The sequence below is a fragment of the Lactuca sativa genome, chromosome 1 (genome assembly GCF_002870075.4).
Source record: "Lactuca sativa cultivar Salinas chromosome 1, Lsat_Salinas_v11, whole genome shotgun sequence".
Taxonomy (NCBI): Eukaryota; Viridiplantae; Streptophyta; class Magnoliopsida; order Asterales; family Asteraceae; genus Lactuca; species Lactuca sativa.
Window position 1 is genome coordinate 39,454,752 of NC_056623.2, and position 72,089 is coordinate 39,526,840.

Below are 72,089 nucleotides of genomic sequence, written 5' to 3' on the forward strand. Positions count from 1 at the left end.
CGTTTGCACATATCAAGCTTTGGGGCTGTGAGGTTTTTGTAAGACGAGAGACTCACGACAAGCTCGAACCTCGTAGTGAGCGATGTATTTTCATCGGCTACCCGCAGAGATCCTTTGGATATCTCTTCTATAGACCGAGTGAAAATGTTGTCTTCATTGCGAGGAGAGGGGTTTTCTGAGAGCGAGAAATCATAAACCAAGGAGACAGTGGGAGCCAGATCGATCTTGAAGAGATTTAAGAGTCGAGTGATGAAGGGACCTCTACCTTTGGCGCTCAACCCGAGGAGGAAACTCCGGTTGAACCAATTAACGAGTCCTTACCTCTTAGACGTTCCGAAAGAGTTAGAGTTCAACCCCAGTTTTATGGTTTTCATATTACTACCGAAGGGGACACATATATTAGTGATGGTACACTAATAAATATAGATGAACCTAATAGCTATAAGGAAGCCATGGCAGGCGCAGAGTCTGCAAAATGGAAAGAGGCAATCGACAGCGAGATTCAGTCCATGTATGACAACCAAGTTTAGAATTTGGTTGACAATGTGCCCGGACGTAAGACGGTTGGGTGCAAATGGATATTCAAGAAGAAGACCAACGTAGATGGGAATGTACACACGTATAAGGCATGATTGGTGGCAAAGGGCTTTACTCAAACTCCCGGAGTTAACTATGATGAGACCTTCTCACAAGTTGCGAAAATAAAGTCTATTAGGGTGATGCTAGCCATTGCTGCATTTCATGATTATGAGATATGGCACATGGATGTCAAGACCGCTTTCCTTAATGGGAAGTTGGCTGAGGATGTTTACACAGCTCAGCCAGAGGGTTTTGTCAATGCCAGGCATCCCAATAGAGTGTGTAAGCTTGAGAAGTCCATTTACGGACTTAAGCAAGCATCTCGCAGATGGAATCTTTGCTTTGATGAGAAAGTCAAAGAGTTTGGATTTGTATGAAGCGAAGATGAATCATGTGTATATGTCAAAGCCAGTGGGAGTATAGTTAGCTTCCTCATTTTGTATGTCGATGACATACTACTCATAGGAAACGACATCCTGACTCTGCATGAGGTTAAGTCCTGGCTCGGGAAGTGCTTCACTATGAAGGAACTCGGAGAGGCTTCCTATATTTTGGGAATAAGGATAGTGAGAGAATGAAGTAAGAGACTAATAGGACTTAGTCAAAATACTTACTTGGATAAGGTACTAAAATGTTTTAGTATGGAAAACTCGAAGAAGGGAGAACTATCGATACAAAGTAATGCCAAGTTGAGTAAGACTCAAAGTCCGAGTACCGAAGCCGAGATAGCAGAGATGAGTCGAGTACCTTACGCTTCCGCAGTTGGCTCGATCATGTATGCTATGACTTGTACTCGCCCTGATGTGGCCTTTGCTTTGAGCATGGTCAGTAGATATCAAGGGAACCCTGGCAGAGCTCATTGGATTGCAGTCAAGAATATCCTTAAGTACCTTCGGAGGACCAAGGAATGGTTTTTAGTCCTCGGAGGGAGTGATGACTTAAAGGCACAAGGGTATAGTGACGCCATCTTCTAGACCGACAGGGACAACTACCGTTCGTAGTCAGGCTGGGTCTTTACCCTAAATGGAGGAGCAGTGACTTGGAAAAGTTCCAAACAGGAAACTGTAGTTGATTCAACATGTGAATCAGAGTACATTGCAGCGAGCGAAGCATCAAAGGAGGAAATATGGTTGAAGAACTTCATTGGTGACCTTGGAGTTGTACCTGCCATAAAGGAGCCTATGGAAATTTTCTGTGATAATGAAGGAGCGGTTGCCTTGACCAAGGAACCGAGGGATCATGGTAGATCTCGGCATATCAACAGAAAGTATCATTTTATTAGACATGGAGTAGAAGAAGGACACCTCGTAGTAAAGAGGATATCATCAGAAGATAACCTAGCAGATCCGCTTACGAAGGGACTGAGTAGGGTTAAGCACTTGCAGCACGCTAGGAGCATTGGGCTGAAGGATGATATTAGTTTGGATTAGATAGTTTAGAACATGTAATAGATAAATGTAATTTCCATTTGATGATTAAATAAAGGAGTATTATTTAAGGGTTTTGTCTTATGTTAATTGTTTAACTATTGTTTCACTTTGCATGTTTTGACTTCCAGAATAATTGAGTTTATTAAGAATAATCGAATTATTCAAACAGTCCACAATCGTTCATATGTTGGAAGTAGGTATGAATGAAGATTGTCATGAATTGGTGTGTAGATTGTCTATATGGTATTAGACATTGCAAAGGTTTGCTACAATGTTCATGAGTGCTTATGAATAAGTTTTGAGCATTGGAATAAACCCACGCTTGCTGGAATCACTTTATGGAATGTATCGCAAGTGATCGCAAGACGATAATACCATATGGTCTTAAAACCAAGATATATGGTTTATTGTTTACTAATTGGTTGTGCATTGATAATGCAAAACCGCATCAGTAAATTGATGTCATAAAACGCATTGTTGTGTATGATTGATTAGTAAATAATAAATGCATATAAGTCAAAGTTTATCTGTTACTTCTATCCTAAGAGGGTAAAAGCGATATCATGGTCGCTCGATGATTTGATTTGACTTATGTGACGGGCCCGGTCAGGACTGAATTGATGTGTTCAATTAAGTTCTATGTCAAATAAATCTAATATCAAGAAACTAATTGCTAGACAATAAGTATGACAATGCTTCATGAGATTGTCTACACGGTATCAAAACAGAGGACTGTACGATCCCTTATCTAAAGGACAGGTTACTGATAAAATCAGAGTTCGACAGCGTCTTTGAGAGCTACGATTGCTAATCGAGTTGTACGTTGCATTTGTGGTTACTAGACTTATCCAAGTGGGAGACTGTTGGATTAGTGTCTAAGCCCGTAACCATATTTGGTAAGTACTTGACCCGGTTGTGCATGGTCCTTTTGGGTTGCCTTCACCAAAGTAACTTGACTGGAGAAATAAATAGAGAGAGAGGGGTTATTATGATTTATTAATATATTATAAGAATAACATATTAAAGGAGAAATCATATTTGTTTAATTAATATTGGTCAATAATTAATTAGGAATTAATTTTGTGATCAAGTGTAATTAATTAAACTAAAGGGACTGAATTGTAATTATGTGATAGTTGCAAAATAGGGAAATGGTTATCCTAGTTGTAGGATGGACGAATTCAAGGGATAAGATATCCTTGAAATCGTCCAAAGGTCCAAAGGGATAAGGGTTATCAGGGCTTATTTTTTGATTGCTTAGTGGGCAAGTAACTAGATAAGGATAAAGACTGAAACCCTAATCTCTACCCTATATAAAGACCCCTAAGGCCTTAAGAATTCGTTCACTTGCTTCTAAGAGATCCCAAGGCCGATTTCTACCTCTCCCCTTCCCTCTCTATAGCCTCTCCAATTGCTTGTGGTGTTTGTGAGCCATTAGAGGTACTACACTTGTGGTACTTGCTTTCAAGACTTAGGGTTTGAAGATTTAAGTTGTTATTGCAATATAACAACAAGAGCTATGTGATCTAACCTTCTAAGTGAATTTCGAAAATAGTAGGCCACATTAGGGTTTTATTCATGTGTTCATAATGTTGTGTATCTAATAGTGAAAACATAGATCCAAATCTACGGTTGCATGCACACATAGGATTGTATGTACCAAACCCATCAGTTAAAACATTCTTCGGCATTCAATTTGTCGCATATGATAATTTGGATTACCTTTCAAAAGACTTTCCTCAATCAGGCCTATTTTTGGATAAAGGATAAATAAATTGATTTTCCATAAACGAAATCTTTTTGAAATTCTTTTTCACTCAACCTATCACATCATCCAACCGTTGGGGTCACATCCGTTCAACTTCCCACTTTATTCAACGGACCAAACCATTTCCACCCCACGATTGTACAATGTGTCAGTATGGGCCTGCAACACATTAAATGGTCCTATTTTCCTAGAAAAACATTTGTTTTAATTTGATTTAATTTTAGCTAATAATGGTAAAAACCCAAAGGTTTTTTGCTTTAAAAGCTGTAATTAAATTGCTAGTAATTATTTTTGACATCCAGAGGTATAAAAACCCCCATTTTCTTCCCCAAGAAAGCTTTACGCTTTCGGAACTCTTACAGACGCCCTCATTCTTCTTCATCTCTCTTGCAAAAACCCTTTTAAGCAAGTTCTTCAAAACTTTTTCCAGCAACAATGGTGAAATATGGTGTGTCGAAGAAATAGTCAAAGGCTTCTGGATCTACAAGACCAACTGGGTCAGGATCAACAATCAAAGATGTCACTCCTAAAACTGTAGCAAGCAAGTACAAAGGATTTTTTTTATAATCACGATTCATACAACAAAGCAATCAAGATCATGATCAAGTTTCTCCCAACTCATCCTCTGTTTGGTGCATTCAACTCCTTCACTAAAGTTTTTCCTCTAGCTGTTCTCTTCAAATGTTCATTTTTTGCCTTTAGGCCTAATGACAAACCCCAGGAAATCCATCTCCGTTTGATCGACGATTCCCTTGTTATCTTGACCAAGGAAAAGTTCCTTGAAGCCATCAATTTGAGGGTTTTACCTTCAACAGAGTTGTACTCACCAAGCACCAATGATGTCTACTCTGCATTGTACCAGATGGGGTACCAAGCCAAGCTCAAGGGGATTTTTGAGTTCAATAATGGAAAATTGCTTGCGGTTTGGCAATATGTGTGTTAGTATGTTATCCGATGTCTGTCAGGAAGAACCGAAGGCGCAGACAACATGGGAAAGCCTTTACTTGACATCGTTTGGAGCATCTTCACTGGTAACCCGGTCAACTACGAGTACATCCTCTGGGAAGACTTTCTTCAGTATATATCCAAAGGTGCCCCGAAGGAAGGAATGACAGAACCTACTTTTGCAAGGTTTTGGTCTCTTTGCATGGTGGATCTTCACAAGGGTGCAAATCTTAGCCTTGGAAACGACACAAATCTCTTCTCTGTAACAGACATCAAAAGGTACAATCCTTCTAAGGACCAATCTATCTTCGGTCCTATTCATTGTCTTCTTATGTATATGATGGGTTTTAGCCATATGAACATTCCTATGTGCACATGCAACCCTAATGCTTGGATCTAGGTTTCTCTAATTAAACATGCATTCAATCCAAGACTTCTAATGGCTAATTGACTATAATAACATTATGAAATCAGAATTAGAAGTTTACCTTGAATCACTTGCTTGATCTTCTTGTTCTTGGAGCTTTAGAGTCACAATTGTCACTCCTCTAATGGCTTACAAACACCAACTAGCAAGAGGATGATTTAGGAGAGAGGAGAGGGGATCAAATCGGCAAAGGTTTCTTCTCTAAGCACAAGTGCCGATTTCCCTTGACCCTTGGGGCCTATTTATACTTGTAAAGCTCCTAGGGTTTCACCCTTAAACCCTAATTGGATAACTTAAGCCCTAAGCAATCCTAATCCCTTCCATGATAAGCCTTGGACGATTTTAAGGCCTATCCAAAGTCCTTAAAACCGGCCACCCTTTATCCATAAGGGATTTATAGCCCAAAGTATAACTATCACACAATTGACAGTTTATGCCCCTTTATTCAATTAATCTCTTTAAGTCACCAAATTAATTCCTAATTAATTTATGACTTATATTAATCAAATAATAATATTATTATTCCTTATATTATTCTCATAATATATTAATAATATTCCTTCTCTCATAATAAATCATCCTGTCAAGTTGCTATGGTGAAGGCAACCCAAAAGGACCATGCACAACCGGGTCAAATACTTGCCTAATATAGTTGCAGCCTTAGACACTATTCCAACAGTCTCCCACTTGGATAAGTCTAGTAACTATATACAAGTATATTCCGATTAGCAATCGTAGCTCTCAAAGACGCTGTCAAACTCTGATCTAATCAATCTTGTCCTTCAGATAAGGGATCTTACAGTCCTCTGTTTAGATATCATGCTGACAATTCTATGGAACAATTTGTCTAGCATTTGGTTTCTCGATCTCCGATTTATTTGACATAGAACTTAATCGAACACATTAATTCAGTTCTGACCGGGCCCGACACATAAGTCAAATCAAATCATCGAGCGGCCGAGATATCGCTTTTACCTTCTTAGAATAAAAGTAACAGATAAACTTTGACTTATATGCATTTACTTATTCATTAATCAACTATACACAACAAAGTGTTTTATACCATCAAGTTACTGATACGGTTTCGCATTATCAATGTACAACCAATTAACAAATAACAAACCATATATCTTGGTTTTAAGACCATATGATATTATCGTCTTGCGATCACCCTTTTATCACATTCCATAAGGTGATTCCAGCAAGCGCGGGTTTGTTCCAATGCTCAAAACTGGTTCATAAGCACTCATGAACGTTGCAGCAAACTTTTGCTATGTCTAATACCATTTAGACAGTCTACACACCAATTCATGACAATCTTCATTCATACCTACTTCCAACATATGAACCATTGTGGACAATTTGAATAATTCGATTATTCTTAATAAAATCAATTATTCTGGAAGTCAAAACATGCAAAAATGAAACAATAGTTAAAAAATTAACACAAGACAGTAACATTACTCATAAATAATACTCATTTATTTAATCATCAAATGTTAATTACATTTATCTATTACACGTTTCTAATACTATCTAATCTATACTAATAATATCCTTCAACCCAATACTCCTAGCATGCTGCAAGTGCTTAACCCTGCTCAGTCCCTTCGTAAGCGGATCTGCTGGGTTTTCTTACGATGATATCCTCTTCACCACAAGTTGTCCTTCTTCTACACGATGTCTAATAAAGAGATATTTTCTGTCGATATTTCGAGATCTACCATGATCCCTCGGTTCCTTGGTCAAGGCAACCGCTCCTTCATTATCACATAAAATCTCCATGGGCTCCTTTATGGCAGGTACAACTCCAAGATCACCGATGAAGTTCTTTAACCATATTGCCTCCTTCGACGCTTCGCTCGCTGCAATGTACTCTGATTCACACGTTGAATCAGCTATAGTTTCCTGCTTGGAACTTTTCCAAGTTACTGCTCCTCCATTCAGGGTAAAAACCCAGCCCGACTGTGAACGGTAGTAGTCCCTGTCGGTCTGAAAGCTGGCGTCACTATACCCTCGCACCTTCAAGTCATCACTCCCTCCAAGGACTAAGAACCATTCCTTTGTCCTCCGAAGGTACTTAAGGATATTCTTGACCGCAATCCAATGGGCTCTGCCAGGGTTCCCTTGATATCTGCTAACCATGCTCAAAGAAAAGGCTACATCAGGGTGAGTACAAGTCATAGCATACATGATTGAGCCAACTGCGGAAGCGTATGGTACTCGGCTCATTTATGCTATTTCAGCTTCGGTACTCGGACTTTGAGTCTTACTCAATTTGGCATTACTTTGTATCGGTAATTCTCCCTTCTTCGAGTTTTCCATACTAAAACATTTTAGTACCTTGTCTAAGTAAGTGTTCTGACTAAGTCCTATTAGTCTCTTACTTCGTTCTCTCACTATCCTTATTCCCAAAATATAGGAAGCCTCTCTGAGGTCCTTCATAGCGAAGCACTTCCCGAGCCAGGACTTAACCTCCTGCAGAGTCGGGACGTCATTTCCTATGAGTAGTATGTCATCGACATACAGAACGAGGAAGCTTACTATACTCCCACTGGCTTTGACATATACACATGATTCATCTTCGCTTCGTACAAATCCAAACTCTTTGACTTTCTCATCGAAGCAAAGATTCCATCTGCGAGACGCTTGCTTAAGTCCATAAATGGACTTCTCAAGCTTACACACTCTATTTGGATGCTTCGGATCGACAAAACCCTCTGGCTGAGCCATGTAAACATCCTCAGCCAACTTCCCGTTAAGGAAGGCGGTTTTGACATCCATTTGCCAAATCTCATAATCATGAAAAGCGGCAATAGCTAGCATTACTCTAATAGACTTTATCTTCACAACTGGTGAGAAGGTCTCATCATAGTCAACTCCGGGAGTTTGAGTAAAGCCCTTCGCAACCAATCGCGCCTTATATGTGTGTACGTTTCCATCCACGTCGGTCTTCTTCTTGAAGATCCATTTGCATCCAACGTTCTTACATCCGGGCATATTATCAACCAAATTCCAAACTTGGTTGTCATACATGGACTGGATCTCGCTGTCCATTGCGTCTTTCCATTTCGCAGACTCCAGGCCTGCCATGGCTTCCTTATAGCTATTAGGTTCATCTAGATTTATTAGTGTACCATCACTAATATACGTGTCCCCTTCGGTAGTAATATGAAAACCATAAAACTGGGGTTGAACTCTAACTCTTTCGGAACGTCTAAGAGGTAATGATTTGTCAATCGGTTCAACCGGAGTTTCCTCCTCAGGTTGAGTGCCAGCGGTAGAGGTTCCTTCATCTATCGACTCTTGAATCTCTTCAAGCTCGATTTGCCTCTCACTGTCTCCTTTTCTTATGAGTTCTCGCTCTCGGAAAACTCCTCTCCTCGCAACAAAGACAACATTGTCGTTCGGTTTATAGAAGAAATATCCAAAGGACTTATGCGGGTAGCCGATGAAAATACATCGCTCACTACGAGGTTCGAGCTTGTCGTGAGTATCTCGTCTTACGAAAGTCTCGCAACCCCAAACCTTGTTATGTGCTAACGAGGGAGCTTTCCCTGTCCACATCTCGTGAGGTGTTTTGGCAACCTTCTTAGTAGGGACGCGGTTAAGGATATGGGTGACAGTCTCTAAGGCATACCCCCAAAAAGAGATAGGTAGTGAAGCACGACTTATCATAGAGCGAACCATGTCCAACAAGGTTCGATTACGCCTTTCTGCCACACCATTCAACTGCGGTGTCCTAGGTGGCGTCAATTGTGAAACTATTCCACACTCCTTGAGATAGTCGTGGAATTCTAGACTTAGGTACTCTCCTCCTCGATCGGATTGAAGCATCTTGATTTTCCTGCCCAATTGATTCTCCACTTCATTTTTGAACTCTTTGAACTTTTCAAACGTTTCTGACTTTTGTTTGATTAAGTAGATATACCCATATCAACTATAGTCATCGGTAGAAGTCACATAGAAGGGGTTCCCATCCTTCGTGGTTGATCTAAACAGTCCACATACATCGGTATGTATTAGGTCCAATAGACCCTCACCCCTTTCACATGTACTAATGAAGGGTGACTTAGTCATCTTTCCAAGCAAACAAGATTCGCATGTGTCATCTTCCCTAAGGTCGAATGACTCCAAAACTCCATCCTTTTGGAGTTGGGCTATGCGCTTCTTGTTGACATGTCCAAGACAACAATGCCACAAGGACACTCTATCCATACCATTGGAAGAATCCATGCATAAAACATCATTTCCTAAGTTATCTATAATCATAACAGTTTCATAAATTCCATTACACGGTATTGCTTCAAAATATAAGACACCATTTAGATAAGCAAGAATAGAACCATTCTCATTATTAAAAGAAAATCTAAAACATTGTCTAAACAAACCATGAAATGAAATGATGTTTCTTGCCATTTGTGACATCCCCAAAATCTCGGCCAGAAAAGACCGATTTTCATTTATGCTTTTAAAATAATTTCAGAGTAAATCCTTTTGATTTGAAAGAGTTGCGGAATTTGTTCCCAAAAACAAAACATGATAAAACAATGTTTACCAAAGCATTTCATAAAAGAAATGTATTTTCATTATATAATCAAAACTCGGGGTGTCATGTTCCGATACAGACCAATAAGCATAAACGATAACATTACAAGTCATTCAAAAAATATATACATATACAGACTTGTAAACAAAACAACTTGATGGTTCATCCATCTTATGCCCTCGCGCCACTTCCTGTAATACAATTAAAACTGAGTGGGTCAGGCTTGGGAGCCTGGTGAGCATATAGGGTTTTCAACCCACAATAAATAATTATATCTAATTCCACCAACCAACAATAACCCAATTACCCATTCCCGTTATTCTCACTTTATGTCCCTAAAATAACTAACACAAGGGACCTAGTCTAAGAATATTTCATCGGGGCGACAACATATGCTTCGGGGGTTCCTCAGCAATATAAGTCAAATAAGGCAACCATGAGGGGGATGGAGTACAACGAATGAACACCCAAGTTCATTAACACCTACAGGTGGCGAACCTGCTAATGTTCCACAAGACTGTCTAGAAAAGTTTGTGGTCGTCATCTAAACTCTGCTAGATGACTAAATCAAACAGCAACGAGGCCTCTCATCTGTTTATTACACACCAACTATCTACCCATGTTCTACCCAACATATTAGTAGATAAAAATATACATTTTTATACATAGTTTAAAAACCTGTATAGCATGCTTTAATCAATACATATTCCACATAACAGATGAGGCACACACACACATAACACGTATTTCATAGAGAAATAATCAGATCTATAAGATAGAAGAAAGTGAATACACATTCACACATATAAACACCAATATACTTAATACACTCAAACCATACTTGTACTATTATCGTGTTTATGAAAGGTAGTATACACTCACTTGATCAGAAGATGATCAGACAGCACTATGACTTGCAGAAGTAGTAATCCTCAGCAGATCTGGAAGATCTTCACAAAAATCGAACTTCTCGCGGGCAGAGCTTCGGCTCGGGAACCGCACTTCTCGGGATCTTCGGGATCTCGGGACTTGCCTCGGGGCTCGAGAATAATACCGGGGCTTCTGGGTATTTCTGGCACGCAAATCGATTCAAAACGGGAGAGAGAAGAGAGAAAATAGCAAAAGAACTCGACTGCCCTCGCATCCTATTTATAGGAGGCTGGAGCCTCGGAGTACGCGGGGCGTACAGGTCCGAAATCGTCACTGCTTACGTATCCGAAGACTCGAGTGCGAATGTCGACATCCCTCAGTGTACGCAGGGCGTACACGAGTATGCGGGGCGTAACTCGGATCAAATCGGTGACTCCTTCGGATAATCATCCGAATTAAAGATTAGATTTAAATACAAATTATTTAATAAACTTCGGAAATTCATATCTTCTTCATACGAACTCCGTTTTCGACGTTCTTTATATCCACGTGAAGGTGAGACTACGCTCTACAACTTTCGTTTAGACTCCATCGGCTAATTTTGACTTTATTTTTATTATTTATTTTTAATAGGCCGGGACAGAAAAACTTCGTTATAAATTCATAACTTCTTCGTTTGACGTCCGTTCTCGCCTAACTTTTTATCGCTTCGATACCAACAACGAGACCTTCGATCCTAGTTTAGATTGCTTCGGCTAAAAACCGCTCGATCTCAAATCGAGTATTTCAGGCTGCATACCGCTAAGCCGAAACTTCGATAAATCATAACTTCCTCATACGAAGTCAGATTTGGGCGTTCTATACATATTTGGAAACCTCGTTTCAACCACTACAACATTATCCGAAGATATCAAGTTTATTTTACACTTAAATTTTGACGCTTATTTTTATTCTTAATTAATCAAACCACATAATTAAGCAATTAAGCACAAAACACATAATACTCAAATAATACAATCTTATTATTTCAAAATGGGTTACAAAGGTTAACCTAGACTATTACATTGCTAAAAATGACAAGCCTGGAAACACAGGCGTTACACCATTTATGGCGAATAGCAACAATTGTTCAAATCTAAGGATAAACCATTCCTAAGCACTAAAGAATACACTGCAATCTTGGTCACAGGCGACGATCTTCTGTTCCCCATGATTAGATTTATTCTTCCATGCTCCACATCCATATTTCTTCTTAGTCCCTGCAATTCAGAACAAATGTGGTAACCACAACCGGTATCAAGGACCCAAGAAATAGCAAGAGATGAATCGTTAGATTTAATTGTGTATATACCTGCGAAAGACGGCTTGATCTTTCCTTCCCTTATGGCTTGCAGGTAGTCTGGGCAGCTTCTCTTCCAATGCCCTATTTTATGGCAATGATGGCACTCTACCTCCTTAGGGTTAGGACATGGTTTAGCAGGATCAACTTTGGTCCCACTAGAAGAGGAACCATCTCAGGAATTTCCCTTGCGGTGGCTCTTAGACGGAGCCTTCCTCTTCTTGCCTCTTCCTTGCCCTATGGCCAAAACAGGAGCAGCGGGTGGATTGGGAGCGGGTGCAACAGACTTGTCCTTGAGGTTGTTTTCAGCAACCCTAAGGAGACCTTGGAGCTTGCTTAGGGTGACTTCTTCTTTGTTCATGTGGTAGGTCATCCTAAATTGATTGTAACACGGAGGTAAAGAGTGAAGCACCATGTCGATCGCCAAGTCTTCCCCAAAGTCAACATTCAACTTGCGAAGATGGTCGACATACCTTTGCATCTTTTGCAGGTGCACGGTAAGAGATTCTACATGACCCATTTTGGCAGAAATCATGTTAGTGAAAATCTCGTAACACTCTTGCCACGCGTTTTGGTGGTATCTCTCCAACAAGTCTTGGTGCATTTCGTACGGATACATGTCCTCCTAGGACTTTTGGAATTCGGCATTCATAGTGGCTGCAATGTACCTTCGTTGCATCATGTTCATGAGTTTCAAAAGCAGTCATTTCAGCCGGAGTAGCGATTTCTGGGTTGATTTTCTCGAGCTTCTCTTCTAGGACATACTCCTTGTCCTCATAGCGAGCAATTGTGCGAATGTATCTTATCCATTCGCTAAAGTTTGTCCCATCGAAAGTCACATTTTGACAAAGGCTCATCAATGTGAATGAACTAGCAGCAGCGTTGTTTGCATTCGACATCTACAAATAGAAAGGATAAAGATAGATTAGAATATGAATCCCTAATTATCACCCAATAAGAAAAATTAGGGCTAGGATCCAACAACAATATTTACATATTAGAAAAGGGATACCGTAATCTAACATGCAAACAATTTGAAGGTAAGTAAATGACGATTCACTAATTCTCCATCATGAAAACATAACTTTAAGTTCTAAATGTATTGAGAATTCCAAGGTTTGGATGAGATTCATTGAAACTTTTCAATGGCATGTTTAAATCTCGATATTCCCCTCTCGTTTGTCACTGGGATACCGAGGATCACAAAGTGGGTGTGAATTACCATGCAAATTTACATGGTGCCTTCATTGTAACGATCACCTATTCGATGTGCCGGTAAACCACACACGCTCCATCGAACTATGATAAACAATGAATCACCCTTTGCCACCTTTGCTTAGAACCAATTAGTGTGCCGGTAAACCACACATGCTCCACTAACTTCTTAGTAAGGGTGCAAAGTGTAATTTCATGGGATTGCATCAATTCACTTTTCCTAAAGTAACTAAGATTGGGAAAAAAAAACATGTAGTTACTTTGTATTTCATATTATAATTTTAATGAAGAGATGAGGTTGCCCTATCCTACCCGTTCGGCTAACGACCCTCCACCGATCTAGCAAGCGGTGGGTGTAAGTGTACACCCATTAAGTGTCATTTTATAGGTAGCAACCTTATACCCACCTTATAGACCGACTTCGTGAATGAGGCCTACTAACGGTAAGACTAGCATTTTTAATCATACATACATATATATATATATATATATATATATATATATATATATATATATATATATATATATATTAATCTTGTAATATTATATTAGTATAGGGTTGAATTTTAAACTTGTAAGATTCTAGGGTTTGAAATTTAAATTGTCTAAATTAAACTTTTAATCACAGAACATAAATTTCAAAACTTGAGAGCAAGTTTTAAATCTTTTCAAAACATAGAGGATCAAATAACAAATAATCTAAATTAACAATTAATCACATAATTATCCATATTTAATTTATTTAATGATTTCTTGCAAAACAATTTACCAATTTAATTAAAATAATTAATCAATTATCACATAAGGAAATAAATATTTTATTAATTGATAAATATCTTCAATTAGATCAAGAATATACTCATATATATCATAAAATCGGATTTATATTGATCTAATATGATTAAGGCAAGTATCTCAAAGATAAACAGCAAGAAATCCCGAAGTTTCCTCATTCTGATGCTTGGACTCGCCGAGTACCCCAATGGACTCGCCGAGTCGAGCCTACTCGCCGAGTCCATCAGACAGAAACATAAAATTCGAATTTAACAAGCATCAAACAAGCAAACAATGCATCAATTCAATAGAAACCAATCTAGGCTCTGATACCACTGATGGGTTTTAGCCATATGAACATTCCTATGTGCACATGCAACCCTAATGCTTGGATCTAGGTTTCTCTAATTAGACATGCATTCAATCCAAGACTTCTAATGGCTAATTGACTATAATAACATTATGAAATCAGAATTAGAAGTTTACCTTGAATCACTTGCTTGATCTTCTTGTTCTTGGAGCTTTAGAGTCACAATTGTCACTCCTCTAATGGCTTACAAACACCAACTAGCAAGAGGATGATTTAGGAGAGAGGAGAGGGGATCAAATCGGCCAGGGTTTCTTCTCTAAGCACAAGTGCTGATTTCCCTTGACCCTTGGGGTCTATTTATACTTGTAAGGCTCCTAGGGTTTCACCCTTAAACCTTAATTGGATAACTTAAGCCCTAAGCAATCCTAATCCCTTCCATGATAAGCCTTGGACGATTTTAAGGCCTATCCAAAGTCCTTAAAACCGGCCACCCTTTATCCATAAGGGATTTATAGCCCAAAGTATACTATCACACAATTGACAGTTTATGCCCCTTTATTCAATTAATCTCTTTAAGTCACCAAATTAATTCCCAATTAATTTTTGACTTATATTAATCAAATAATAATATTATTATTCCTTATATTATTCTCATAATATATTAATAATATTCCTTCTCTCATAATAAATCATCCTGTCAAGTTGCTATGGTGAAGGCAACCCAAAAGGATCATGCACAACCGGGTCAAATACTTGCCTAATATAGTTGTAGCCTTAGACACTATTCCAACAGTATATTCTTAAATCAATTAGACTTACCAACATTAAGGCAGCTGACCACATTTTGGCTACAAGTGATATTTCCCCATATCACTCTTCCCCACCAAGGCTCTTTCAACCTACCAAAGTCCAAGACCCACAGCCCAAACCCAAAAAGATTCAAATCCCTGGCCATCAAGAAAACATCCAAAAATTTTGTCATCAAGGGTGCAGGTGCTTCAAAGAAAACAAACATCAAAACCGCAAAGTCTGCTCCTCAGGTTCATCACTTTCCATCCAAGGCTCATGACCCTCCTATAAATGTCATCGATGACAGTTTAAATGAGCCTTCGGAGTCCGTTGATGTATTTAGGAGGAAAAAGTTAAAAATTACCCTGGTCAAGGCCAAAAGTGAACCGAGGCCAATGTTGGAGTCTCTCAAAAGACTTCTACAGCCGTTCGAGTCCCCAATGACTCACCTGCAGTTACCCAATCTAACCACTCTAATACAGTTAGTGTATCAGTTTCATCTCAACATCGAGAAAAAAACCAGTCTGGATTCCAAGTGGATCCAAATGTCGTTTATCGCCCTAAGGTCTCCATGGCTTCACGCCTGCACTTTCTCTCTACTGAGGAGCTGAACTCCATTCATATTCGTGTCACACAAATAGAACAAACACAAGTTGCACTACGGGGCCCTTTTTAGAGACCCTAGCCAGAACAGAGCCGATGCCAAACTTGGTTTTAGACCAAGGAGACCGATGAAGCTATGGAAATCATGTTCCGCCAACATTACACACAAGCGGTCTAGGCATGGTGAGCATAAACGTGCAAGGATCCATGAACCCGAGGGACACCCCGGTGATATAAGGATTTGACATATATGCATCTGATGACTCATGGTCTCATTACCGCCCAATAATAGAATTTGGCCTGAGGAAATTTAAAGCCTTCAAAACGGCTCTTCAGGCTAGGAAAGCTCAACAAGTGCAACAACAACAAAAGAAAGAAGGCTCCCTTCTGCAAGTGGCCAACTATTGGGCCACTATGATCAACAACGCGAAAATGGTGCATGATATCCTTTCAGTTCAACAATAGATGTAAGATATGGAAAACGCCGTACAAAAGGTTCAAGAGATGGAAAATGATGTTGGTCCTTCCATGCCTCCTCCAAAAAACGAAGTTCAAGACTCAAATGACGACGAAACTACCATAGAGACCAACTCTGCTCTAACCTTTGGCTTGGATGAAAACAACGTTGATGAAGTCCAACAGCCTCTCCCTTCAGATGACTTCATCATGTTTCTAGATGATGAAGAGACCAGTGGTTCACTACACTCCACTTCTAAGCCGAAACAGCGAAAGAAGAAGAAGTTAGTTGTATCTCGAAAGGAATTCCTCAACCTTCAATCCAAATTTGATCAGATATTGGCTGCAGTCACTTCCAAAACCCCGCTGAACACTGATGTCCCCATTCCACAATCTCTAATTGATCGAGTTGAAGTCTTGGAAACCAGAGAAACACTTACTGCAGAAATAACAATTCTTCATATAGAGATGGGAATTAGACAATAGGATAATCAGCTTACCAAGGATCACAAAGAATTTATCTCCAAGGCCATGGATCTCATAGAAGAGGTGAAAGAGCTCAAGACTGAACTTTAACAAACCCTGCAGACTTAAGAATGCAAATCTAAGAGGCTCGTTGACGAAACTCACACTGTTTATGAATCAGGGTTTTCAGCTCTACAAGAAACAATCAAAGGGTAAAGGCTCTCCTTATCTTCCAAAGCAAGTGTTGAAGAAATTCTCTGTAACATAAAAGAAATTTATCAAACACTTTCTGACCCAGAGATCCCTTCCAACAAAGGTGTGTGTTCCCAAATGGAAACTCGGTTCACCACAACCTTCTAGAAACTCGATGATTTGAAGAATTGGTTTGAGGAGCAGATGGATCCTGCTTCCTCAAAAGGGGGAAGTGATCAAGATAATGAAGATCCATCCTCCTCAGAGCTCTTCAAAGATCCAACTCCTCAGGGCTCTTCTCGGCAACTAACTCCTCAGGGTTCACCTCCACACCCAACTCCTCGGTCATCTCCTCGAAAACAAACTCCTCCCCACTTGCAGAATATGGAAGAAGAAATGTCATCATATCACACTGATGACTCCCCTGCAACAACTCAAAAGAAACAAGACTGGAGGGTTTCGAAATTCACAGACAAAATCTGGAGAGCACAAGGGTTTTATACAACCTTCGATGAAACCCTAATCAGCTCATGGTTAAACCCTACCCACAGACTCCTAGACTCTGACTACATTCCAATTCTTACGTATGCTGAACCGCCTTCTGATGGCTACTGGGATGTTCCAATTTCTCCAACCTCCAAATATTGCCAAATATTCCAATCCTTTAAACTCACCATACCCGAATACAGAAGGCTCCCCATGGAATTTGATCGTCTAAACCTTTTCCATGCTAAACATGGTGGAAAATTCCAAGACATCTGGTCCAACGACACACCAGAAGGGGTAAAATTTTACAAAGTTTGGAAATTCATGAAGAGTGAATTCTTTCAATACACTCTGATCCGAAGAGGATGTGAATATGTCAGATCTCAAGCAGACTTTATTTGCATGAATCAATTAAGAACTTAGCTGAGAGGTCACTTTGGGGGAAATTGTTGAAACAAGAAAATGACCCTCTTCAACTAAGATAGATTCGAAGACCTCTAAGCCTTGTGAACCGAAGAAGACTTACCTGGACACTACTTTTGTCATCTTGTGAACCCGAAGAGATGTAGAAGACCCGCAGATGAACTTAACATGAAGATTGTTATAAGTTACTTTTACTGACTTTACTTGTAATCGTAGTATTGTCCGGTGACCATTCAGGGTCACCGAAGTCAGTTGCTTTATGTTATTTTATTGTTTCATGTAACTTTTAGTTCTCTATAAATAGAGCTTCCTACTTCATGTATTCTCACCACTTTAGAGCTTATCAATATAAGATCTTTCATCTTAATATCTCAAGTCATCTTAACTGATACTTAAACCGAGTCCCTCTTCACTTATGTTGTTCATCATATGTTAACTTGTGTTTGCATGCAAACGTTGTTATGATTCAACTAAGTGTCTACTTGTTTAAATGCTTATCGATATAAACTTATTGCTATTTACTTTCCTTACATTTCCACAATCTAATTTATCTAACTTTTATTGTTCAGCTAACAAGATCCATTGAGATTAACTTATTATTCCGCAACTTATTATCTCGTCACTAATGTTTATCAAGTTTTTCTTTCAACACTTTTGGGGTAATTATTTTAAGTTTGAAACTTTTAGGAGTTTTCGCTTCCCCGACGTAGTGGTGGAGGATGAGCACGGTGCGGCCACATCATTAAATTGGACACACATTTTTGTTAACCACGACATGGTGACATATTGGCCACGATGCGGTAGCAGTTAGGGTTCAAAATCATAGACCCTGGGGTTTAAGCATTATTTAAAAGTTGTAATTTCTAAGTTTTCCTCAATTGGCAGTTCCTACCTTCTGAGAATGAAACCTTCCTAATCCCTAGCCTCCTTGGTTGGTTTTGAGTTTAATTCACTTGTTTTTGTGAAGCTTAGAGTAGAAGAAGCTTCCTCTTGGAGCAAGGAAGTAAAGGTGCAACTTAGATCCATAGTTTGCATCAAATTTTCGGCCCATTTGAGGTATAAAGCTCACACATTGATTATCATTTCATTAGATCTAGTTTTGGGTACCTTTATGAGCTTTTTATCTCAAAAAATCTATGTTCTTGGGATTCTAGTGATCTCCAGAACATTGAGTGCACTTTTAGCTTTTGGACTTGTTTGGTTGAATAAAAGGGTGTTGCATGTGCTAGCCTTAAGTCCATGTTATTGGCATAATCATCTTTAAACATAAGGTTTTGGATTTTGACTTATTGAGATGACCTACTGGATAAAGTTGGAAGCTTTATCCGTTAGGACCTTTAGAAGAATCAAATATGAGATTTTGAGCTCTAGAGCTTAAGGGTTAAATACATAACCCATTAAATTGTTCTGGACTCTGGCCACGGTGTGACAAGTTGTAGGCCGCAACACGGTGATGAGTTGTAACACCAATATTCTCTCATTTAGCCACTGCGACGTGACCATGGTGTTGGCTACGACCCGGTGACTCAACTGTTGACTTTTGACTAAGTTTAAATTTAGGTCAAACTTTAGGGTTTAGGTTATAAGCTGATATTTTACCTTTGAATACCTATTCTAGGTGGTTGTTGTGCTTGCATTCGCATGTTACGAGCTATATATGGATTCTGCTTTATCTGTGAGGTGGATTTTCTTACTATACTTTGTACTACATTATAGATCATATGTATGTTAGGATGTTGATATGTTGTAGTGGACTATAGGCAGCTGGATTTGCTAATAATTACATGTTGTAACACCCGGATCCAGAGGTATTTTATATTTTGCAAATTTGGGCATTTTAAGGTTTTCCACGACCTGGTGAGGAGGTGTCACGATGTGGCGAGTCAAGTTCAGGCTGCGTATTTAAGCCGCCACGACATGGCAGTACAGGCCACGACGTGGTGGTTGGCAAGTGAGAAACCTAATATTTTGGGTTTTAATAACTATTTAGAGCAATAATAAGGCTAGGGTTTGCTCACCCTTAACCTCCATTAGCCTCTTTGAGATATGGGAAACCCTAAATCCCTCCCTCTCTTATTTTGATCCTTTTTGGTGTTTTTTGAAGCCTTTGAGGGAAGAAAGAAGAAGAAGAGAGCTAAAATTCAGCAAGCTAGTCCTCATCCTTTGTGTTGGCTATCTCCTGGACCTTTGTAAGTGTCCAAGACTCGATTTTTATCATGTTAGGTTGATATATCTTATGTTTTGTCCCTAAATCTTCATCTTCATGTGAGTTAGAGTGTTAGGATCTCATAAAGTTTGCAACTCTATGAATCTATGGGACTTTTGACATAATTGTTGGGTTGGATCTAAATTCTTGTGGGGTTTTGATCCATGCATGATATTTCCATGCGAAAACCTTCATTTCTGGCTCGTTATGGCTTCAAGACATGTATTGGAAATGCATGTCTATAAAGCACCAACTTTTATGTTGGATTTGGTATTAAAATCTGTTATGGAGTAAATGAGTTATGGATTTTTTGAATTAGGTGCTTAATGGAGAAAGTAATGTCTTATATAGCTTATTTGAATTTTGGTTTGAGAATTTGACCTTTTGGGTGGTCTTAACGGGTAAATTGGAAACTTTATGCTTCTAGACTTTGTTTCAGACCAAATATGGAATTTGGAACCCTTAGGATCGAAGAAAGCAACTTAATCCATTAAGTTGTTGAAAACCCAGTGCTTACGGCGTGGCTTAGGTCGCCACATCATGGCGGCTAGGGAAAACACGTCTGTTTTGTCATTTGAGGGCCACAACGTGGCTAGTCAACTTTGACCATTGAATTTTGACCTTATTTGACTTTTGGTCAAACTCCTAGTTGAAAGAAGAGTTAAGGATTTATCTGGTATGACTGAATAGGTGGTGTGTAGCAACAGTATATTGTCAGTGATTGTTGTAGCAGTTGAGCATTTTCTGAGAGGTAAGTCTTCTCACTATACTTGTAGGTCAAAGGCACCAATGTCGGCCCACTAAGTTGTGTATGTAAGATGCTAGTTGTCTTTGTGACTCTTATATGTTTGTATGATTGGGTTGAAATAAACCTCAGGGTTGGGCCCATTATTGTATGATTATGTTGAAATAAACCCCAGGGCTGGGCCCATGACTATGTGATGGGTTGAAAAAGACCCAAAGGCTAGGCCCATGATTGTATTTTAAGCCGGAATATACCCCAGGGCTAGGCATAGTTATATGTTTGGTATGTGGTACTTTGGGTAACTCACTAATCTTTGTGCTTACAATTAATGTTTATGGTTTCAGGTACTTCTGGTACGAAAAGGAAGAGCCCGACATGATGGCACGACATCCCCTTCATGATTCCGCACTTTTAGCTATTTGTACTCTGATGTTTTGACATTGTGTATGGTGATTTACTTTGAGACATTTGATGTATGAAACTAATGGTTTTAAAACAAAACAAAAAAATATCATTATTTTTGGGTCATTACACATGTGGTTACCTATTTGATATTTGGTTGATTATTTATCTATATGTTGACATGTTGTAGATGGGTTGAGGGAGGTCCAGATGTGTGCTAAAGGCCAAGATAACCGGGCGGTCCAGTTAATATTATAGACCCAAAGGGAGTGGGTCAACTTAATGTTGTAGCCTTTGGAGGCGGACCAACCTTATGATGTAGACTACGATGTGCATGTATCGTATGTGTATTGTTGTGTGTGTTATTTTGGAAAAACCCACTGAATTTTAGTTACAATTGTGAATTTAAATGTTTCAAGTACTTCTGAGGATCGGGAAAAAGTGAAGGCATGAATGTACACACTATCCAATATTCTTCATGATTTTGAGATATGTTATATTATGATACTATGATTTTGATTATGTATTCTGAAACAGTTATGTTGATGGTGTTTGACTTTATGAAAATGGTTTTTGCATTTCCTTTTATAAATTGAAATATTTTACCATGATTTCTGGGTCCTTACGTTTTTATTCGATTTCTGTAACGAGCAAGCGACCATTTATGGATTCAATTGATAGATTCATTATGTTTAAGTCAATCTTGAATGGGTTGATTATGATTTTATCCATGATTTCTAAGGTTTTGATTTCATCAATAATTTTTTGTTTTTGATTCATCCGGGATTTATATGTTTGTTATGGGCGTGTTTTTTGGGTTTGTTTGAACATAGGTTACATGATTTCTAGGCTTGATTTTATGAGTATGATTTTTGGTTTTTATTTTTGTGTTTAATTTATAGATGACATGATGGTGGTGGACGATGACAATGACGGTTGGTGGTGCTTGATCTCTAACATTAAATGTGGTTGTGTCGATGGGAGAGTGAAGGGTATAAGGGCACCAAATATGGTTTCACCGACCACCATCTCTCCGTCACCATCGGATTTGATTCTAATGTTTTCTTGAGATTTGATGCATTAGCTTTGGTTTTCTTAGTTCATCATTTGTTTGGGTTGTAGAATGGATTTTTCTGGATTTATAGTCAGTTTTTCGATAGTGCCAGGTGGTGACTTGCGGTCACCGGTGGTGGTTTTCGGTGGTTAGCAAGTTTACAATGGTGATAGGTGATGGTTGGGAAAGACATGTGGTGGTGATGGTTGGACCTATGTATATTAATCATTATTTAATATATATATATATATATATATATATATATATATATATATATATATATATATATATATATATATATATATATATATATATATATAAAAGACAATATAGTCTTCTTATGTCTGCGGGATGCAATAAACACAACAAACTCGTATAATAAGAATGAAGTGCAAAAAAAATGACAATTTAAGTAATTTTAAGAATGGAGTGGAAAAAAATGACAATTTAAGTAATTTTCTTCATTTCATTATTTTCGTTTAGACTAAATTTTGATTTTTATGATAAATATTAGACAAACGATATAAATTAGCTAACATATGATAAACTCAAAAATGTATAATATAGCAATTCTCAATAAACAAATATACTACGACGATATAAAGTAGCTGACATACGATATAAAGGCTTTCATTGTTTCTATACATTGTTTTAGGACTTTGTTTTTTCTAATTAAATTTAAAAAAATAGTTTTTTCTTATATAATAAATATGTTTATAACTTTTTATAGTTTTGTTTGGTTTTTTTTCATATGTTTAAAAAAAATGTTTTAACAGAAAGGAGTGATTATTATTGGGTTTTAGATACAATTATACTTTTTTTTTATTTGACAAGTTATATTTCTATTAATAAATATTATTTGCCTTAAGATCTGAATTACTAAGTATTAAGTTGTAGGATATATAAAGCTATTTTACTTCAAACTTGATAAATTGGTTACAATATTATACTGTTCCAACCATAACTAATTTTTTTTATAAGTGGGTGTAGAAAGTTTTAAGTCCAAAGAAAACTATTAAAATTAGTTTTTACAATATAGATAATATCAAGAAGTTTTAACGGTGATATAATAAATACTAAGTGAATCATTTTAACACATAATCTAACAAAATATATGAATTTTAACAATATCTAAAATATGTTACAACAAGTAACCTGTGACCGAAGAGTAACAAGATCAAACTTATGTAATGTGATTTCAAATAACCACAATCATTATATGTTATTTTAAAATAGATCAAATAAATCTTATTCTTTGGATATTTCATACATATGTTATTATACTTTGGACATCTCAAATCGATATAGTTTTTAATATAAATAATGATATAAATCAATTCTACATCAATCCCATCTAACTTTTGTTTTGTAGAATCATGAATGGTCATATTTACGTTGATACATTTTCAATGCTACTAAACTACCATTTGTGGTATGTTTTGACACCCGTTCGTGTTGATTTCATTTGGAGGGACTCTAGAGCAAACAAACTCTTCATGATGCTCATTGATCAAAATGTATGTTTAAAAAACTATTTATATCTTATTTTCATTTTCATAATTAATCATAATTATTTTCCTTATAAAAATATTACATTTTCTATTAGAGAGAGAAATTGTTAGTAGTTGTTCCACAACAAATGATGCGCCTTATTTATGGAGGGAATCTATTGGGTGGTGTGTTTTCTTTAAACCATTTCCAAATCGAACCACCCTATGGTGAGTATCCGAGGTATCAAGAATACAGTTTATTACGTGACGATTTGATGATTAAGATCAGCAATAACACACGGTTTAATCGTTTGGCCGATGCTATCATATCATGGTTTCCGGTTTTCCCATTGGTTCCCTCGATAAAAAGTTTAGTAGAGGATCGGACAGAGAGAAAAATGATGATCGGTAAATTTAATTAATTATATATATTTTTTAGCATTCTAAAGTTTTTAAAACAATAACAATTTGTCTTTTTAATTATCGTTATTCTTAGATATTGTTGGAAAAATCATCAGAGGCAAGCAAACTATTCCCGTTACTTTGGTTTACTGACGTTAACTTCTTTCACTTTATATCTCCAAGATGAGTCGTAAGTGTTTATTATTATTATTGTTATTATTATTATTATTACACTAAAGCAAAATTAAGTGACTTTGGAAATATTTGATTATAAATAGGGGGAGTATAATAAAGATGAAACTACATATAACCTACCGAACACGCCATCAGATTGTGAGGACTGTTTATGCGATAAATAGAAAGTATATAATATTTGTTTCTCGGGTGAAATTGGTTCATTTGGATTCAAGTAAATTTTTTCTAGAAAATTATAATACTTGTAGTGATATTAAAATAACTAAATCAACACATTTTAATAGTTTTTATCTTATTTTCAGTGAACATTTTGATATCAACCAAACTAAGCAACGTAGAGTTCCAACCGCGGATGCCGGAAGCATTTAACATCATAAATATGCCTAGAAGAATTTTTAATTCCGTGTGAGACATTTGGTGGTGTTTTTTTGAAGTTTTGACAACTTTTACGAGTGCGTTGCTTTTATTGTTTATCTACATTAATGTTAGACATATTGTGGTGAATTTTTTCATGTGTGGTTTATTTTTCTTGTGTTGACTTATGAATTGATAAATAATAATTTTTTGATATCTATGAAAATTTTCTTTTAACTATGCGTAACTTTCTTCTATTGTGTTTTTTTATTACAAGTTTATAGTATATTTGGTTATTTATTAAGGGTTGTGTTGCTTTCTGAAACACACACATACATGACTACTAAATCACATGGTCTACATTACAAAATGTTACATTCTTGATGATATAATATGTACTTATTCTTAACATTTCCATTATAGTGTTCAATGAGGAACGTAGATAAAGGAAACGAAAACTGTGATGATTCCCAAAACCCGATAGATATAGAAAAAGGTATGTCGTTTATATGAGTATATATTTGCATTTATAATATATATGAGTATTTATCCAAATAATATAATTGTAGAAAATCGAAAAAGATACAATAGAAACTATTATGCACGAAAAAAGGAGAAAAACAAAATGAGAAGGATAGCTAACGGTGAAGGATGTAGTCAACCTACAACACTCACAAGTTGCACTACAATGGAGACAAACGAAACAAATATCAATGAAGATTCCTCTGTGAGTGTTATAAGTGCTGCTCAGAGGACAAGTACTTATAATAAAGAATATTATCAACGAAGAAAGGAACGAACTATGATGACAAAAAGAAGAGTATACGCCTTTCAGGAGGATCCGTATGATTTTGTTTACGAAAATATCCGTATGGAACATCGTATATTAAAGGCTCAAAACCCTTGTGTTTATTGTGGAGCAAAGCGAATACAATATGAATTCCCTACCTTTTGTTGCATGAGTGGGAAGACAAAACTAGCACACTCCCCTATTCCCACAGAATTGCACCAACTCTTCACAAGGCAAGAGCAGCTAGAAGAAAGCTTCAGGTACAATATAAGGGCGTACAACTCAAACTTTTCTTTCGCGTCACTGGGTGTAAAGGTGGATAAAGAATTGGCCAATATGAATTCTGGAGTTTACACTTTTTGTGCGCACGGAACACTCTATCATAATATCGATCAGTTAATTTCAAGGGATGGAAAATCAAGGTATTTATAGTTGTATTTTTATGACGGTGAAGCTGAAATATCACAGAGATCCTCCTGGAAGAATGTTGATAGAAGAATTATCCAAAAACTAACACGTATTCTAGCTTCGAATCCTTACGTTAGAACATTTAAACGGCTTTCTGATCTAGGACCGCTTGATAATTATAGAGTGACTTTGAATGCGTCGGTGGAGCTTGACCAAAGGGTGTACAATAAGCCGACCACATCTGAGGTGTGAATATTAACATTTATCTTTATTCATTTTAAAATTAAATGTGTCATATTTATTATTATACATATCATATTAATCACCATATTGAACTACACCTTTGCATAGGTTGCTGGTATTTGGGTTGAAGGAAATGACAACATCACTGCATATAAAAGAAGTATTATTGTCTACGGGAGGTCTAACTATAGTACTGAAATTCAACCTCACTTTGGTTGTTATGATCCTTTGTGCTATCCTTTATTCTTTCCCAATGGTGAGTCTGGATGGCATCCTAAAATACCAAGATATGGGGTGGCCATGGATGAAATTAATAGTGACAATGAAGACAATGATGAAGGTTCAGAAGGTACGCCTTTAACATTCTTTTACATATTTAAAACATGTAACAGGTATTGCCTTAAATATTTGGATATTAAATTTATATTTTTCACATAAATTATGATATCGCAGGATCTACTTCAAAAAAATGCAGAAATACTGTAAGTATGCGGGAGTACTATTGTTACAAGTTCCAGATACGGTCGAATGATAATGTGATTTTGATGGGAGGGAGATTGTTCCAACAGTTTGCAGTAGATACCTATATAAAGATTGAGACTACACGTTTGGTTTTTGTTGAAAAGAACCAAACCAAAATTAGAGCCGATTTATACCAGGGTGTTGTTGATTGCTTCATTGCCGGTGAGGCTCAACCAAGTAGGGTTGGACAGAGAGTTGTGTTACCTGCAAGTTTCATTGGAGGTCCACGTGACATGCGCCGAAGATTTCTGGATGCCATGGCTTTAGTTCAAGATGATGGGAGGCCTGATATATTCCTTACAATGACGTGCAACCCAAAATGGAAAGAAATCGATGATGAGTTATTGCCTGGACAGTCAGCTCAAGATCGACCGGACCTTGTTGCAAGAGTTTTTCATGCTAAGTTAGAGGATCTCAAGGTACAGTTATTGCAGAGACATATAATCGGTGTGGTGGGGTTATATGAGTATGTGATAGAGTTTCAAAAGCGTGGATTGCCACATGCACATTTCCTCTTAATAATGACCCCTAGATATAAGATGAATAATCCAGACGATTATGACAAACTTGTGTGTGCGGAAATTCCCGACCCAATAAGGTTTCCTGAAATGCATGATCTTGTCAAAAGTCACATGATGCACGGTCCCTGTGGTAGCTTACGATGAAAAAGTCCGTGTATGCAGGGTGTGCCAAAAGTATGTCGTTTCAGATATCCTAGGCAATTCAATGAAAAGACATCATAAGAAGAGGACTCATATCCATTATATCGAAGGAGAAATAATGGAATTGAGGTTACTGTAAGAAATACATCATTGGATAACAGATGGGTGGCTCCATACAACCCAAAGTTGTTAATGATGTTTAATTGTCATATCAACGTTGAGGTTTGTTCGAGTATAAAGTCTGTGAAGTACCTCTTCAAATATGTTTATAAGGGCCATGACAAACAAGTTATCCATATTGATAAAGACCAAGAAAATGTTGTTATTAATGAGATAAAAAAGTATCAAGACGCACGTTATGTGTCCCCTCCCGAGGCATTATGGCGAGTTTTTAGCTTTCCTCTTTCAAAAATCCACCCTTGTGTGATGGCCTTGCAAATACATCTCCCGAATCAACAGTTGGTTAGGTTCAAAGACGGTGACAGAATGGAAGACATTGTTGATAGGGAGAAAGAAAAAGATTCAATGTTGACGGCATTTTTCAAGAAGAATAAAGAAGATTCCAAAGCGAGAGAATATTTGTATAAGGATTTTCCAAAACATTTTACATGGAATCGGGGCAACCATTGTTGGAGGACCCGCGCACATAAATCAATGGTGGGTCGACTTGTTTATGCTAATCCAGCTGAAGGAGAGAGATACTACCTACGCCTTCTTTTATGTCATATCATCGGGCCTACCTGCTTTGAAGATTTATACACAGCCAATGGTGTATTACACCCTACATTTCGAAAAGCAGCTCTCGAAAGAGGTTTAATAGAGACGGATGATAATTTATCACAGTGTCTTGAAGAGGCTTCGTTATTTCAATTTCCCAGCGCACTTAGAAGGTTATTTGCGACGATGCTGATTTTTTGTGAACCAGGAAATGTTCGCAAGTTATGGGACGACCACTATGATTCTCTTTCTGAAGATTATAGGAAACAATATGGATGTGCCGAGCGAGTGCAAAATATGGTCCTCATCGACATTAGAGTCTTCCTAGAATCTATGAGTAAAAAGCTTAGTGATTATGACCTTCCAAATGTCAGTGCACACATCAATTTACAATCAAGAGGCTATCGTGAGGTGCAAGAAGAATACTCTATAAATGTGGAATATGAAGACTTACATGCGCGGGACTCTCTCAATCCAGACCAGAAGTTTGCATATGATGAGATAATGAGGCATGTGGATCAAAATATTCCGAGTGTCTTCTTCATAGATGGTCCCGGTGGAACTGGAAAGAAATTTTTGTACAAAGCTTTGTTGGCCAATATTCGTGCATGTGGTCTTATTGCACTTGCAACTGCCACGTCAGGTGTTGCGGCTAACAACATGCCAGGAGGGAGAACAGCTCATTCACGATTTGGAATTCCCCTCAATCTTGATAATAACTCGATGTGCAAGATCACTAAACAAAGTGGGAAGGCTCAGATACTTCGCGAGGCAAAGGTAATCATATGGGATGAAGCAGCAATGGCTAAGAGGCAGGCAGTAGAAGCAGTTGATCGGACAATGCAAGACATCACAGATGAGAAGCTCCATTTCGGTGGAAAGATAATGGTTATGGGAGGTGACTTTAGACAAGTGTTGCCGGTCGTGAGACGTGGCACTCGAGCATAAATTGTCGACTCTAGCTTACGAATGTCACCTCTATGGGCTTCAGTTAAAAGGCTTCGATTAAATATCAACATGAGAGCGGTAAATGACCCGTGGTTTTCTGATTTTTTATTACGAGTCGGTGATGGAAATGAGGAAACATTGGACGAGTCCTATATTCGTATACCTGATAACATGTCCATTCGATACACTGATAAAACTAAATCAGTGGACGCTCTGATTGATGCAATATTTCCTTCTTTGCAATCCAACGGCGCCGATTCAAAATTTATCATTTCGAGGGCGATATTGTCAACTAAAAATGAAAGTGTTGATGAGATTAATAATAAGTTGATCGAACGATTTTCTGGCGAGCAAAAAGTTTACTATAGTTTTGATGAAGCGGAAGATGACAAAAACAACTTATATCCGATGGAGTATTTGAACTCACTAAATTTTAGTGGTGTACCCCCTCATTATCTTCGGTTAAAAACTGGGTGCCCTGTAATACTATTGTGAAATATCGATCCTTCAAATGGGTTATGTAATGACACCAGATTGATATGTCGAGCTTTCCAACAAAATGTCATTGATGCAGAGATAGCTGTTGGCCAACATGCTGGAAAAAGAGTGTTTTTACCAAGAATTCATCTATGTCCGTCTGACGATGAGATGTTCCCATTCAAACTTAAGAGAAAGCAATTTCCAATTCAGCTTAGTTTCTCTATGACAATCAATAAAGCTCAAGGACAAACAATTCCAAATGTAGGTGTTTATCTACCAGAATCGGTTTTCTCACATGGCCAGCTTTATGTGGCGTTGTCCAGAGGAATATCACGTGTCAATACCAAGGTATTAGTAAAGCCGGAAAAAAACGTTTGATAATGATGGAATCTACACATCAAACGTTGTGTACAAAGAAGTGTTATGTGATTAACAAGGTACAATCAACAACTTATTATTATACAATTTCTTCAAATATTTATCTTAGATGCTTATTTGATGTTTAATGTAGGGCTAGCAGATGAAGCAACATGATTGCAGATTGGTGTAGCTTATATATTGGATATGTTATAAATATACAAAACTATATGGTTGCAGATTGTTGTTATTTATATATTGTAAAATCAAGTATGAACTATCAGATGAATTATTTGAGATGTAGACTCAACTTTTATCGTATTGTATGACTATACACCTAGCAAGCAACTATATGTTGAAATGAACTATTCGACACATAATAGTCTACCAAATGGCCGCAATGAATAACTCACGTCTAAAGGAAACTAATCATCACATTATAACTATCTTCCGAAAGAAACTTTTTGCCGCCCGGCGCTTAGCGCGAGTAAACGGCTAGTATATATATATATATATATATATATATATATATATATATATATATATATATATATATATATATATATATATAAAAGACAATATAATCTTCTTATGTCTGCGGGATGCAATAAACACAACAAACTCGTATAATAAGAATGAAGTGCAAAAAAAATGACAATTTAAGTAATTTTAAGAATGGAGTGGAAAAAAATGACAATTTAAGTAATTTTCTTCATTTCATTATTTTCGTTTAGGCCAAATTTTGATTTTTATGATAAATATTAGACAAACGATATAAATTAGCTAACATATGATAAACTCAAAAATGTATAATAAAGCAATTCTCAATAAACAAATATACTACGACGATATAAAGTAGCTGACATACGATAAACTAAAAAATGTATAAAATAGCAATTGTGAATAAACAATAAACAAATGATAAACTCATTTAAATTAATGTTCATGAAAAATAAAGTAAAATCGACTGTTCTACAATTATACCATTGTTATTTGAGAGTTATGTATCAAATTGGTTTTTAAATTGGAAATTATATTTGGATTCTGACTATTCTTCCCAAATCGAAGGGAATGTTTAGAAGGAAAGTGTATAATTTATGTTTAGAGCACGTGTCATACATCACGTGCAATAAGTTGAATATATCCAACGTTGGACAGAGTACATGTTTTTATGCATAGTTTACAAATCAATGGTAAACGATTGAGCTAAAAAACAGAGTTTCCTCATACAAAAACAAATGTACGTACCATATATGGCCGCATAAAAAGCTCCAACTTCCTTCCCGAGTTTCACTCTCATTCTTTCTTCTTCACACTTTCTCTCTCCGGCCTTCGTTCTTATAGTCCCTCCCTTCCCTCCTTGCACTTCACATTCACATTCCAATTCCATTGCTCATGCGCTTACACATCTAACAAACATCGATCACTGGCACACACAGCTTACGGCAATCAACAATGGCAGGGGGTCAGACAATGAGCTGGGAGGATCTCAAGAAGGAGAACGTCGATCTTGTATGATCTCCCTCTTCTCTAATCCTTACATTACGAACGATATCCGAACCCTAGATGTTCAATTGGTCGCGATTCGATTCTATTACGATTTTCGAATTTGAATCGACGATTCAGGATAATCGTAGTTTTTTTTTTTTTTACTTGGTTGCGTTTTGCATGACGATTGATTGATCTGATGATTTACAATGTCGTTGATTTCTGCAGGAGACTGTTCCCATTGAAGAGGTTTTCGAAACACTGAAATGCAGCAGAGAGGGATTATCGAGTGAAGAAGGGAATAAGAGGCTTCAAATCTTTGGCCCGAACAAGCTTGAAGAGAAGAAGGTAAATAAATCGCTACAATTTCCAAAACTATTTTATCATTACTCATTGAACTGATCATTTTTTTTTATCACGATATTAATTGAAACAGGAAAGCAAATTCCTCAAGTTCTTAGGGTTCATGTGGAATCCTTTGTCATGGGTCATGGAGGCTGCAGCTATCATGGCTATTGTCTTGGCCAACGGAGGGGGAAAACCACCAGATTGGCAAGATTTCGTTGGAATTACCACATTGCTTATCATCAACTCCACAATCAGTTTCATCGAGGAAAACAATGCAGGCAACGCTGCAGCAGCTCTAATGGCAGGTCTTGCTCCCAAGGCGAAGGTGATAAGGAATGGAAAATGGGATGAAGAAGAAGCCGCCATTCTTGTACCTGGTGACATCATTAGCGTGAAGCTTGGTGACATCATCCCAGCCGATGCTCGTCTCCTTGAAGGAGATCCTTTAAAAATCGATCAATCTGCATTGACTGGTGAATCATTACCAGTCACCAAGCATCCAGGTGATAGCGTCTACTCCGGTTCAACCTGCAAACAGGGTGAGATTGAAGCTGTTGTTATTGCCACCGGAGTTCACACCTTCTTCGGAAAGGCGGCTCACTTAGTCGATAGCACAAATCAAGTCGGCCATTTCCAAAAGGTAAAACTTCTTATCCCTAAGTTTGACCCAATCACCAATTCACCATACCTTTCTTTTAACACATTCTTGGTATTGATTATTAGGTTTTGACCGCCATTGGTAACTTCTGCATCTGCACAATTGCAATTGGTCTCGTAATCGAAATAGTGGTGATGTACCCAATCCAGAAACGAACTTACAGAAATGGAATCGACAACTTGTTGGTCCTTCTCATCGGAGGAATCCCAATTGCGATGCCAACAGTTTTGTCAGTCACCATGGCCATCGGATCCCACAAGTTGTCGGAGCAAGGCGCTATCACCAAGAGAATGACTGCCATTGAAGAACTGGCAGGAATGGATGTTCTCTGCAGTGACAAAACCGGAACTCTCACTTTGAATAAACTCACAGTCGACAAAACCCTAATTGAGGTCTTCGCAAAGGATTGTGACAAGGATACAGTGATTCTAATGGGTGCAAGAGCTTCAAGAGTCGAGAATCAAGATGCAATCGATGCTTGTATTGTGAACATGCTTGGAGATGCTAAGGAAGCACGTGCAGGGATCACTGAGATTCATTTCCTTCCATTCAATCCAGTTGATAAACGAACAGCAATCACATACATCGATCAAAACGGAAACTGGCACAGAGCCAGCAAAGGTGCACCTGAGCAGATTGTCGAGCTCTGCAACCTAAAAGGCGATGAAAGCAAAAAAGTCTTCAACATCATCGATAAATTCGCCGAACGTGGTCTTCGTTCTCTTGCCGTTTCCCAACAGGTGAGTTTCTTTCTATTTTTCTTTGAAATACTCATAAATTAACGATCTGGATTTTGTTTTTTTATAGACCGTACCGGAGAAAACGAAAGAGAGCCCCGGCGGACCATGGGTGTTTGTCGGTCTATTGCCGCTATTTGACCCACCAAGGCACGACAGTGCTGAAACCATCCGCCGTGCCCTCCACCTTGGTGTCAATGTAAAGATGATCACCGGCGATCAGTTAGCCATCGGAAAGGAAACCGGGCGAAGACTTGGAATGGGAACCAACATGTACCCCTCTTCCTCCCTCCTCGGCCAACACAAAGATGCTTCCATGGCTACTATCGCAGTCGAAGAGCTAATCGAGAAGGCCGACGGGTTTGCCGGAGTCTTCCCTGAACATAAGTACGAGATTGTGAAGAAGCTACAAGAGAGGGAACACATCGTCGGGATGACCGGAGACGGTGTGAACGATGCACCTGCCCTAAAACGTGCCGACATCGGTATCGCAGTGGCTGACGCAACCGACGCCGCTCGTGGTGCATCCGACATCGTTTTGACCGAGCCAGGGCTGAGTGTGATTGTGAGCGCGGTGTTGACCAGTCGAGCCATCTTCCAGAGAATGAAAAACTACACAATCTACGCAGTCTCCATCACCATCCGTATCGTTCTAGGTTTCATGCTCATCGCTCTTATCTGGCGTTTTGATTTCTCACCTTTCATGGTTCTTATCATCGCCATCCTCAACGACGGAACCATCATGACTATTTCCAAGGACAAAGTGAAACCTTCCCCGTTGCCGGATTCATGGAAATTGAAAGAAATCTTCGCCACCGGAGTTGTTCTCGGAACCTACATGGCTGTCATGACTGTAATTTTCTTCTGGCTAGCAAAGGAATCCGACTTCTTCACTGTAAGTTACACCAACCAAACCCTAACTATTTACATAAATTCACAATCGTCATTGTTCAATTCTAATTAACTAACGTGGTGTTTCAGGAGAAATTTGGTGTTCATCCGATCAAAGATAACGAATTCGAGCTTATGTCAGCGCTTTACCTTCAAGTTAGTATCATCAGCCAAGCACTCATCTTCGTCACCAGATCAAGGAGCTGGTCTTTCGTTGAACGTCCTGGGTTTTTACTACTCATTGCCTTTTTCATAGCTCAAATGGTGAGAGTTAACTTGAGATTTTAAATAATTTTTAAAAACTCGATCTAATTAATTTCATTTAATTTAAATCAATGTAGATTGCTACACTCATCGCGGTTTACGCTAAGTGGGATTTCGCAAGAGTGAGTGGAGTCGGATGGGGATGGGGTGGTGTGATTTGGTTATATAGCATCGTCACCTACTTTCCTTTGGATATTTTGAAATTTATCATTCGATTTGCGTTGAGCGGCAAGGCATGGAACAATATGATCCAAAACAAGACTGCTTTCACCTCCAAGAAGGATTACGGACGTGGCGAAAGGGAAGCACAATGGGCCACAGATCAACGCACAATGCACGGTCTCCAAGCACCCGACGCCACCGAGGTTCTAAAAGGCAAGAGCGACTATAGGGAATTGTCGGAGCTTGCAGAACAAGCAAAGAGGCGAGCTGAGGTGGCTAGGTAAGATAAGATAAAATACCCTGTTTCTTTTTTCGATAAATTAAATGATGTTTAAAAAGTATCTGATGTATCTATATCGACAATGACAGGTTGAGGGAGCTTCATACATTGAAGGGACATGTTGAATCGGTTGTGAAGCTGAAGGGACTTGATATCGAGACAATTCAACAACATTACACGGTTTAAGTGGTTGGGAATACAGTTTTGGACAAGATAAATAAGAATTAGGAAAACATGATTTTGCAGAAGGTTTGTTTATCGTGGCGGATCGCTATTGAGATGTGCGAATAAGCCAGTAGACGAGAACGGGCTTTACCCGATTCGTAGTTGGCAGAACAATGATGTAATTCAATTTCATGTTCTTTTTTTGATTATTACATTGTATTTGACTATTCGATCTCAATTAATTATTTTCATTGAATATCCGTATTATAAATTATGTTATGATCCAATTATATGGTTGCAAATAAATAAATCGAAATCGATAGATTTAGATTTTGTTTATAATAGAGTCCACTCCAAGTTTGAATCAAAAGTCAAAACTATTAGAAAGTATGAAAGGCTTGAAAAAAAAGGATAACAACTAACTCAAAGTCTAATCCTTATCTGAGCATTTGCAATGAATATCATTACATATTTAGCATCTGTAATTATTAATTACTATTCCCCTAATCTTTTTATAAAGTCTGTTACGAAAAAGACTTTCTATAAAATTTTCGCAAACTTCTTATTGAGTTTAATTTTCTTTTTTCCTTTTTTTTTTCTAATGTTTCCGTTAACAATATTTCATTTTTAACCTGTTAACAATATTTCTTTCTTTTTTAATCTGTCATCTATGAACATTATTACCGATTTATCGAGAAAATATTTACAAACTCGATGCATCAAATTCATGAATGTTTCTAGAGCATTTGTTAGTTTAAAGGACATAACAAGGAATTCATAGTGTTCATACCTTGTTATAAATGGTGTGTTTTCAATGGCTTGTCCTCTTATCTTCAACTGATGATAGCCTTATCTGAGATTAATCTTGGAGAAGACTTTTGCTCCATAGAATTTTAATCGAACAAGTCATCTATCCTAGGTAGGGGTATTGATTCTTTATCATGGTCTTGTTTAGCTCTCGATAATCAATACACATTCTCATCGTACTGTCATTCTTTACAAACAATACGTGAGCTCCCCAGGGTGATGAACTAGGTCTTATAAAACATTTGTCCAATAACTCCTAGAGTTGTGTCATAAACTCTTTCATTTCTATAGGCACTAAACGATATGGTGCTTTCACAATTAGCGTCGTACCTGGATATAAGTCGATTCTAAATTCTACGTGCCACTCTAGTGATAATCCTGGTAATTCATTCGAAAATACCTCAGGATAGGCACGCACCACATGTATATTAGAATTGTTTGCAACAGCGGATTTCGATGACGAAATCTGATTCAAGTGGGGGAGATTTGTAACATCAGTGTTCCAGATATTTTCATAATGAGCATGATTCATTAAAAGTTTGCAAAGTTGGTCCCTACATTGGGCGTATGGGTGTCGAACGGGTAAAATTTTCAGGTTTCGGATAGAACGGGTATTTCCTTAAAAAAATAATATCCGATACCCGACCTATAATGGTTTTTGGGTTTGAGGTCGGGTCGGGTAATTATCGGGTATACCCGAAAATTTCTTAAATGACACTATTTTTTTTACATGCTGGTTGGTTTAATAAAAAATTGGATAGGAAAATACTCCATACAATTAACGAGTACATCTATAATAACAATACAAATCATTATAATATGCTATGTACTTTTTTAATTCCATTACGTGTGATAGAGAGAAGGTAAGTAAATGCTACTTAAGAAGTACAAGCACCCTTTTTTATTGTGATGACGGTTCATGACTTCAGCTTCAACGTCGTATTCCCTTTGCAAGTTTGCGTCGACTGTCGAGCCGTCGTTCATAAGAAGGAAACAAAGAGTTTTGTTTTATTTGAAGTGTGCGTACGTGACTGTATTGTATATTTGGTATTATTTAAAAAACGAATTCGGGTATTCGGGTATACCCGAAAATAAATATTCATACCTAAAACCCGACCTATATTATTATCGGGTTAACCTATTACCCGAATGTTCATACCCGTTACCCGTTCTACCCGACCCATTCTACCCGAATTCGGAACGGGTCGGGTGGGTAGAACGGGTTTCGGGTTTTTTCAACAGGCCTAATTGGGCGTACAAGATAGGTACGTCGAGTGTAGGTCAGTAAAAGGATCGCGAGCTTTCCTCTTGTATGTTGGGCGTACACATGCGTATGTTGGGCGTACTCATGCAGATGGCAAACCCAAAATTTTCAGGCTTTGGACCCTATTTAAAGGACTTTATGGCCTTAAACGCTTCCTTACCTTCAGCCTCCATCCCTCTTAGCCCTAATCTCGAAACCCTAATTCTTGTGTGCAGGTTTTGAAGTTTTTTAGTGATATTTTCGTGTTCTTGGCGGTGAAGAAAAACCTTTGAAGTTGTGGTGTTGCTCTCAAGCTTTTGGATTTAGATTCTTCTCATCTTTGTGCATCTTCAGGAGGTATAAAGTTCAAATCTTGATGATTGCCTTGCTAGATCTTGTTAGGTTGCAAGTTATGGCATTTTTACCCCAAAATTCTTGGTCTTATGAGAATGGTCTACTTCGAACTATTTGAGCTATCCTTTCAAGCATTTCTGAGTGTTTGGTGGCATAAAAATGAAAGCTTGGTCCTTTGTATTATTCCATGCAAGAGTTATGGAGTGTTAAATGGTTATATAAGTTAGGGTTTTAATTTTTAGCTCCTTGTAGCCATGTAAATGCATAAATGTTGCAATTTTATGGCTTTATACGTTTATTAGGTTAAGATCTAAAGTTCAGACGAAAGGTCTTTAAGAATTAAGACCTTCATAAAGAGTTTGATCTCCTGAAGGGTACATTAGGCGTAACCCTAAGTATGTTGAGTGTACTGGGTTACTACCCCGTAATGCTTCCAATCCAAAGTAGTACGCATGGGGCGGATTTAGCGGGGTTCCGGGGTGGCACCGACAACCCATAAATTTTCCGGCCGCAGTGGAAAATTTTCGAAATTTTTTAAAATTTTTATTTTTTTCTACTATCGTGCAACCCCTAATCTTCCTGTGCAACCCCTACTATGAAATCCTGCATCCGCCCCTGGTAGTACGTTGAGCGTAATTAGCAGTATGCATGGCGTACTCCTAGAAAACACTCTTGGGTCATCTTTAGGCCTTGGTCCATTAGGGGTTTTGGGCCTTGTCTAGTTGGGTCATGTATGGGAAGGGCAAAATGGTATTTTTCCCTTGGTAAGTTAAAGGATGAATTGGACCTTCGATTATGGCGTTAAAATCCTGATTATTAATTAGAGTTGATTTTGGGTTATGACCAATGTGAGGAGTCGTAGTAGCAGCAATATGAGTGTGTGTTTTGAATATCTTCAATTGAGGTAAATCTTCTCACCACACTAGTGGGTCGAAGGCACCAATATCGGTCTGGTGATTTGTACGTGTAGGATATATGTGATTATGAGACTATTACTGATATGATTGTATGAATTATGCATGCAGCCAATCTGAGCTCGGAGTTATTACGAACTGATGGTTGATATGGACCCGAAACATATACTTGTTATATGGGGTTAATACGGACCCGACACAACCACGTTCTGTTATATTTATGTGTATGTTATGTGTTTTGGTTGAGGAACTCACTAAGCTTTGTACTTACGGTTTAAGTTTATGTTGTAACATTCAAAAATATAACGGTAAAAATTTTATTTTTAAAACAACCAAAACACCCATTTATCATTACTAAAACACTTAAAGGTATTTCATATTAAAAACAACTATCAGAGTACAATCCCAAAATCTCAAGGTTGCAGAAAATATGGGTGTACGCGCTACGGTCAAGCCCAACCCTTCCCTTTCGAACCGAAAGAACCTGAAATCATAAACAACAACTGTAAGCACAAAGCTTAGTGATTTCTCCAAATACCACATACCATACTGTAACATACACGTTTTGAAATCGTGTTTTGTAAATTAAAGTGAATAATATTATGAAATATTATATAATTTTGAAAGTTGAATTCAAACAAGATAGTTTTTACTAAGATTGAAGTAAAACTATTTTTAGTTTCACTCGAAAAATATTGGAAGTCTTATGAGATTCCAATCAAAAGACAAATATTGAAATTTAATGAAAATATAAAATCTGAAATAAGTAAAATTTTATTATTTAAAGTTGTAAAGAATCTCGTTAGAAACATTTAGGCAAAAACCTCATCGAAATCCGAGTTATAACAAAGAAGTTATGACCAATCGAAGATCCGCGACAAAACCGGCACGACACCGAATGACGCAAAAAGTGAGTTTTCGGTAAACTACTTCAGCCTTGGTGATCTAAATAAAGTCGTAGTATTCGTTAAATCGAGAAGTTTTATAAAAGAACATCCAAATCTGACTTCGTATGAGAAAGTTATGATTTTTCTAAGTTTCAGAATAGCGGTAGACAGCTAAAAACTCGAAATAAAGATCAAGCAATATTTAGCCAAAATAACCTAAACAATAATTGAAGATCTTGTCAGTAGTAGTACAACGGTAAAAAGACAGACGAAAACGGATATCAGGTGAAGAAGTTTTGAATTTTTAACGGATTTACCACTCCCGATCTGTTAAAAATAATAATATTAAAAATAAAGTCAAAATTAGCTGACGGAGTCTAAACGAAGGTTGTAGAATATATTCTCGCATACGCGTGCATATAAAGAATGTCAAAAACAGAGCCCGTATGCGAAAGTTATGGATTTTAGAAGTTTGGGGCACATTTTCCGAGAATTTTCGCGTGGATAAGATCGACCATGTCACCCTCGCCGAAACTCGCCCTGTGTCCGATGTCGGTGAGTCAGCAGCCGCGTGTCTGCATCGTGGCGCGTCCGAGGAGTGACGCGTGTGCACCACCGTCTGAAGCTCCCTCCGTCGACGCGTGTCGCGATGACTCCTCGCATCCGGATCCGAGCCTCGCATCTGCGTCGTGTGTTCGCCTTCCCTTCGGCCGATGCTCCGGACCTCGCTACAATAAATAGTAGCTGCGAGACCTCCCGGGTATTTTTGAGAAATTGCCCCTTTTTCACCCCTAATTCCATATTTTAGCTATTTCCACATCCCCCGAAGCCCCAGTATTATTTTCAACACTCGAAACACACCCCGAAGTGCCCGAAGACCCCGAGAAATTTATCTTTTCGTTTTGAAGCTCAACCTTCGCAATGCCCGGTTTTCAATAAATCTCCCGGTTTTCCACAACGAAACTTTATTATTATAATGAAGTGCTGCACAAATTACTATTTTAACCCCCGGTTATTTCAACTTGAGTTTCAATATATAGGAACAATTGTATGTTATGTGTTATATGTGCTATGTGCTTTTCAGTGTTATTATTCCGGGTTATTTTCCCATGTTATTTTATTTGCTATTTTATTAGTAAAGAAATACCTTTGACCATGTGATCAGTGAAAGGAGTTAGATTCACATTGGTATTGGTATGTAGCCTCTGGCCATGTAGAGCATGTCTCCGTAAGAGAATGACTTCTATTCTATGGCATTGGCAAAAGGTTAGACAGGGCTACAAGCCTGAAATCTACCAAAATGTTAATAAGAAGTTGTATGACTTCTGTGCCATTTGGGCCAAAGCTTTATTGATGTATATCAAGTATGGAAATTGGTATGTCTCATTGGTTGTATATCTTTGAATCAAATCATTGATTGATATGGAAAGTTTGTCACATGATTCATATATGCCTTTGTTGTTCCTTGTTCCTCTTTGCTTCTGCCATATTGAAGTATATATATGGTATAACGTTATATTGTATCTATTATTGAACTCACTAAGCGTCACCGCCTACCCTCTGAATGTTTAACAATTGCAGGAGATAAGCATCCAGTATAGTTATATACTGATAGAATATTTTGAATAGTTTGAAACCATTGTATTTTGTACTCCCGTATGTATAAAACTATAGAATCCTGGGAATTTATGTAATATATAACACTTTGTAATAGTTGGTTTGTATCCAGTCGTTTGTAATCACTTTATCAATGTAAAATATTGTTTTTATGAATATGCAAGTAGTATGTTTTGGAGTAACTATATTGTCAAGTATGAAAGTTTGGGTCTTTCAGAAATATGAAAGTGTGGGTCTTTCACATACATAGCCTATAAGCCATACATGTCATAAACATCCCACATTTAATAGGAGGTGCTATGTGCCAACCATATTCTTGCCATTATGCCATGAGCCGTATCATGGTCATCCTTGCCATACCGGGGACCAAAACCCTGGGTCTTACAGACAAGTGCCAGGAGCCACCTCCTGGTCTTCCATGCAAGCATCACAAAGACAACTAGCATACAGTCTACAACTACTTATCTACTTAACTGCAAATGTCCAAACTCTGTTCTTGCATACAGATTTACCAGGTGCTACCTACTAGTCATTCATACAAATGCCAAGGGCCACCCCCTAGGGTCGGCATTTTTGCCTTCAACCCATAGTATAGTAAGGAGACTCACCTCGCACTACTGAGTCACACTGAGAATCCCTAACAGCTGGCCCGAAATCCCTTGAACTATCAATATCAAATAACACCCAATTAACAATTGGAATTGAATCTATATCCTTCAATCCATACTTAGGGTAAAATGTACCATTTTACCCCTTATCTAGCTTGGCCCAAGACGAAGGCCCAAACCTACAATCCAAAAGGCCCAAACATGGCCCAAAATATCCCATGGTTAACCCTGATCAAACTTCTGGTCAAAGTCAAAGTCAACAGTCCATGTTGACCAAACATGTCGTGTTTTCCCTTGGACACGCCGTGTTCCGCCAGCTCCAATCAGTCGAGAAAAATTTCAGCCACACGTAGTGTTGGCTTGCCATCATGCCGTGTTCGCCCGAGATTCAACAACTTAATACATTAAGTTATTTTCTCTGATTCTAAGATCTCCAAAGCTCAAATCTAATCCATAATGTGGTCCAAAAGGATAAAGTTTCCAACCTTATCCATTCGGACTACCCAAAAATTTTCAAAACTAAATCCATAAAGTTTAATAATACAAGAGCTTAACCAACAAGCACTTAATCCTCCAAGTCCGAAGTCCATCCTTTCTAGAAGTGATTCAAACACCAAAACCAACCCCAAGGTTGGTGCTTTATAGACATACATGTCCAATGCATGTATTGAACCCTAATTAGGTCAAAATGGGGATTCATGACCTAATCTCTATGCATGACATCAAAACTTGATTATACTCCAGATCCAAAACACTACGAACTCCTCTTGACATGGAGATTCATAAAGTTGTCAACTTTATGAGGTCTAACCATCCCATCATTCAGGAATAAAAAGCTAAAGGAACAAAACTCAAGATCTAATAACTTAGAATGATAAAAATCAAGTCTTGAACACTTATAAAGGTCCAACAGAGTGCCAAGGTGGAGAATGGGGACTTGCTTGCTTGACCTTTGCTTCCTTTCTCCTCCTTCTTCCTTCTTAGCTTCAAACAACACCAAACTAGCTCTAAAAATGGAGGAAGATGATTAAGGGTTTCTTTCAGGGCTTGAGGGGGTGATGATGGAAAAACCCTAGCCTCCTTATTCCTTAAATAGGGAGCAAAAACCCAGAAGATTAGGGGTTTCATTCCAACCTTTAACACGTCGTGTTCCAAGAGGCAACAAATTGAGTTGACCTTAATGAAAGTTGCGCTTCTTCTTATCTAGATATGTCGTGTTGGTTCCTCCAACACGTCGTGTACACTCCTTGAAAGGGGATTTATTCCCAACAATTATTCCTCAAGATTTCGGGTGTTACATATGTTTTAGGTACTTCCGGTTTGAAAGGGAAGGGAGCCTGATTGCAGCGCATCCACCCATGTTCAACATTTTTATGTTCTTTGAAACTGTACTCTGATAATTATTTTCACATTAACACACTTTTGTTGGATTGATATGGATATTTGATGATTTTTTATTAACTTAAAAATGAAAATTTTACTTATGAATTATTGGACATTACAGTCTCCTTCTTTCTATTTTGGATCGTCATCAATAGCGATTTGGTTATCGTTTCCCCTTTTGTTGTTAGAATCCCAGATAACTTGTTTCTTGATGAACAATAGGAGGTGGATGGAGGTTTGCTTTCGGATGTGTGGTTATATCAAACCCTAAAAAGAATGATGAAAAAGATCAAAGGGTATGAGAAATTGTGATTGTAGGTGTAGAATCAAAGAAACAACAAACACGAAGGCACCTTCCATTATATTGTTTCAATCGTTGAATCCATTGGATTATAATTACGAATCTAATGTATGTAATGTTTTCATTTTTTCACTCTGTTTCCATGGGACATGATTGGATTGATTGGAGTGAGGAACTTCATGTTGTACAAAAAACCTCAGAAGGAAGAGGACGACGGCGACGATAGAAAACAGGTGGTTGTAGGAATTATAACAAAGAGTTATGGCAGCTGGAAGGCATGGTTCAATAAATCACTCAATCTCAAAGTTTCTTTGCATTGAATTTATGTAACATTTGCATTTCAGGTATTTTTCCCTTTTTGCCCTTAACTTAAAAACTCTTACATTTTGGTCCCTGATCAAGTACATTGGGCGTACGCTGGGCGTACTGGGTTGAAACGTTGAATGTAGAGGCATCCACATACATGGGGCGTACATGGAGTACGCAGGGCGTACGATCATCTGGGACAAAACCTAATTTTTAGGGTTTAGCCCTATTTAAACACCTTAAGTTTCCCTTCGACCTTCTTATGACCAGCCTCTGCCTCTCCAAACCCTAAGAACAAAAACATAATTTCCATTTGAGTGTTTTGAACATGGAAGTGATCTTTAAAAGTGTTTTTGGTGTTCTTGAAGGAAGAAGAGCTCTTGGAATTTGCATTGGCGTGGTTAAAGCATGTGGATCCAGAATCATCACCAACTTGGAAAGCTTTTGGAGGTATAAAGTTATTAACTTGATGGTTCATTATAATAGATCTATTTAGAGCTTGTTTTTGTGCTTTTTATGGTCCCTTGAGTCATGGTTGAGAGTATGAGCTACTCCAAAAGCTATGGATTATAGATCTTATCATTTTTGAGGTTCCTTATGCATAAAAATGCTATCTTGATGTGTTATATTGGACCATGCATGAGTTAGGGCTCTTATTATGGGTTTTAATGGTCAAAAACAAGTATTGGGTCCCATTAAGACATGCAAAGGAGTAAAGTTGACAACTTTACGTGTTAATACATAATTTAGGATCAGGTCTGAGAAGTAAACTTAGTGGCCTAACCAATTAAGCACTTAATGGTGAGATTGGGCTGTTGTGGAGTACGTTGGGCATACCGGTGTAACATCCCAAAAATTAAGACTAAAAATTTTATTTTTAAATTAATAAAACCATTATCCAAAACAACATCATCATGAAAACCATAGTAAATCAGTGTGTATCAGTAAACATCCCAGTACATCAGAGTAATATAAAATACGGAACAATGTAGTGTGCACACTACAATCATCCTGGGCTCTTCCCCTTTGAACCAGAAGTACCTGAAACATAAACTTAAAACCGTAAGCACAAAGCTTAGTGAGTTCCCCAAAATACCACATACCATGCATATAAAACATATAATGGGCCCCACCCGTCATCGGGCCCCGATCGGAACAGATCTGTATATCATCATGTCCCGCCTGGCATCGGTCCCCACCCGGTATACATACAAGCATATAAACACATGCAAAATCATAAAGATAAATAGAAGACAATATAATCATCACGCCTTGCCCGGCATCGGGTCGCGCCCCGTAAACATGTCATAAAACATACATGCAGAGTCACACAGAAAACTATCATCCTAGTTATAATAAACCATGGGTCGGCATTGGTGCCTTCGACATGCTAAAACCAGTGAGGCAACTCACCTTAAGCTGCTGAATCTCATAGATAAAGTTTCGGTCTACTGATCTGGAAAAAATCCAATGCTAACATCATCAGTAATATCCAATTAATAATTGGATCTTGACCCATAATCAAGAATCTAAATTACTTGTCCAACATCTAGGGTAAAAGACCATTTTACCCTTTTCTTACTTGGCCCAAAACCAAGGCCCAACCCATTTACTCAAAAGGCCCAAATACCTAAATGGCATCCCAAGGAACATTATGGACCATCTTCCTAATTGGGCCCAAAAATCATCATGGACCTAATTCCAATAAACCCTATAGTCTATGCATGGCTCAAAGTAAGAAATCCAATGGCCCAACAAAGCCCAAACCCTAAAAGCCCAAAATAATCCCGGATCTAAAAGGCCTAAACGCCGAAAGCCCACTTCCCTGAGTAAGCTCGGCGTACGAGCGTTGACTTGAAAATGGGTAGCTGAACCAGTACGCACAACGTACCAGAGATTACACCCTGCGTACCGACCAGAGCCCCATTGTCTAATTTTGGTCTTAACCACTTAAGCTCTTAACGTCCAAACCTCATATCTACTCCATTTCAAGGTATTAATGCATAAAGTTGGAAACTTTATTGTTGTGATATGCTGGAGATGATGGAGTCGGAACTGCAATAAGGATCCGTTTGAGTATCTTTTCCTATTATCATAGTGCAAAAGAAAGAAATGACCATTAGTCAACATTCGGGAGGAGTTCCCGGGACGAAGCTCCGACGATCAAGTTAGTATGAGATTTGAAAAAGATGGTAGAAGATTACTGGTAAGAGAGAATTTTGTCCCCCTCCTTGTCAGGAAGATGGATCCTTTTATACCTGTTTTAGAGGCGTATCCCTCAACCGATTCTGTTGAGGATTCCCTCGTGAGGTGCGACGTGGCAGACCCATATTGGAGGGTTGTTCGTCATGCCTTTTGCCTCATTCCCCCATTGGCTTGGAAGGAATCTCATAATCATTTATGGATCGTGGCTATCGTTTAATGGGCGAATAGGACTTTCTGATTGGTCCCACGTTTGTCGGGATGTAACTTCCTGAAATAGGGGTTAAGGCGCGGTTATGTGCCTTAACTGCCATATTCACGTTCTTCATGCTGGGGAAGGCTCGGACTTGGATTTAGACTAGGTTCTGACCAGGACAAGCCCGGTGTCAGTTTGACTTCTTTCTTGACGTTCCCTAGAGGAATACGTTAACAAGTCCCTTAGACTCGTAGGTGTATGCGTCAGCTTGACAACGTCGCCATTCGAGTCTATGTACTAACACGTGTATGTGTGGGATTAGTTTTGTCGTTTGACATGCTTTAGGCAGCGTTGTCAATGCGTGTCAGTTCCGTTGAGAGACGGTTCGTGACACCAGTTTCACCTTTAAAAATCCCCCTCCTTTTCCCTAAGATCTTCACTCTCATATCCCCATTCTGGATTTGCTGCATCAATCTGGGTATTCTGTTAATTTTTTTTCGATTTTTCATCCTTTTCTCAATGATGGACCGTTACGGTAGATTCCCTACTGCTGAGGAGTTCCAATTTCTGCAAGATCGATTCGGCTTCTTACTAGATCATGGCGAACTAATTCCGGCAAATGGAGCGTCAATCTACTACCTCCCTCAAGAGAAGGTGGGGGTTCCGATCCCTCTATTTGAAGTGAGATTACGCTTGCCGACATCCGATTTCTTCAACATGATTGTGGACCACCATGGCCATTCTGTCGTCGAGTTGACTCCGAGCGCTATTTATAAAATCGTCGATTTTGAACTGATTTGTCGATCTCTGGGTTATGTACCAACTTTATGGGTTTTCAGCTACTTCGTCTGTTCGAATACGAATTCTGAGGTCCGTACTTTGGCGAAAAGAAGAGGCATTCGTAAGTTAATATTTGAACAAGAAGCTCCGAGGAAAAACTGGCAACGTCAGTGGCTTTGGGTTAACTAAAACCTTGTGGGAAGCGGATATCGTAGAACCCGAGATTTTTCTGACCATCTCCCCAAGTTTTTGGGAGTAATATGACTCTTGGAAAGTGTCTGGGAAACATCACCATTGCTGGGAGGAACTGGGAAGATGTCATTCTTGTAGCATCCGGTATGAGTGCTGCCTGGAGGGCTCACAGAAAAATGGCGCAGATGTTCATCGTGAGATGTGGTATTAACCCTTCTCCTCCCCCCCCTTTTTGTTTTTGAAAACAGAGTGAGGATAGGATATATTGTTGGCTTGTGAGATCTTACTTTTGGCGTTTGTTTTCACAGGTGCTGAAGCCGAGATTTCTTTGGAGATGGCCCTTCATGGTCACTATCAGGGCAAGCTTTTCCATCGCGAGATCAATCTTGTAGAGGCTCTTCCTCCTCATGTGTCTAAAAGGCACATGCGAGAGCTTTTTGGATTACTTTTGGTGGAAGGAGGAAATGAAGGTTCTAGCGGGACTGTGTCGCCTCCCTAGTCGACCGTTGGGGTTGTTTCCGCAGTTCGCTCGCCGATTTCTGTTCCTTCCGATTCGCCTGTGGGGGTGCGAGCAGGAATAGGTATTGCTCCTACTCGGAAAAGGTAGAGTTTGCGTGTGGTACCGTCATCGGATGAGGAGACAGAATCCGATGATGCGGGTCTTCGTCCTCGTAAAGCTCATAGGATTGTATATGTGCAAGGCATCTTTGTGGTATCGGGGGTATTCTCGGCGGCCAATTTTCTGGGCAAAAAGAGGTAGTGGTGGTGCCTAGTTCTCTCGAGGCGTCAGCCTCACCGTCCGCTGGTTTGCCCTTGCTTAACCCTGGTTCCGACTCTATATTTAGGGGTATGCCAAGTTCACTTGGAGGTTCTTTCTAGTGCGAGAAGCCTTCCCTGGTTGATGAAACAGGAACTTCATCTCACTCCCTGTTTTTCGAGGCCTACGCTCCGAGCTGCGCGATTACTAGAGACTCCTTACTGTCGGAAGACGCTACCACCCAGGAATGAAGTTGATGCGCTCATACTCCAACCATGATGAGCTCGCTTGCGGGCCAATAAAGTGCTCATATGGTTGGTGACCTTTGCTACGTTGCGGCCCAGACCTCTGCCTTTATGGTTGCAGCCGCCAACCGGATTCATTGTGCTGTTGCGAATCAGGGGCAGTTGAAAATATTGTAGGGTGCCTTAGCAGGCATGAGGGAGGAGGTTCGTGTTTCAGAGGTGGGTCGCCAAGTTCTTGCTGAGAAGAACAACATTATTGCCTACGAAAAGGCCGTTTTAGAAGATCAAGTGGCCACTTTGGAGGACCGGTCAGAGCAACTTGAGGACCAAGTGAGCTCTCTCACTTAAGAGAAGGACGTGTTGGCAAACAGATTGTCAAGGTGTCAATGTCAATTGGCTCGAGCCCGTGTTGAAGGTGTCATCGCTCGAGGTAAAATGGGTGTTGGAGAAGGGGGTGGTTCGCGTAATTGACAAGGTTATCGAAAGCGCGGAGTTTGCCCTTGGGGTCCGGGTTGTTTGTGAGTCATGTGAGGCCCTTGGATTTGAAAAGGGGAAACAATTGGGTAGTTTCTCTACAAGTGTCGGAGAACCTAAAGTCCCAAATCCTGGTCGTGTTGCAAGAAAGGCTAAAGAGGTAGATGTCGCTCTATTGTCCCTGGCTGAGACGGATTTTGCGGGCCTCTTTCGCTTGGGGAAGCTGGATTATTACAGCTTCCACCAGTTTTGTGGTAGGTCGAATCTGGGAGGTTCTTCTTCAAACTCTGAGGGCATAGGAGAAAACCATTACAGAGACAACCAAAAAAGTCGAAAAGCTACATGATGAATTAACAAAGCTCATGGCTGACTTTCGAAGGTCTTCAGATGATAATACCGAAGCGGTCAATAAATTTATTGCAGGTCTTGGTTCTACTCTGCAAATTGAGAAGGAAGCTCTTTCTCATGTCCACTCTGAACTCAAGATTGCTAATGGCGAACTCATTGCTTCGGTTGTGTCCAAGATTGAACAACTTCAGAAAGACCTTGCAGCTGAGAACAACCTTATAGATAAACTGGTTCAGAAGAATAAGAAAGCAAAGACTCTATTGGTCAAACTGCAGTATACCCACAAGCATCTTGCCGATTTAGAGTCTGAGAAGGCTGTGATTAAAAGCTGAGTTTCAGAAATTAACCAATATCTATGAAGCCTGGTTGAGACTCGTGATTCACTACTCACAGTCTCGGTACGACAGCATCTTGCATACAAACTCAAACCAGTGTTTTTGATTCTTAATCGAATTGAGGGTGTTTCGGAATCTGATGTTCTTCCAAAACAAGGGGGGATGTGAAAGAACAACCCAAGAAAAAGATTGTTGAGCCTACTGACGAAACTGAATAGAAACCAAAACCGAAAGATCAGAAGGATAATGAAGCTTCTTCATCTAAAGGAAAAGAAAATTTGATTGATGATGAAGAAGAAGAGGCAGAATTGTCTGTGGGTTAAAAGGTTATCAGGAAAAAGCGTGATTATGAACTTGATGATCTTTTGAGAATTCATAAAGAATTGGAAGATCAAGAAATGGAAGATAAAGTTGTAAAAGTCACCTTGGAAACTCAGAAGTCCCTCTTTCCTCCGTGGACTCTAAATAGTATTCAAAAGGAGGCGGTTGATGAACCGAGCGCCAATTGGTTAGATCCTTCGGTATCGTTCGAGCTAGATAACACTGTAGAATCTCAACTCGACTTTCTGATCACTCCTAGGACATTTCTATTCAGATGCTTTGAGAAGATTGAGAGAGCTCCACTTTCTGATTCTAATGTTAGTCAAACGCTCTTCTCTTTCTATCTCAAGTACGGAAAGCCTCAATTCCAAATTTGGAGTTTACAAAAGATCGTCGCAGTAAAGGTTTTTGCTCCTATTCCAATTGAAAGCTTCATCAATATCAAATTCAAAGGATTTAGAGGATCCAATCGTACTGAAGTTGAATTTACACTTGCTAATTTTCCATGCATGAATCCTTACGATTGGATTTCCTTGTTCCTTATTTTGTCCAAAGACGAACAAAAGTACGAGTCGATCATAGCTCATCTGAAGAGAATGCTTATATTATACAATCAAGGGTTTGCAAAGATGGATATGGAAATAGCAGTTGTGCTGAAAAAGAAGCCGATTCTAAAACCTGAGGAGGAATCGAAGGATCTAAATAAGATGAAGCTAGGCAAAATCTGAAAGGACAACTGGAGTGTGGTATACCAAAGAAAGATTGATCAAAAAGTTCAGAGGTGTATGTTTTTCTTGCTAGACAAAAACATACACTCAACTTCTACCCTGAATTACATCATGGATTTGACGGAAGCCTGCAAAGCAAATGATGTTGCTGATCAGAAATTCTTCTCGAATATGATCAAGTGGTACATTGTTGTTCGAAACACCCTTCTGAATTTAATGCTGAAATTATTCAAGGTGTAGAAAAGACAACAACAGTAGAAGAACTTCTTCCTTATTTGACACAAAGGGGGAGATTGTTGGGCTTATTTGTATTGTGTCAAATGTATTTTGTATAGGTTTTTATATCCCAAGATGGGTCTGTCCATTCTCGTGTTTATGTATAAATATTGCATGCATTTATCTATTAGGGTTAACGCTTTGTCGCCCTACTTAACTCTTACAGAAAAATTCTTAGTGAACTCTTCTAGGATTATTATAATTAAAGCATTCGACACTCTTTTTGATCATTGTTCTAGTCATTTATTTCACATTATTACTATCAAATCTATCGATCTTAATTTTATTGTTCTACAAGTAGACCCGATATGGTCTTGGACCGACGCATGAGTTGAAATATACTCAGGGGTGAAATAGACCCGACACAGCCTTGAGCTGGCAGATAGGTATGATATGCAGTATTTTGGGAACTCACTAAGCTTCGTGCTTATGGTTTTCAGTTTATGTTTCTGGTACTTCCGGATCGAAGAGGAAGAACTTAGGATGATTGCATCGCACACACCACAATTTCCGTTTTATTTGAATCTGATGTATTGAGATGATTGATTGACATACTATGATTTTCCTTTAGTGTTTTATTCTAATGTTATTAATTTAATATAATTAGAGTGGGAAATTTAAAATTTGAAATCCAAAATGAAGAATCAATAGGTTGATAAGTTGTTTGGCATCAATTAGAAGACCTAATAGGGTAACACATGACAAAAGTGATAGGTTTTATATGTTAACAAAAATCTTATTTTGGCAGAAAAACATAAACCCTAAGTTCACATGCATCCTAAAGGATAATTAGCTAAAAATCGACTGATATGTATGCTCTCGGTTTAACGACTACTTCAACTTCCATCAAGGATAATCAGCCTAATTGTCATTCTACTTAGATGCGTATTTTATTTTTATTTTATTATATTATAATAATCACATTATATATATATATATATATATATATATATATATATATATATATATATATATATATATATATATATATAGAAGGAACACATAATATTTGTATAATTTTCTCTTATTACATTTAATAGGTTGCAATTTTTGAACCTAACAATTACATCATTTTATTAATGCCTTGCGAGAAACACGAGCATTACATGTAACGTCCCAAAAACACTAATACGAATTTTCATTTTCAAACCACCAAATCCGTACAATCATTTGTTCAAAACCAATCATAGTAAAATGTATCTCTCAAACATCAGAGTAAAATAGTAATAATCAATGCAGAAAAAGCCGTCGGGATGTGGTGGGATCAAGTTGCACATTTCCCTTTGGAATTAGAAGTACCTAAAAATATTTAAAACATAAATCGTAAGCACAAATCTTAGTGACTTTCCAAAAATACCATATATCATACATACATTCGTCAGGGGCTACCCCATGGTCTTTCATACAATTGTCATGGGCTACCCCCATGGTCTTATATCTAGGTGTCATGGGCTACCTCCATGGTCTTTTACTGAAGTGTCATGGACTACCCCCATCGTCTTACATCCAAGTGTTATGGGTTACCCTCATGGTCTTTCCCTGAAATGTCATAGGCTACCACTATGGTCTTATATCCAGGTACCATTGAAACGACCCAAAAATACGACCCAAAAATTTCTTTTAATAAAACATTACTTTAGAAAAAGTCATCATTCCGAAACATAATTTGAGTATAAGTTTTCAAACACATGTTCATTATCAGAGTAAACATTCCCAGGCTGACTACTCTATGGTGTGTGCCATGCGATCACCCCGAGCTCCTCCCTCCGCTACCGGAAGTACCTGAAAACCAAAACTGAAAACCGTAAGCACGAAGCTTAGTGAGTTCCCCATCTTACCACATACCATGCATAACCACAAACTGCATATACTGGGCCACGCCCGCTATCCGAGACCTCGTCCCCTACTTCGGGCCTCGCCCGCTACAACGGCCCCGCCGCTCCAGGCCCCGCCTGGCTTCGAGCCCCGCTCGGATACAGATCTGCTTCACTTAGGCCTCGCCCCCATACTACGGGCCTCGCCCGCTACAACGGCCCCGCCGCTCCAGGCCCCGCCTGGCTTCGAGCCCCGCTCGGATACAGATCTGCTTCACTTAGGCCTCGCCTGTCACAGGGCCCCGCCCACTAACATATACTAGTAAATACATATATCACATAACAACACATAAGCTAAACCTATACTAACAACTCTTGCTCTAAGGCCTCGCCTATCCCTGGGCCCCGCCCGTGTCCTGCTACTGATGAGTCATGGAACCTCGTCCATACTCTAGCTGATAGTGAGATACGGGCCCCGCTCGTGCTCCCTCCTTTCCTAACTTAGGCCTCGCCCCTGGACTGCTGCTACTGAGATGTGGAACACCATCCACACTCTGCTATTGGTGAGATACGGGACCTCGCCCCCACTCACCTCCCTACCAGGCACATACAAGTATCACACAGACAACAAGTATAAACTACCACATAAACCACTCCTTGGGCACCCGCCCTCTATCATCGGACCTCGTCCAAATATCATACTAGCATATTGTGCCTAGGGCTAACCCCCGGGTCTTCTACTCATAACTACATGGGCCGACATTGTGGCCGTAGACCCATTCATACAATGGGAAAATCACCTGATACTGCTGAACTGCTGATGTTAATCCCTTTGACTGCTACCCGACCACTGACTCCGAACTGCTGCTCCACTAGCTCCCTGGGCTATCAATGCCAACACATTACTTAGTCTAACTGACCTTCAAAGGTCAACCAAGTCAAACCTTGCCAAAGTCAAAGTCCTGGTCAAAGTCAACCTTCCAGGTCAACCCTACTCGCCGAGTCCACTCACTGACTCGCCGAGTTCTTATGCTCAAGTCCTTCCAATCGCGACTTGACTCGCCGAGTCAGCCCCTGACTCGCCGAGTCTACAGATTCCTGAATCCTGTCCTGACCAACTCACTGAGTCCTTGCTCGACTCGCTGACTCGAGTCTTAACTCGAAGGGTTTAGGACTACGCGACCTGACTCGCCGAGTCTAGGACCACACTCGCTGAGCACAAAGCAATCTTCATCCAACTCGCCGAGTTTATGCCCATCTTCATCCGACTCGACGAGCTGTTCATCCCACTCGTCGAGTTCCTCCTCATCTTCAAGCTACTCGCCGAGTCCACTCGAAGGACTCGCCGAGTCTATTCAGTCCTTAATCCATGCAGTGACTTTTTGAGCCAAACAGGGCTTCCAACTTATAGATCCATACTTCTAAGGCCTATCCCCTATGTAAAGTGGCAAACTTTATGTGTAGATTAAGAGATCTAGGCTCAAAACACACTAAACTAGGGTTTATGGCAAACATACTTCTTCAACATACCAAGGGCTGATACTTTAGGGGATTCTAGACCAAAACAAGCATGGATCTGAGGTAGCAACCTCAGATCTGGACCTCTAACTCGAAATGGTTACATATCATACCAAAATGTACAAAACTCACACATGAGAATAGATCTAGGTGCAAAGGGAGTCCAAGCAACAGCTTATTACCTCCAATTGGTCTGAAATGTCTTCTCAATCCCGGATCTACAGTCCCTTCTTGCACCTCCAAGGCCTTTCCTCCTTCTCCAAGCTTCAAAAGCTTCACTAAGGGTAAATTTTGCTCCCAAAACGACTATGGCGGCTAGGGTTTAGTGATATGTGCTAGAGAGGCAGTAAAGGAAACCTAGGGGAGAGAATGAGACGTTTAAATAAGCTCCAAGTCCCGGATTTAGGGGTTTCCTTGCTCAGACCAGCCTCGCCGAGTCACCTTGGCCGACTCGCCGAGTTGGTCGCTTACACCTCAACCCGGATCCCGCTCGAACTCGCCGAGTCCCTCCTTGGACTCGCTGAGTCTCTCCTTAAAATTGGGGTTTTCTTTCTTTTCTTGGCTTACCAAACTTTGGGTGTTACAACTCTCCCCCACTTAAACTAAACTTCGTCCTTGAAGTTTGCTATGGCCCACTGCCTGCGATCTGCCTGCAACACCCAGCCAATTATCCCAACACTAGCTACCCTCCTTCGCTGGCCTACCGCCCGATCATTCTAACTAGCATCAATCCAGCGGATAACCATCTCGGGTCAACCCTGACCCTGAACATTCTGGAAACATAACTTACTCAGCCGATAATCCGACGGGTACTCACCGAGTACTGCACTGAACCTATAGGGGTTCACCCCTTCTTTCCTCACGCGATTCCCTTGCCTTCCCAAGGCGATGCTCCAAAAACAACTATCTCCTCAGTCACTGTGAAGATCCTATCTTCACCAATCCCTTATTCCCGCTAAATCCAGTACGGGTCATTACCGCCATTAACCACTGACACTCCTCTCTTGTCATAACTTGGTGTCGAGCACCCCTCGACTCAACTAACTGAATTCCAACATAACCCGCCTTCCCGCACTACTACTGACTGGATATTTCTGCCATTCCTCATCTGCCTTCCGGTTGAACTGAGACCACTCTGGTCCCTACCAACCTATCAATATCTGGATTACCGGCTCCCACCGGTAGCTGATCCCAACACCAACACTAGTCGCTCTCAGCGACTTCCAAAGAAACCTCGACTACCTATAATTGCTCAAACAATTCTGCCACTCAGGCACTACAAACCTGGGATCCCCGATCCCCTAACTTGACACTAAGGTCCCTACCAGGTCCCACCTGCGCTGCTAAAACTAACGGGCCTCGCCCACGGGTCCCACCCGCCTCTATCCTTCTAGTACCACTAGTCTATTCATCCTAGCTCGGGCCTCGCCCACGGGTCCCACCCAATCGTACTACTGAGCAACCCTGCTCCCAGGTCTTATCTATACTGCTAACCTCATACGGGCCTCGCCCACGGGTCTCACCCAACTATATCTTGGAGCGGCCTCTCCCAAGGTCTCACCTTGCTAGGGCTATACAGGCAACTCCCTATCATCCTCATCCATTATCCATCCTGATTCCCATCTGATCACTTGGAGATAAGGGCCTCACCCCAACTCCGCTAACGAAGCGACTAAGGAACGCTACGGCTTACCCATAGTCTTACATCACCATCCATTGCTGACTGCTAGTGAATGCTACGGCTGCCCCGTAGTCTCACATCACTTCCTACCACTGACTGTCGACACGAAGGCACCCATGTGCCATTAGCTCTCCAGATCCTCATTCTGACTCCCTCGAGTCCTACGGGTGATCCACCACCCGAATTCCCAACCATGAACTAACCATTACCATCACACGCACTAGCTGATGGGGAGTTTCCCAAACTCCCAACCCTGAAATCCTCAAACCATCAAAAGCTGAATTACTCCTTTCCTCCTCGGAGGTCGCACACTCCTTCAGGGTCTGCGTGCTCCTACCCTGGCTTACTCGGAGGATTCTCCCCCACTTCGATCCTGCTTACCCCTTACTGCTTGATACTCAAAAGAGATCCTGGTCTTTGCTACCATTGCATAATTAATCTGCTGAGGAACCCAAGCTTACCATAGCTAGGGATCTAACCAATCCATCTCTGACACTACACGATCCTGATCTAACGAGACATACTAAGTCCCTCCCAAGCATGCTACAGCTACTGCATCCTACGTAACCTTCTCCAATAGAGCACATCCCCTAACTACCATACAATTATCCAAGGTATGCAGATGGCATATAACTCGACCATAATCAACCGCACATAAATAAAATACTCATACCGATGATGATGCAGAATCATAACGACTTAATCATGCACAAATAAAAGAACTAGAAATGGAAATGGCATACCTGCAACGTCCGGCGTCGCTCGCGTCTCCAAGGTCGTCATCTGAAAAGCCCTGCTCCCTGCTGCAGGTGCCTCTACCCGGCCCTGACGGCCATCCGTGATCCTCAAATTTGCAGGGCCGGGTGCCATCACCCGTCCTGCCGAAGACAAACTGGGGCACTGGGCCGTCTTGTGGCCCCGCTGGTTGCAATGAAAGCATATCAAATCTGATCCCTGCGCGGCGGTAACGGTGCAATCCCTGCTAAAATTACTAGTCCGACCGCACTTGAAACAGCCAGAATCACCGCCGCTACCACTCCTGCACGCGCCCCCGTGCGCCCTGCCACACTTTCCGCATCGACTGCGATCCTAATGATCCCTCGATCTTGAATCCGATCCCTTGGGCCTTTTGCCCGAACCCACAGCTATCTGAACCTCATCCGACTTCCTCTTCTTCTCCATCTCGAGATCAATCTCCCTCTCCCGAGCCCTAGCAATCATGTCATCCAGCGTTTTACAGCTGGACCGGCTCACAAACTGGCGGATATCGCTCCGCAACATCTCATGATAACGGGCCTTCTTCATCTCCTCACCGGCTGCATACTGTCTCTGTAGTCTGGGTCAAATCCTGAAACTCTCGTGCCAGCTGCTGCACCTCAATCATCGGCGAAAACTCAGCCCTGAACCTGGCCGAGAAATCGCTCCAAGTCATCGCGTCCAACGCGGCATCATCCCCCAAAGTATGACCAATCTCCTCCCACCAATCCCTCGCTCTGTCCTTCAAAAGACAGGAAGCGAGTCTGACCTTGTCCCCCTCGGGACACTTGCTCGTACGAAAAGCGTTGGCTACATCAGCCAACCATCTGCTGCTAGCAATAGGGTCCCTAGCCCCATGATAATCTGGTGCCCCGTAGGCTCTGAACTCTCGAAATGTCAGAGTACGCGCTCCCATCAATTCCATCATCTCAGTACGGAAGGCTCCCAGCCTCTCATCCAAGATCTCCAATATACCCTCCTTGACCGTACCAAAGATCACAGGAGTCTGAGCTAGAATACTGCGCGTAACCTCAGCTAATATCAACTCTCTCATCCGCTCCTCGAGCTGCTCGGTCCCTAAACCCGAGCCCGATCCCTCTCCGGCGCCTGAACCGCCTGCTGGTCTCTCTCACAATGTCACCATGCTGAAAATATACCACAACCGCTATCAGAATACTCATCACCGATGTGAGACCAAACATACCCTACCAGGTTCCTGGTCTTGTCTCGGCCCTTCCCGAATCGAGTACGGATCCTCTGCTTTCAGTAGTACGGGCCCATACTACCTTCCATATCTATCCGTACTTTCCTCAGGAATTGTTTTGACTCCACTAAACCCCTTAACCACTACTACTGCTCCCAGCACTATCTCATCCTAGGCTTACCCTAGGGAAACCTCTGACTCAACACAAAACAGTCCTCGGCTACTGAAGGTCTCCTTGTGATGCCAATTAGCCATCACCTGGATACCATCACATGCAACGAGGCTCAGATAATCCTTCAAGTAAAAGACTCGTCCCTACAACGGTTGGACTCAGACGAGAGCTGCACAATAGGACCAAATCCAGCACTCTGAGATTATTCAACCCTGATTGCATGTGACGTGTTGTATCCACCTAATGGATAACTCCCATCACTCAGAATCCCACAATACATAGAGCAAGCAGCATTCGAACAAGGGAAAATCTAACCATAACATACTCAAGCAATCATACCCACATAGCAAGAATATGAACTAGCATGCAACACAAGTCATAAACTCAGGCATAACCTAAACAGGCTATCCTACTACTGTCTAATCAGCACTATCATGCAGCTCAAAAGCACAAATACAGGCACATAAGGCATCATCCCTAGATCCTTAGTCCTACTCTAGCACACTGTTCTACTAACTGATAATCATAACATAGACTTGTATGGGTATTTTGGGGTACTTACTTGAGCTCGGTTGATTGCATGCACCACACCTCTTTTCTCTTTTCAAAGTTCTTTTCTTTTTCTGGATTCTTCTTGTTTTTCTAAAAATGTTTTTCGTTCTCAAAACTCTTTTTACAAAACTGTCTTTTAGCTTTTGAAAACTTGTTATCCGACCCCTCAGTTTGAGTTCAGGCACACCCGAGAGTATGCCCGAATCCCTCAAACCAAGGCTCTGATACCAACTTGAAACGAACCAAAAATTTCTTTTAATAAAACATTACTTTAGACAAAGTCATCATTCCGAAACATAATTTGAGTATAAGTTTTCAAACACATGTTCATTATCAGAGTAAACATTCCCAGGCTGACTACTCTATGGTGTGTGCCATGCGATCACCCTGAGCTCCTCCCTCCGCTACCGGAAGTACCTGAAAACCAAAACTGAAAACCGTAAGCACGAAGCTTAGTGAGTTCCCCATCTTACCACATACCATGCATAACCACATACTGCATATACTGGGCCACGCCCGCTATCCGGGACCTCGTCCCCTACTTCGGGCCTCGTCCGCTACAACGGACCCGCCGCTCCAGGCCCCGCCTGGCTTCGAGCCCCGCTCGGATACAGATCTGCTTCACTTAGGCCTCGCCCCCTACTACGGGCCTCGCCCGCTACAACTGCCCCGCCGCTCCAGGCCCCGCCTGGCTTCGAGCCCCGCTCGGATACAGATCTGCTTCACTTAGGCCTCGAGGGCCCGCCCACTAACATATACTAGCAAATACATATATCACATAACAACACATAAGCTAAACCTATACTAACAACTCTTGCTCTAAGGCCTCGCCTATCCCCGGGCCCCACCCGTGTCCTGCTACTAATGAGTCATGGAACCTCGTCCATACTCCTGCTGATAGTGAGATACGGGCCCCGCCCGTCCTCCCTCCTTTCCTAACTTGGGCCTCGCCCCTGGACTGCTGCTACTGAGATGTGGAACACCATCCACACTCTGCTATTGGTGAGATACGGGACCTCGCCCCCACTCACCTCCCTACCAGGCACATACAAGTATCACACAGACAACAAGTATAAACTACCACATAAACCACTCCTTGGGCACCCGCCCTCTATCATCGGACCTTGTCCGAATATCATACTAGCATACTGTGCCTAGGGCTAACCCCCGGGTCTCCTACTCATAACTACATGGGCCGGCATTGTGGCCGTAGACCCATTCATACAAAGGGAAACTCACCTGATACTGCTGATGTTAATCCCTTTGACCGCTACCCGACCACTGACTCCGAACTGCTGCTCCACTAGCTCCCCGAGCTATCAATGCCAACACATTACTTAGTCTAATTGACCTTCAAAGGTCAACCAAGTCAACCCTTGCCAAAGTCAAAGTCCTAGTCAAAGTCAACCTTCCAGGTCAACCCTACTCGCCGAGTTCTTATGATCAAGTCCTTCCAATCGCGACTTGACTCGCCGAGTCAGCCCCTGACTCGCCGAGTCTACAGATTCCTGAATCCTGTCCTGACCAACTCACTGAGTCCTTGCTCGACTCGCTGACTCGAGTTTTAACTCGAAGGGTTTGGGACTACGCGACCTGACTCGCCGAGTCTAGGAACATACTCACCGAGCACAAAGCAATCTTCATCCAACTCGCCGAGTAGTTCATCCAACTCGCCGAGTTGTTCATCCAACTCGCCGAGTTTATGCCCATCTTCATCCGACTCGACGAGCTGTTCATCCCACTCGTCGAGTTCCTCCTCATCTTCAAGCTACTCGCCGAGTCCACTCGAAGGACTCGCCGAGTCTATTTAGTCCTTAATCCATGCAGTGACTTTTCGAGCCAAACAGGGCTTCCAACTTATAGATCGATACTTCTAAGGCCTATCCCCTACGTAAAGTGGCAAACTTTACGTGTAGATTAAGAGATCTAGGCTCAAAACACACTAAACTAGGGTTTATGGAAAACATACTTCTTCAACATACCAAGGGCTGATACTTTAGGGGATTCTAGACCAAAACAAGCATGGATCTGAGGTAGCAACCTCAGATCTGGACCTCTAACTCGAAATAGTTACATATCATACCAAAATGTACAAAACTCACACATGAGAATAGATCTAGGTGCAAAGGGAGTCCAAGCAACAGCTTATTACCTCCAATTGGTCTGAAATGTCTTCTTAATCCCGGATCTACAGTCCCTTCTTGCACCTCCAAGGCCTTTCCTCCTTCTCCAAGCTTCAAAAGCTTCACTAAGGGTAAATTTTGCTCCCAAAACGATTATGGCGGCTAGGGTTTAGTGATATGTGCTAGAGAGGCAGTAAAGGAAACCTAGGGGAGAGAATGAGACGTTTAAATAAGCTCCAAGTCCCGGATTTAGGGTTTTCCTTGCTCAGACCAGACTCGCCGAGTCACCTTGGCCGACTCGCCGAGTTGGTCGCTTACACCTCAACCCGGATCCCGCTCGGACTCGCCGAATCCCTCCTTGGACTCGCCGAGTCTCTCCTTAAAATTGGGGTTTTCTTTGTTTTCTTGGCTTACCAAACTTTGGGTGTTACAACCATAGGCTACCCCCATGGTCTTTCATATAGTTTTCAAGGGCTAACCCATGGTCTTCCATGCAAGTATCACAAAGACAACTAGCATCCTACATAGTATAGTAAGAAGACTCACCTCACAGACATAGTCAACAACTAACAGTTCTCACAGCCAATAAACGAGCGTTATACACCTCCTAATAAACCACACAAGGTAAACCTTAGTTCACCTTTTAAAACTAGCTAATTGACCAAAAGTCAACAGTCAAAGTCCAAGTCAACTCTAGATGGTCACCACGTCGTGGCCATCTTTAGCCACGTCATGGTCGCTTCTCAACAAAATAATCGAACCCCAGTTACCACTTTGTGGTGAGCAGGCACTCACAACTTAATGGATTAAGCTCTCAACTTATTAAGCCACTCCATTTCAACTTTCCAGAAAGCTTCCTAAGGTCTAACACAACATAAAAATCGATGCTATTCAGACATGAATGTCCTATCCAAATCTAGCACTCAAACTAGGTCGAAAATGGAGAAATGTGACCTAAAACTCATACAAAGTTCATAAACCAAATCCAACTCTTAGATCCAGAAGATATAATGCTCATGGGACTTAGAAAGACCATAAAGTTGCTAACTTTATTCCATCCATTCACTTTAACGAAAACCATGGACCAAAAACTCATAAAGTGACCTAATATTAGATCTAAGGATTTAATGAGCAAAGTGAAGACTTTTTACCTCCAAATGATTAGAAATGAAGTGAAGATATGAGATCCAAGCTGTAATCAAGTGTGCTATCACAAAGATGAGATCCTTCTTCCTTCAACCTTCACAACGTGACTTCACACTCAAAACACACACAAAAGGCTAGGGTTTGTGTGAGGGTTCATTCTCAAAGAATGGAGGCTGCCAAATAAGGCAACCCTAGAAGTTAGTGCCCTCAAATAGGGCACCAATCCCGAAAATTAGGGTTTATCCCAAAATGGTTGCCAAGCCGTGACATTTCATAGATGCGCACTTCCTCAATAATGGATGATACGTTGTGGCCCCATAAGTGACATGTTGTGGCCATAGTAAAAATCCATAAAATGTTGTAATTAACTCATGAAAAGAATACCTAAAAGATGGATATTACACCAATGCTAGATTAATATTTTTTTGTTTTTCAAAAAGTTGAAAATCTCTGATATATAATGATGGGTTGTGGGATAATGATGACTTATGTGTCTAGATTGAGATTTCGGGTAACGGTGATGGATCATACATTCCCTACTGAATAATTTTAGTAAGAATGATTGAAACATAGGTCCACACAAGTAACCATTGGACATTTGTATATATATTGAAACTCAATATAACGAGATAATATAGAGCTCAAACAACCCTAAAAGAATAATTTTTTGTATCAATATAATGAGATAATGATATACAAAATTATTATTTTTTTGGGTTTGTTAGGGATCTATATTATTTCATTAGATTGAATTTCCTCGGAATATGATATATAATTACAATTTTCCATCGGTTACCTATGTGGACCTATGTTTAAATTATCAATCAACATTAACCATTTCTTCATAATTGTTTGTTGATTAATCAATGTCATACGAAGGACCATGAGCAACTTTCTTACATTTATGCTTATCGTCAACCTCATATACAAGTCCATTGTAAGCAATTTGTGTTGCATACCGTGTGTCTAAAGGACTAAATGTCATAGGTAATAAATTACACATTTGGTTATTTTAGGCACCGTATAACCCATTCCATTTACATTGAAACGATTTTCTGTTGGAAGTCGATTTGTAGTGGGTGATGTAGATTGGTATGTAAGTAATCAGTTAACACCATTTTAAAACATGATTCCCAACAAACAATTGCATTGTATTTAGAGACATTTTAGTAACCATATTAACAAAATATTTTAAATCATTGTCATTAATTAATAATTTGCATAACAACGTTGACATAGAAAAGCAAAACATATTTGATTGGTCTATAATTTGGACCTGAAAGCCACCATGTTAACCAACCCCCAAAATTGATATCTTAGGTTAAATTCACACAATATCATGTGTAATTTGGTGCCATATGCTAGATAACGTCGTTCATTCGCTCGTATTGTCCTCCATGACAAAAAGCTACACGGAATATATGGTTATATAAACTCATTTTCAATAATAAAATGATGGATTGAGATAGAAAATAAGAAGAATAAAACTCTAAACCCATGAAAAGATCAAAATAAATCTTTGAATTTAGTTGTCTGAAATCTCAATCTGGAATATACGTACAAGGAGTCAATATGGGATGTACCTAACCTTTACCTTTGACATGTGATATGCCAAAAGACTTTTATACAATGTTGTAAAAATCAGTTTTTTTAGTTGAATTGTTATGGTGACCGATTCGTAGTTCTAACCAATTTTTTTCTACTTTCCTACACACATAGATATCCATAAGTTTAAACATTAAAAATACATATAAATACAAGTTGAAGATCAATTCAAATACACTAAAAACATACAACTAAAAGTTTATATCAATCCATATACATCAAAAATAAAATAGAGTATAATACGGAAACAAAATATAGTTTTAGATAAATATAAACATGCTAAAAAAACTTTAAAACATTTATCATATGTTTTTAATCAAAGAATTCTAAATAAATGTGAAAAAAAAAAAAAAAAAAAAAAAAAACCAAAGTAGTTTTGAAATTGATTCATATCCATGTGTTTTTTTTTTAATTTAACCGATTCAACTGGATTTTCGTAAAAAACTGCTGGTTCATTTCGATTCTGAAATAGACATAAAATTGGTTCTAGTTGAACCGTTCCTTTTTCCGGTACCCAGTCCAACCGGTTTGACCGGCCAATTCAAACTGGTTTTTAAAACATTGATTTAATATCACATCCCACTAATTTGCTTGCCAGTCCATACAAAATTGAATAGTCCGGAATGGGACCCTCCAAAATTTGTGGCCATTTTTTCAAACCTAGTAACTTTTGGTCCCTTTCATAAAAGTTATTACGTTGGGAGAGACTTAATAAAGATGTTTTTTGTCAAAAATAAATTAGTGGGTCATTGACATTGCAATACAAATAAATTGAAGATGCTCTTGTAGCTTGAGCTCGACTCGTGATATGATTCAAGCTCATTTCAAGATAGATAACTCCCAAAATGCCGACTTGTTCGCAGTCCTACAAACAACTATCAATGCACAAAATACAACATCGTAAACAAGAAAAGAGTGTTAAAGATGACTACATTTTCCATATCAATTCATGTGAAGTTCCTAATTAAATTCATGTGACCAACAACCAACTACAAGTCACAAAATAAGGATGTTTTGCTATACTGATACATTAAATGTTGATCTCATGTACACTGTACTAAAAGTACACCCATACATGCATAACAACATTTAGGACCCAACAAGGATTAGCTTAACAACTCACCTAACTAAACTTACATCCTAACATCAACAATCTATACACACACACACACAGATCAAATTAATCAAGATTCGGTAACTCTTAATGACCCTCCAAGCTCAACAGGTACAAGTGGGATGAACGAATGCAAGACATCTGTTATCAATGGCCTGTAACTTGGTTCCGGTTGTACACATAGCACAGCCACAGCAGCAACCTTTACAATAAACAAACACGAAGAAAAAAAAATCTTAATTTAAACTGATAAATGAGGACCTTTACGTCTTTTGCACAGTCAGGAGACTAAAAACAAATCTATGTCCCACCTTTTTTGGTGGGACAAAAGATTACAACTTTTGTCTTGTCGACATTAGTCTCGGTCCTAGTGTACAGTGTAGGGCAAATACAGTACAGTCTGTTCGAAAAGAAAGATTATACTAACTTGATACAAGTGCTTCAAGTCCATTGTATCTCTAATCACGGGATCAACAATGTTAGGAAGCTTTGATCTGTCGGTTAGCTGAGGCATTGCCTGATGAATAAATTCAAACTTTAAAATTTTACAAGATTAAATTGTTTAAGATATAAATATGGTTGATTGATTATATTGCTTACCCATGTGACGATAGATTGGCATTGAGATGGAGACATTTTCTCCACGGGTTTTCTCCCTATTAAAAGCTCGAGAAGGACAACTCCAAAAGCGTATACATCACTTTTATCGGTAAGTTTACCTGTAAAATTTCAGTAATAAATTATAATCACTACATTTAAAAAAAAAAAAAAAATTATGTTCATCAATTGAAAAATGAAGTGCTTATTGCATACCATCTAAGAGGTATTCGGGAGCTACGTAACCTAATGTTCCCGAAAGCTTTATGTTGTTCTTCCCCTGAACCCCACCAGTAATCGCGAGCCCAAAATCAGAAAGCTGAATCCAGTAAATGAAGCGAAGAGTCTCAGATTTCTATTATATCATATGGTTCTAAAGATTCAGAATTAGGGTTCTTACTTTAGCATTGTAGTTGGAACCTAGAAGAATGTTGGACGATTTCAAATCTCTATGAATCACAGGCGGAGTACATCGCTCGTGAAGATACTCTAGTCCTCTATTCGATCAAAATCAATAATCAAGATTCAATAATTTGACATGATCCAAGAAGAAAACGGGTAAATCAGTGATCAAACACAACCCATATCGACCCAATTTTGGATTAATTGGTCAAAATTGAAACCTTTAATAAAGATAAGCCAAAGTCAACGGAAATACCTCGCAATATCAAGCGCAATTTTCATTCGGTGTTGCCAGCTTAAACCACTTCCATGAGAGGGCCCTAAGTAATTTAAAAAAAAAAAAAAGTAATAATCAATAAAAGTGATGAAAAATATAATAAGACACAAAATGATAGAAAAATTACCATGCAAATGGGATTCTAATGAACCATTATGCATCATCTCGTAGACCAAAAACCTTGTCTCATCATGTATGCAATAACCCAAAAGATTAACAATGTTTTGATGCTGAATTCGGCTTAAACAATTGATCTCATTCTGCAAACAAAACAAAGAACTGGTAAATTGCTACAATTTATACAAGTAAATCTTTTTTTTTTTTTAAAGTTACCTCAAATGCTCTTTGTGAATCTGGTCCTCCGCCATGGATTCTTTTAACAGCTGCAAGAAAATGATCATTGAAACAAGCTTTGTACACACTCCCAAATGCACCATGGCCTATGATGTTGTCTTCATGAAAATTGTTTGTTGCAGACACTAACCATTCGTATTCTATAACAGTCGCAGATCCCTTTTTACCAGCCATTCTCAAAGGGTTGAATTTATCCAAAATTGGACCCAATGATAGCCCTTTTGAAGCATCTACAAATTTGATCAAGATTAAAAGTGTTCATAATGTTGGGTGTATTTGATGTGCCTTTTGAAAGTAATCATCTCGATAATAAGTTTCTAAGTATTTGGTTGACTTTTAATTATTGGGGCAAATAATCAATTCTGGATTTATATTGTATGAAATGATAACCCCGATATTATAAAATGAAAAGCGTATTCAAATACCCTTTAGTAAAGGAAAAAAGAAAAAAGAAAAAAAAGAGATACCTAGGCTTTGTTGGGCTTTCTGGGTATTGGAGGTTTTTGAGACTTTTAACCTGTAGATCCAGAAACATGATATGAACAGCAAAATTGCAGCAAGAAGAGTTGAAGCAACAATGAGTGCTACAAGAATCTTCTTGTTCAAATCTTCATGGTGCACCACTCTGATTTCAGATACACCTGTATTTCGCAAGGACCCCGATCAACAATTTGTAAACCAAAACCGCCATAAGTATCCGTTTTGCTTTGTTAAAGAAAGTAAATAAGAATATATTATCAAGAGTTCTCAGTGAGTCGTTTCATCAAACAGATAAACTGCATTGAACTTGGAACTGAAGCTTAACACTTGACCCATTTAAAACATGTCCAAAATTGCGAAAATGCATGTTTTCAGCAATTAAAAATGATGAGGGGTTTGTAAGTTACCTGGAGATCGAGCTTCGTTTTCGGTGGATATTTGAGAAAAAGGAGGTTTTTTCTCGCTCGGAAGAACAGGGTCAGCCATGGAGGATAGAGGTGGGTCGGTGGTGAAAGCATCAACTGGGAGTGTAAAAGAGCATAAAACCAAAATGGGTATAATGAAAACAAGATTCATATCCATTTTGATGCAGAAAGATTTGTTTAGAAGAGAAGGGGGAGACAAGAGAAGCCAAGGGAAGCTAAGATCGGAAGATATACCCAAATTTCATGTGTTTTGTCTTTCATGGTTTCATGCTTTGAATTTCGAAACTCTCTCTCTCTCTCTCTCTCTCTCTCTCTCTCTCATTATTTGACATAGATATGAATGAAAATAGCCAGACATTACTCAGTTTATTTTTTTAAGTTTAATATAATTTAATGTTCGATAGTATATTTTAATGGTAAATTTATATTTTATATATATATATATATATATATATATATATATATATATATATATATATATATATATAGAAAAACTAATGTTCAAATAACAAATTAGTAATAATAAATTATAAAATGAAAAGCATATTAAAAATGTTTTAAGATCATAAAAATGGTTTATTATAATTTATAAATTAGTTTATAAATTATTTTTTGATAAATTAATTATAAATTATTTTTTTCAGCTATCACGTCAATAACTAATTTTAGAGTTTCTTATTAATTTGGTTCTCTCTACATATCTTTCTATATTTATAACTTAGATGAATGGTGATTAAAATATTCTAAGTTTTTTAATTATTTGGTCTAACAAAAATATTATTATTCATTTTTAAAATCATACAAATTGGATTTTAATTATTTAATTATTATTCAGCTATCCTTAACTTTATTGATAATTTAATTAGTGGATTTTTAAGATCAATTAGATAATAGCATAAGCATGTTGCAAACAACTTTTACTTTGGTGTTGTCATATATTAGGTTTATATAAATCCAATGATCTTTTTAATTTTATATAATATACATTAGTTTTGAGATTCATTTATCAAATGGATTAATTTAAAAAAAAAAGTTAAATATAAAGGTCAAAATATTTGAGAGCTTAAATTTATAAGAAAAATAAGAAAAAATAATGATTTATTTTAATGAAAATGTGTTTTATCTTTTAAATTTAAATAAAGAAAAGAAATCAATAAACTTTAATTTTGGAAATTTTGTAATTAAAATATAAGTTTATTAATGAAATTAATATACATTTATTATTATATTTATTACAATTATTACATTAAAATATTATATGAAATTTAATAAAATAGAAAAAACTCATAAAATGATATATGAAAAAAAAATAATTCAAAATAATCATAAAATAACATTTGACAAATTGAATCGTAACAAATGACAAAAAAAAAAAAAAAAAAAAAAAAAAAAAAAAAAAAAAAAAAAAAACTAAAAAAACTTTTATTTATTAAATAGGATAAAATATTTTTTATAAGAATGTTTTATACATATCTTTTGGAGTAAAATATGTTAAGACTATGATTGATTTGTCAACACTTTTGACTAAATTAATATAACCGATAATTAAATTATTGTAGAATGTATCTAACCATATATTGTGTATAATTTATTAAAAGAAATAGAAAGGTGGGGACAAAAGCGAAGAAAAAGCAATTACTGTATCCATGGAAAAAAGGGTGGAAATACACTGCCAGCCAACAATCATGTGGCGGTTATCAAAACCTCCCCAAAAGATTTAGCAATTAATTTACTATCAGTACCACTGTACCACTTCATGAGTTTTGTGATATCACGAAAATGCCCTCTCTTGCAATGAATTGACTTTTCGAAATGTTTACAGACTTTTCGAACTGTTTACAGTCACTTGTTCGTATTATCATGTAAGACGATTTAGAATAGTACTCAAATATAATGTTTAGGACTTGTTAGAAAAAAGGTGATTGAGTTGCATTTATGTCTTTAAACCTTTTAAATACTCTTCGTATTTTATAGGTGTTAAACTATTAAATATAATACTATCAAAATTTAAAATATATATATATATATATATATATATATATATATATATATATATATATATATATATATATATAAATTTAATAAAGCAATATAATTCACGATTCAAGCCTGCTTAAGATAAAGAATTTCATATAAAAGATGCAGATTTTACACTCTGAACATGCAAGATATTGGCGGTGAGCTTTTTTAACCGATTATCTTAAACCAAACCGGTACCGAACCAAACCTAGCAAGCTTAAGAAATTCGGTTATCGATTTTACAATTATATCCCCTAAATCTTCGGATGTAGTCTTTAAAAAAATTAGTTTTACCATTCAAAAAGGCTTAGCGGCACAGCTTGTTGCCCGTTTGTCATCTCACTTATTGTACGATGACAATTAAAATATTATACAGAACATTCATATCAATAAACTATTCTCTCATTCGGGTTAGTAGAAGTTAGGTTATCCTTTGAAAATTCATATTTATGTCATTCTTGATCATTTAACTTTTGACTTTATGCTTATTGGTCACTTAACTCATTTTAATTTTTAAAAGGTTATCAAACTTTTATATTTGTGTTCATTTAGTCACCTATTTTAATCACTTAACTTTTGACTTTGTGATCGTTTAGTCGCATATCTTTTAAAATTATTTTCATTTAGTCACTTAACTTTTAAATTTTTACTCATTTTTATAAATTTATTTAAAAAGTTTAGTGATTAAATGAACACAGTTTTAAAAAGTTATATGGTTCTTATAGTATCATAAAATACTCCTATAGTATTTTAAAAGTTCCTCATGATTACTAAATATCGAGGCCTAAATGTTGTTGTTATGGTTCTTATAGTATCATAAAATACTCTTATAGTATTTTAAACTTTAATGTTTGGTTCTAGAGTTTCTTTGGTAAGTTTTAAATTTGTTGTTCACTACGACCATTCTTTGACATACGTTGGTCACATCATTGATAAATATAGTTGATCAAGTTATATTCATCCCCGATCTGATTACATACCCCGAGGCCTACTCGTAGTGTTCAGCTTATCTCAATATTTTTTTGGTTTGTTATTATGACGACACTGAACTAGTGGGTATGATTGTATTTATAATTTTATAAAATATCATAATATTTTAAAGTATATTTGTACAAAAATGTTACGCCAGAGAGTTTTAGTCTCATTGTATTTATAGTTTGTATATATGTTTACGTGGTTTGATATATTTAGTTCACTATAAACAATGCTTTAATATCAATCTGTCACACCCCCAAACCAGAACGGCGGAAACGTTCGGAGGCAGATGACGTCATTACAGTTGAGTAATAGTAATGAAAGCAAACACAACCATCATAAATATAATTTAAAAGGTTACATTGTTGCATGAGTTACATGTTTCCAAATAAATTACAATATGATGACAAAATGAGTTTTTAATCGGCGCCTTAGCGTCATGTCCTCAAAAGCTAATGATTACATGTATTACTGATTTCCTGAGAATACAAGTTGTTTTGAAAAAATGTCAACAATTAAGTTGGTGAGTTCATAAACATTTTGTATGAGAAAATTTATGCATTTCCGTGTAAAGTAATCGTGTTTTTTTCTAGAAAATCCGATATTTTCCATAAAACGAGTTGTAAGCCGTTGTTCGTAAAATGATAGTGTTTGTTCAGAAAATCCAGTATTTTCCATAAAATGAGGTGTAGTCTTAAATGTTCTAAGACAGAAATGTATAAGTATTTTTTCATACTTAAAATAATGTATGTAGTTTTATACGTATATAAAACCATTTAAGTGTTTGTTAGCCCCGTAAACCATATATATTGTTAATACCCCATGTGAGTTATCATAACCATGCTAGTGACCCAGTTGGCCTGCAATGACGTTCTTCAGACGTCGGAACGTTATGACATTTGTCACCCCAGACCTGCAGATCTAACTGTAGCTAACAGTTTAGGTGTGAGATTGTCAATCCTGTATAGATCTATACACAAGTATCACACTCTCCCTACAAGAGATTCTGGTTACAATTACAGAACTTTAATGCAGTACTTAAAAAGTATCGTGAAGCCGAATGTCTCACGAATTTATTCATTAACAGGTTTACGTCAAATGAAAATGAAAACACATTTTTGTTGTAGATGTAAGCATTACCCTTTCATAGTGTTTGTATAGTATGAAAATAATTATACTTTTATATAACTATTTCTAAATCCCGAAAGGGTAAAAATACATGAATGTTCCACAACCTATACACATTATAGTTTGTAAATGTATGTTCCGTTGAAATGAAAACATTTGTGTATTAACGACTTTGCATGTAGAAGTTTGTAATTTTGGTAGTAACATTATTTTACATATAAAATGTATATGTATAAAATGTAAGAAGACATAAGTAATTTAACACAAGTTTCCTTGTGTTTCACTTGTATTCCCCCCCCCCCCCCCCTAAAACATAGAAAACTTTGGAAAATGTAGGGGTATGAACTCACCTTATGTGTGTTGCGGCTAGATAATGAGATGACGGTGACGATCTTTAAGCTACGAATACGCGAGAATGATCGTATCCTAAGAGTTTTAACACACATCAATGTGTGTAAATAAGATGAACTAATATAAAAATGTTTACATAAACACTAGATCATAAGAACTTACAAAGATTCCTAATGGAATAGCTTGAAGGAAATGCCTCCAGGGGATGTGTAATTGATGTATTTGGATGTGAAAGTAAGGTTTGATATTTGAGAGAGAATGGAAGGAAATTTGTTAATTGTGAATGGTATTAAGGAAGGTCTCTAACTCGTGTATATATATGGAAGGGAAGGATAAGGTGATGTGAGGTTTGTATTGGTAAATGTAATTAATCTTCTTGGGAAAAACAATCTACCAATCAAGTTGCATAGAATATATTAATCCTATGGGATTTTCGGCCAAAGTGGGAGTGATTTCGGTCTAGCATGATCGAAATCACCTTGCATAAACACAATGATGTTGATTTCGGTCCTAGCTTCATCCAAGAATGAGATTTCGGTCCATGTTGAAGGGATTTCGGCCTTAATGGGCCTTAAACTAGTGTTTTCGGTCATGGTGTACTTCCATGAAGATGCTTTCGGTCCTATGTGACCGAAAACTCATTGGTATTGGGCCTAAAAACCGAAAACACTCCATAGAGAGTATGATTAATGCCTTAAGAACTAACTATTTGACTTATATTAACTTAAATCAACATGGTTTTCAATATATACATATATAACTTATATAAGCATGGTTTTCAATTTATAAATATATGTTAACATATATAAACATGCCCTCATGGCTAATAGTGATTTAATGTAACAAGGTTACAATGTGGTTTTCACTTATACATGGTACATATTTTGACTTGGTTTGACTCTAAGTCTGCCAGTTGTCACAGATGTGATGGTTAGGGTTTCCTCCACCCTCAGCCTCCATCACCTCCTAAAGAACCCTTGTCAAACCCTCGCCTCCTTTTGAAGTTCTTGGCTCACTTTTGGTGTTTTGTGGTCTTGGAAGGACAGAGTTTTTATGCATGGATCTTCAAGCAACTTGTTTCTTCTGTTTGTGTGCATCTTATGGATTCATTGTAAACCCTCGAGTTCCCACCTTTTTTGCTCTATCTTCTTAGATTTAGGTTTTGATTCATGCTTTGGCTCATTTTGGGTTTGGGTTGTTTAGATGAGATAAAGTTTGCAACTTTATAACTTATATTGGTCCATTGGTCATCATATCTTCTAGATCTAGAAGTGTTTTGAATTTTGGAAGATCTTGCATGAGTTTAGATCATTTTATATCCATTTTGACATAGTAGGATAAAGAACATGAATGGTTCATGCATGCCCATAAAGTTTGCATTTTTCTGAACCACTAAAGTCCCATTAAGCATTCTAGAAAGTTGGAACTGAGGGCTTATAGTATTGAGAGCTTAATCCATTAAGTTGTCTTTATGTAGTTTCCACGGCGTGGCGATTGGTTGGCCACAATGTGGAGACGGGTCTGGTCGTGGCCG

General features: G+C 38.6%; 4 protein-coding genes across 4 annotated transcripts; 3 read left to right on the top strand and 1 right to left on the bottom strand.

Annotated features, from left to right (window-relative positions):
• Positions 1–22,190: 22,190 nt before the first annotated feature.
• On the top strand, positions 22,191–28,758 carry LOC128127097 (uncharacterized). The gene is made up of 10 exons (XM_052765450.1): positions 22,191–22,243; positions 23,400–23,544; positions 23,634–23,925; positions 24,014–24,063; positions 24,892–24,964; positions 25,038–25,680; positions 25,849–25,912; positions 26,018–26,258; positions 26,363–27,029; positions 27,255–28,758. Exons 1-10 carry the CDS (start codon positions 22,191–22,193, stop codon positions 28,756–28,758), a joined length of 3,732 nt encoding a protein of 1,243 aa, XP_052621410.1.
• Positions 28,759–28,779: 21 nt separating this feature from the next.
• Positions 28,780–29,616, top strand: LOC128127099 (ATP-dependent DNA helicase PIF1-like). The gene is made up of 2 exons (XM_052765452.1): positions 28,780–29,171; positions 29,292–29,616. The coding sequence occupies exons 1-2, from the start codon at positions 28,780–28,782 to the stop codon at positions 29,614–29,616; spliced, it is 717 nt and encodes a 238-aa protein (XP_052621412.1).
• A 1,301-nt stretch (positions 29,617–30,917) lies between these two features.
• On the top strand, positions 30,918–34,844 carry LOC111910149 (ATPase 2, plasma membrane-type). The gene is made up of 8 exons (XM_023905930.2): positions 30,918–31,107; positions 31,312–31,431; positions 31,520–32,071; positions 32,155–32,829; positions 32,897–33,721; positions 33,808–33,981; positions 34,059–34,423; positions 34,513–34,844. Exons 1-8 carry the CDS (start codon positions 31,051–31,053, stop codon positions 34,607–34,609), a joined length of 2,865 nt encoding a protein of 954 aa, XP_023761698.1. The 5' UTR covers positions 30,918–31,050; the 3' UTR covers positions 34,610–34,844.
• A 28,505-nt stretch (positions 34,845–63,349) lies between these two features.
• On the bottom strand, positions 63,350–66,405 carry LOC111910140 (probable receptor-like protein kinase At1g80640). Its single transcript, XM_023905925.3, has 10 exons — positions 66,065–66,405; positions 65,645–65,818; positions 65,157–65,407; positions 64,951–65,083; positions 64,803–64,866; positions 64,545–64,641; positions 64,361–64,463; positions 64,148–64,266; positions 63,975–64,064; positions 63,350–63,749 (listed from the first exon to the last, which is right to left on the bottom strand). Exons 1-10 carry the CDS (start codon positions 66,237–66,239, stop codon positions 63,618–63,620), a joined length of 1,338 nt encoding a protein of 445 aa, XP_023761693.1. The 5' UTR covers positions 66,240–66,405; the 3' UTR covers positions 63,350–63,617.
• Positions 66,406–72,089: the final 5,684 nt, after the last annotated feature.

Excerpts from the sequence above, each read along its gene's own strand:
- LOC111910140 (XM_023905925.3), bottom strand. The coding sequence starts at position 66,239 with ATGGATATGAATCTTGTTTTCATTATACCCATTTTGGTTTTATGCTCT. Across the intron at positions 65,408-65,644 it reads GAAAGCCCAACAAAGCCTAG|ATGCTTCAAAAGGGCTATCA; the intron begins GTATCTCTTTTT and ends TCAAATTTGTAG. Across the intron at positions 64,642-64,802 it reads ATTGCGCTTGATATTGCGAG|AGGACTAGAGTATCTTCACG; the intron begins GTATTTCCGTTG and ends TTGATCGAATAG.
- LOC128127099 (XM_052765452.1), top strand. The coding sequence starts at position 28,780 with ATGTCACCTCTATGGGCTTCAGTTAAAAGGCTTCGATTAAATATCAAC. Across the intron at positions 29,172-29,291 it reads AACAACTTATATCCGATGGA|ATTGATATGTCGAGCTTTCC; the intron begins GTATTTGAACTC and ends TAATGACACCAG.
- LOC128127097 (XM_052765450.1), top strand. The coding sequence starts at position 22,191 with ATGGTGATAGGTGATGGTTGGGAAAGACATGTGGTGGTGATGGTTGGA. Across the intron at positions 23,926-24,013 it reads AGAGAGAAAAATGATGATCG|ATATTGTTGGAAAAATCATC; the intron begins GTAAATTTAATT and ends CGTTATTCTTAG. Across the intron at positions 25,913-26,017 it reads ATAAGCCGACCACATCTGAG|GTTGCTGGTATTTGGGTTGA; the intron begins GTGTGAATATTA and ends ACCTTTGCATAG.
- LOC111910149 (XM_023905930.2), top strand. The coding sequence starts at position 31,051 with ATGGCAGGGGGTCAGACAATGAGCTGGGAGGATCTCAAGAAGGAGAAC. Across the intron at positions 31,108-31,311 it reads AGAAGGAGAACGTCGATCTT|GAGACTGTTCCCATTGAAGA; the intron begins GTATGATCTCCC and ends TGATTTCTGCAG. Across the intron at positions 32,072-32,154 it reads AAGTCGGCCATTTCCAAAAG|GTTTTGACCGCCATTGGTAA; the intron begins GTAAAACTTCTT and ends ATTGATTATTAG.